Source organism: Tasmannia lanceolata, unplaced genomic scaffold (genome assembly GCF_043159265.1).
Source record: "Tasmannia lanceolata isolate RefF3 unplaced genomic scaffold, GAP_Taslan_0.1 ptg000006l, whole genome shotgun sequence".
NCBI lineage: Eukaryota > Viridiplantae > Streptophyta > Magnoliopsida > Canellales > Winteraceae > Tasmannia > Tasmannia lanceolata.
This window is the reverse complement of record NW_027518683.1, coordinates 11,037,895-11,094,081: the sequence shown is the minus strand read 5'-3', so window position 1 is coordinate 11,094,081 and position 56,187 is coordinate 11,037,895. Positions and strand designations below refer to the sequence as shown.

The following is a 56,187-nucleotide window of genomic DNA, read 5'->3' as shown; positions in this document are numbered from 1 at the left end:
GCACAACCAAACCACCTCCAGGAACAACAGGAGAATATATTGTTGGAATGCACCGTCCAACAATCCGATAATTCAAGCTCTCTATCAAACACTTTCTATTGCTCTTGAGGCCCTAGAGTAGTCTCTTTTTCATGTCCTTAGATGCTAAAATGAGGGCTCTATTTATAGAGTTCAAATAGCAACCCAAAGGTCTCATTGGAAAAAGAAGAGACAAACCCATTCAATGTGACTATTAAATGGAATCATAGAATTTCAAAAGTAATGTATGGATGCTTAATTCCAAGAGTCATGCATGTATCTCCACATACATTGAAACCTCTAAAATTTAGAGTCACCACTAATGAGAGCACTGAAATCCAAGAGTCGTCGTTAATGGGTAATCCAAAGGGTCATTGAATATGAAAGAGTTGCTCACAAGGAGTCAAAGGTATCATGAATCTATTAATATGAACCACTAAATAGATTCATTAGCCTAACTCATTCACATATCCTAGTCATTGGCGTTTCAACGAATATGAAAAGTCATCATTAATTCTCAAGCCTAGAATTTGAAACTATTTATTGGAATAAAATCCAACAAAATTTTGGGAGTCCTACTCTACCATTTGATGATCCACCTCTTTCCGGCATCTTAAGCATAAGAAATCCGATATGATATTAGGAAGATTAATATTGTCCTTTAGATTGAGTTTTTAGTAGCTTACCCAGGGCACCACCCCATGCTAGCCAGCTTCTATGACAAGGAAACGAACCCATGAAAAGCCCCTTGTGCTAACGGACTGGAAAAAAAAAAAGCATACAAAAAAGAGGAGATGCAACCCTATCTTGGTAATCATGGATTAAGAATGCCTAAGTCTATGGGCTCTGCTTTAGATGGTCCATGATCTATCTCCTACTCAAGAGCCTACAAAATACAAATGGGAGTTAAAAAAATTTGTAGAAAAATAATCATCCAACAACCTAAAATCCATTGATTGGATGGTTAGGATTTTTATATAAAATTAAATCGTTCGCCAATGGGTGCTTTCAGATGAGACCCACCAAGTTGATCGTTCAGCTGAAAATAGGGGTGCAACTCGGGTTGGATCGGTTAATGCCAACCCTAGCCTAACCAGATGTAGCGTTCTCTCAACCCTATACCGATCGACCCAACTTGACCCTCGGGTGAGGAGGGTCAATTGTATTCCAATCTGACTCTGAAATCTCTCAACCCAAACCCGACCAGTCTAACCTGTTTTTTCCCAAATAGGGCTAGACTTAGTCGGGTTAGGTTGGGTTCGGGTTGCCTTAATACAAAAACAGTAAAAAAAAAAACAGAACCCTAAGATTTTGAAAATCACGAAAATATTAGAGGGTGGAGATCGGGTTCGGGTCCGGTTACCCAAGGTCTCAACCAACCCAACCTAAAATTAAATTGGGTTGGCTTTTTCCCGACCATAGAAAATATCAACACAACTCAATCCTAAATCAGGTTAACCTGTTGGATTCGGATTGAGGCCGGCCCAGGTTGCACCCCTGCCTAAAACAAAAGAAAATTCTCTTCGTGATATAAGAGGCAAAGATTTTGTATAATTCCTGAGGGTTATTGTAACACTAAGTAGGGGATTTTCATAACCACTTTGACTAATAAATTTTTAACTAGTTATGATTTTTATCATTAAATTAGTGTGCCCCACTTGTATTTCTAGTAGCTCATATTTTTGCTTGAAAAAAATATATATATGCCAATCGCTCTTTTGTTTTGATTCATTCATTAGCTGTTAGCATGTTACAATTTCCTATTATCTGTAACTACAAATGAAAGAAGATTAAATAAGGATATGGGTGTGTTTATCTGGGAGGTTGATGCAGGTGCATCTCGCACGATCACGTGATCAACGGTCAAGATCATCGGAGCCATAAAGATTAGAAGATTTTGAACGGTACCAAGATCGACGGTCCTCATTAATTGGACATTTCAAAAGAGTCCTATTTTGGTTTGTTTGCTTTTAATTAGGATTTTCTTTAATTAGTTTTTTTTTGCACGTTTTTTGTCTGGATGGGACGTCCAAGAGAAGGAGTAGTTTGGAGTTTCACTTTTACATAGATTGACTTGGAGGATTTTTAGGAATTTTATTGAGGTTAGGAGTTTTATTGTTTTGGGAAGTTTTCTTTAGAGTAGGAGATCAATTTACGTTTGATATGGATTAGGATTAGTCTTTTCAAAAGCCTATAAAAAGGCATCGTTGTACACGTTTTTATTATCTTTGATGAAAATAAAATTTAGTTGCCTATTGTTGCTTATTTTGGGAAGTTCTCTATAAGAGCCACCGGTTGCTATCTCTATAATAAGCCATCTACTGTTTGTTTTTTCCGCCTCAATTCAACCACCTGTTGTTGAATATTTCAAATACAAGCTTCCGCTTTATGCCCCTGCGTTATTTTGGTATCAAAGCATCAATCCGCAACATCGTCCTGCGTTATTTGGTATCAAAGCAATCTGTTGCGCTGCCACTGCATTATTTGGTATCAAAGCATCAATCCACCACATCGCCCTGCGTTATTTGGTATCAAAGCAATCCGCTACCCTGCGTTATTTGGTATCAAAGCAATCCGTTGCGCTACCACTGCATTTGCTTTAGAGGTGTGGATACCAAACACCTTGTTTGAAGAAAAAATGATGCACCCCAATTCTTTATTCTTTGTAATAATGATGCGAAATAATTGAACAGTCACTCCATGTGCTAATGATGTGTAGAAATAATTGAATACTTTATGAGGATGATGCTTTTATTGGAAATGTATGAAGAGAGATTTTTCTAGGAAAGAAACTGAGAGAGCCCACGAAAAATGATAGCAGCGGAGGCGGTGGTGGAAAGAAAGAAATGCAAAAAGGGGAGAATCATCGGAAAAGCTATAGAGTTGGCACGAGAGAGAGAGAGAGAGAGAGAGAGAGAGCGCTACCCTTTTGTACAATATTTCTCACATATAGGAAGTGCTTGCCACCTTTCCTTTGTTGTCATTATTTCTCCCCCTTTGTACTACTTTGCAAACTTTTCGTGTAGAGAAGAGCCTAACTTAGATAAGTCTATCTATCCATACCTTTATGAAATGAAGATGGCTTGGCTTCAATAAAGCAAACGATAGGAATGTAAAGGATGCTTATTGTCCCATGCAAACACGTGCTTGCTTTAAGGACGGCGGTGACTAAACAGATTCATTCACACCCACCCTTCCTGAGTTATGCACACGCTTATTTCGTATAAAACAACCTAATTGATATTGATAGATTTGAATTAGGCTGTGCATCACTTTAAGTATATATTTTGGTACAATTGGGATTTTGACGTATGAACAGTCGTGGATGAGAATCTTCTTGATGATGTTGGAGACATGTTTGTCAACCATGAAATTATTTTCCAAAGAATATTAGTTTGTCTAGTGGTGAGAGGGGGTTAGGGAGCGTGAGGAGAGAAGAGATTTGAGAGGGTGTGAATGAGGAGAGGGTGGGAAGTGGCTGACAACTAGGGGGAAATATCGTATTTTGAGTGGATTTTTTTTTGTTTTCCTTGCTTTTCAATTCTTTTCTTGCCCTCTTCTCTCTCAATCCCTCTGAGGTCACTAACGCTTGCCTTCGCTCCCATTGGGTAAGCTAATAATATTCCATGAAAAGAAATCCGTGGTCGCCAAACATGGGCTTAGCAAAATATTTTGCTAGATCTCAATAATAGCATGAAGTTAGGCTTTTCATATGAATCTATTCATGGGTTCTATACACATCTTTTATATCTATAAGTAGCACATAGGAGTTCTTATATGGTGTCATCTGTCATCATGTAGATGAAGATATTTAAAAAAAAATACAGTGGAGCTCACCTTGTTCAAAGACCCAATCCATTCATTTGTTTGGCCCCAACCTATTTACATAAATAGGTTGTGCCCCAAAAATTATCTTCCTAGCTAGGATGATCCTATCTGATCTATAAGGATTTCTATATGGCATCACCCCTCTACAGATCGATGGGAAGGTTAGATCATCCTGTCGAGATGATTTTGAGGACACAACCTATTTACATTGGAGATGTAAGGCTTATATCTTAGAACCAGGTGGGCCCCACTATGCTTTTTTAAAATGCATGCGTGACTCCCTTTAAAATTAAACATATATAGTGAGTTATAAATTTAAACTTCAATTAATCTAATTATTAAATACCATATAAATGTAACTTTCTTTATTTATCTATATCTATTCTACATGCAGTGGGAAACCTTGGGTAGTTGGGTGGTCTTAATGGCTATTTAAAACCATATAAATGTAAACTTTCATTTAACTATTAAATATCTATGTTAATATATGTGTAATAGGAGACTTTACTTTTGCAGGAGAGAGCAACCACCTCAGATGAATGAGACAAAATCTGCTAAAAATGGCAACCCCATTGGAGCCACGTCACCGTAGTGAATTTAACATCCATTGACTTTTAGACTATTATAAATGCACCACGTGACATGGATCCAATGGGGGCGCCCTTTCATCCCATTTTTGCAAGGGCGCCCCTGAGTTTAGCATTCCTCTAATTTTATATATTTTTTAAAAAATAAAAGGCCACATGTGGCAAGACACGATGCACCTCTTCAAGGACCACGGTCACCCAAATGTGCCAAAACATGGAAAAAAAGATGGGCGATGATAAATTCACACCCCTGTAGGATGATTCGCACCCCTTTTTGATGTAAATCGAGGCAGATTATAACGCTTTTTAGCGTCAATTAACATTAACAGAGGTGCGAATAATCCAACACGATACCAATAAAAAAAAAATCCAACAGGGGGTGCGAATTTATCATTGCCCATAAAGATTTTTGCTTGTAGAACCAAACAAATCTTACGTATAAACCGGTTAAGTTGGGAAATTTGACATATATTTGCAATGGGCAGAGGAGAATGGAAGAAACGGTATCCACCTTCTTTCCAATCCACGTGAGGAAACGTCTCTGCCGGGTTTACATTTGGTTCCCTTTTCGGTTCCCATATCACTACTGTCTAAGCAGCCCAATCTAATTTTGACAAATTAGGCTGTTTTCTTAATCCCTTCTGGGCAAAGCTTTTGAGTTTTTTTATTTTATTGCCATTGCCGAGAAAGAAAAAATTGATGAAAACCTGAGAATATAGCTCATTATGGCCGTTCTGTTGGCCCAATTGGATGGATTGATTATGCAGTGTTGTGATCATAAGAGCAGGGCAAGGGAGGTTGGGAGATATAAAGCCAAGGGCCCACCAAGCCAAGGGCCCAAACACGTTTACATGTGTTTGGGCCCTCAAGCTCATATAAGCTATATGAGCTTCAAGCTCACAATCATATTCCTCATATTATAATACACTTACGAGTGACTTGGTGTTCTTCCCCTTTTTCCCTTGGAATCTCTACACTTTTTCTCCCTCTAAAAAGACATTCCACAAATCCATACATTGATTTTGATTTACAATTTCCAACACGTTTTGCCCGCCAGCTGAAGCGGAGAATGAAAAGCCTTGAAGAACATACTCTTACTTTTGAAGTCGTTTTAAGAATATCTCGTGCCATGACTACGGAAAAGGAAAGGGAGGAGTCGTGTAGCATATGATACTGATGTTGAAATAGGAAGATGATGAGAAACTCAAGGTTTGAAAATAAAATGAGTAAAGGGGCCCATTTTGATAGGGACAACCCCATCAAATGCGTCAATCTACAAACTCTAAAAAGAGGAAGAAGGTAAGAAAATGAGTGTATTGGCTAGACTTTCTTAACCTCTGAAGAAGCCAAAGAAGAGGTCCATCCTATGTATCTTCCTTTGGGGTGACCTGTAGACAAAAGTTGGTCTAGAAGCACGACCTTACCAACCACAACGCAAAAGGGCATTCTTATTTATCATGATAGAAGACTTTATCAAACGTGTAAAGGCAATTTTTAACTTCTTGGCAGAATCCTAGATCAGGGGCATAAGATCATTCAATCAAGGGGTTCTCAACATCATTTGGTCCATCTTATAATTGCCATTCAGATCAATGAATCTCATCGATTCAAGAGGCTGAAGTGGAGCACAAAAGTGACTTTCTTTTTAGAATTTTTCTACTTAAATTAGCAACCAACTGTGTTCATTTTTCAAGGCACACACAAACCATTCATCTTCTATAGCTTTAGGGCCTCTTTAGATACTTCTAAGAAGTATTTACATATATCGTATATGGAAATTGTAATGAAGTCAAATAAAGATTAGAATAATGATACTTTAAAAATGATATTATTAATGGCTTCCGGAGAGATCTTAATGCAAAGAAGATCAAATTAAAAATAATCTCATTAGTAAATAAGGACAAATTTTGGTGGCATTCAAAAAGAAGACCTTGGTCTTCTCTCCTTTGAAACTTTCCTCTTACTTTTAAATTCCATGAGTCGTCCGCGGACTCATTGTTCAGCAATCTCCCCGTTTGACAAGTCTTTAGAAAATCATCTCCTTTCGGTAAGTATTCATTAATAATACGTTGGGATTCTTCCATGGGATAGAATCATCAGTGACATGAGCTCCTTACCGGCAACAGTTCTGTCTTTGACGACTTTAGGGCCTCTTTCTATACCACTGAAAATTATTTGCAAATAAACTAGTAGGCAAAATTAAAGGTTCTAAGTTAAATATGATTATTTGTAAATAATGATTTAAAATAGTTTTAGAGCTGACCTGGTTATAGTTATGGCTTCTAAAGAGGTCTTAATATCCCATTTGCAAATAAGATTAAATTAAAATAATTTTATTCAAAAAAAAAAGAGCAGTCTAAGAGAGAGAGAGAGAGAGAGAGAGAGAGCGAGAGTTTTCATATGTTTTCTCCTAGGGTTCTTTCTCAGCTTACTCCTGGGTTTTATCTCAGGTGGTTGTTGTGTACTATCTTGGGTAAGAGGAGAGGGAAAGGATTGCAGTTTGTGAGTTCACGGTTTGTAGATTATTACCGATGTAATCCTTGAATTTTGTTTCCTCATAATGGAATATCACGTTCTCACCTGTGGGCGTAGGCATGTTAGTCGAACAACATAAAATCTTGGTGTTCATCTTATGGTTTGTGTTTATTTCTACTTTTTCATTTATTCCTACACGATCGGATCGTATTTTGATCGGCGATTTTTTCAACTAGTGGTATTAAAGCTGTGATTGGAGTGATTGTCGAGTCTGAGTGGAGCAATCATGAGTGTTGTGATTCGATAGCGGTTACAATCTTCGTCGGATTGTAGAAAGGATATTCGAGAGATTCTCATTTGAGGTGGAGCCCTACAAAGAGAAGTACGAAGTGATCTGAGATGGCAGTAGAGTTGAGTTCTTCCCAATTCAACATTGAAAGGTTTAATAGAAAGGGTAGTTTCTCCCTATAACAGGTGAGGGTGAAGAACATCTTTGTTCAACAAGGCCTGACTAAGGTGTGGAAGGGAAATGATGGAAGGTGGAGAAGATGACAAATAAGAAGTGGGAAGACATTAAGTCGAAGGCGGTCAACACAATTCGACTATGTCTAGTACATAACACTATGTTCAACATTATGGAAGAAGAAGAAGGTCCTAAATTATATGACATGTTAGAAAAGCTTTGCATGTCAAAAGGCTTAGCCAATCGATTGTATATATGCTTGCAATTATACATGCTGAAGATGCAGGAAGGTGAATCTTCCAGAGCCCATTACCATGTTCAATGAGCTTGTGGATAAGCTCCACAATGTTGTTGAAGAGTTGAAGGATGAAGACAAAGCTCTTTTACTTCTTACTTCGCTTACAGATTCATATGACAATCTAGTGATGACTTTACTATATGGTAAAGATACGATGAAGTTAGAGGAAGCCACAACGCCTGTCTTATAAAAAGAGATACAGAGGAAACATGTTCATGATGGGTGCCAATTGCATGGGCTGATTGTTCATGGTGGGAATCAAAGAAGAAGGTTAAATGACAAGGGATCAGGAAAAGGCAGGTCGAGATCTAGAGTCAGCAGAAAGGGCGTACAATGCTATCACTGCAAGGAATACGGTTTCATCAAGCGAGATTGTCCGAAGCAAGTTGACAAGTTGGATAATGGTGTTACGAATACGATAGTGGCCGTAACAAATGAACAGAGCGAAATGGTAGGAGATGTTCTCACAGTCTCCACCTGTAATCACACTTCCCCTCATAATGAGTGGATTCTGGATTAAAGGTGCCATGTTCAATTATGCCATATGAGGGAATATATTGATATATTCCCAACGATAAGGGCGGGCATAGTGTCCTTGGGTGATATGCTAAGTTGTGACTTCACAGGAATTAGAACGGTGAATATCGAGATGTTTGACAGAGTGATTCGTACTTTGAATGGTATAGCACATGTCCCAAAGATGTGAAATAATCTAGTATCCGTTTGGACTCTAGGGGTTGCATCCAATGTTTCAAATTTTGGTTTCGAAATGCATTTTAGTCCTCACTGAAACTGAAATTTCTGCCGAAATCCGAGGAACTCAAATTAACGGCTATTTTAACCCGTACAGAATTTCGACTGAAATTTCCTAAATTTGGGACAAATTACCTAAATTTTGGCCCAAATTTCGGCAATTTTGATTGAAATTCTGTACGGGATAATATTAAATAATTATCAAAAAATGAGATTTTTGGATAAATCCCTTAAATTTTGTCCAAAATTTCTAGATAAATGAAATTTTGGCCAAAAAAAGGACCATTTCAAGTATTGCGATTTCGTTTCGGTCTCGACCAAAACTCAAAATTCCGGAATTCGGTTGAAATTTAAAACCATGGTTGCATCTAGTGAGCTGTAGGTGGAGCCAAGAAAATCACACACAGATGTGTAGTATTGATGAAAAGAGTGAAGTATGGCAGATTTTATCGTCTGGTCTAGGACACGATGACTAGTAGGGGTGGACATGGTTCGATTCAGAACCGAACCAATTGCAATCGGTTCCTGGAATTTGGAACCAGAACCGAACCACTTATCTTTGGAACCGAACCAGAACCGAACTTGATCGGTTCGGTTATGGGTTTACCCAACCTTTATTTTATAAATTTTTCCCATTTATTTGATGAATTACTGTTTAACCAGGAGTTCTGTGCGATTGTAAAATCTCCACCAAGTTGAAGGGAAAGTTTTATAAGACAGTTGTGAGGCTAGCCATGTTGTACGTCTCAGAATGTTGGGCCACCAAGAAGCAGCATGTGCATAAGATGAGTGTAGAGGAGTTGCGAATGCTTGAATGTGCGGCCACACAAAGCTAGATAGAATTAAAAATGAAGACATTCGTAAAAAAGGTGGGGTTGGCTCCATTTGAGGAGAAGATGAGAGAGCACCGCTTAAGATGATTTGGACATATCCAACATAGGCCTTCGGATGCTCCGGTGAGAAGAGGCGACTCGTGCCAAATTGATGGAGTAAAAAGAGATATGGGCAAACCGAAAACAACTTGGGTAGAAACATTGAGGAAAGACTTGATAGCTAGGAAAATAACAGAGAATATGACCTTGGATAGGATGGAATGGAAGAAAATGATCCACGTAGAAGAACCCAACTAGAACCAGGATTAGAGCCGGGTAGATTCTTTTTACCTTCTTCATGAATTTTTTCTAAAGGATTCATTTAGCCGACCCCAACTAGTTTGGGACAAAGGCTTTGTTGAGTTGAGTTGAGTATTGGATGAATTAATGGAATGCATGGGCTCAATTATCATAAGGAAACACGAAATCAGAAGGGAAAAAAAAACAATAGAGAGAGAGAGAGTACCGCAGGTTGGAGACGACGGGAGCCCAGAGGATTTCGAGCGAGAGTGGAGTGTGGAGACGGCAAGAGTTGGGAAAACTAGGGTTTCTACTTTCTAGCATTAAGTTTAAAAGGCAACCCAAAGCGTTAAGATTAAAATTTAAAAGGCAAAGAAAAATGTTAAAGGAGGGTGAATTTATCCTCAAGCGGTAGTAAACCATTCTCACAAAAACGTTATGGGGAGGGAGTGATTTTATCCGTTGGGGGGGATGTCATTACTCTCGGTTCCAAGATCCCAAACCCAGAACTGAACCAATTGCAATCGGTTCCCAAACAGCTGAACCGGAACCGAACCATGTTCACCTAATGACTAGTGTTCCTAAGATCTCAGTGATTAGTTGGAAACGATGTAGTGTGTGCACGCATAAGGTCTTATAAGGAAAGCATTGTGGTTTGTGGGCTAATACTGATGTAATCCTTGTATTTTATTTTATCAGAGTGGTGGTTAGCCCGTGGACGCAGGCACCTTACACGAACAACGTAAAATCTTGGTGTTCATCTCGCAGTTTGTGCCTATTTCTACTTCTTAGACCCAATTTTGCCCCGCGGTCTTCTCAACAGGAAATAAGTCAACTTTCCCAATAGTATCCTGAAAATTGGATACTCGATTATTTTTTCAGAAAAGGTGAGAGAGCCGACGAGATTATTTTTTCAGAAAGGTGAGCAGCCGACGAGAGACAGAGAGATGCCCCCTCCACATCTCACATCTCACATCTCACATCTCACATCTCACAATAGGAAGTGCTTGCCAACTTAATTTCCTCTTCTGTCATTATTTCTCCCCCTTTTGTACTACTCTGCACCCTTTACATCTACCAAAGAGCCTAACTATATAATTTCATCCACACCTTTATGAAATGAATAAGATTATTTCTTGATGGCTTGGGTTCATTTGCCTTCCATACAAACACCTTTATGAAATGAATAAGATTATTTCTTGATGGCTTGGGTTCATCTGCCTTCCATACAAACACGTGCTTTCTTTAAGGACGGCTGTGGATAAAAGGTCAACATATTCATTCACACCTCTTCGTGCGTTGTTCACACGACAATTAAGATTATACTTCGCAAAGCCTTATCATGGGTTATATACACACTTCCACTGTATATATAGTAGCAAAAACTGTTTACCACAATGTTATTTAATTTAAATCCTATTTATGTAAACTTCCATTTAATATCTATACTCTATAATTGGGTGGTCCCCAAGGTTATATAAAACCTTGTAAATTTAAACTTCCATTTAAATCCGTAATAAAGAGAAATTAAATTATGAAAGGCCGTATGAACATGTGAACATGTAAAGGTGGTACGATAGAAGTACCACCCTTGATATTTGATCCAACAACAGCTCCTGAAAAAAGTGAGCTGCCATTGGATCATCATATACGGCTTTTCATCATATAATTTCTCCTATAATATATACTAATCATATTTCTTTGTCATGGAATATTTTTTCAGAAAACTTTTTTTCCATGAAAAATTGTTACCAGAATTTTTATTTTTTTTTCTACACTACTGTATTTCGTGCACATCATTCATAGCATGGGTGGAGCCCATCATTTTACAACACATTTGATAAGGTGATGCACAACCACTAGGGCACACCATCTCTACGCAAAGCTTTACATTATGGTGGGGCCCATCATTTTACACCCATGAGTGGACCTACATCTCCACTCAAATCCATGCATGGGATGGGGCCTGCCCATTTTATACCATCTTTTGGTAGGGTGGGTCCCACGATCCCCACCCAAGTCATGCATAAGGTGGGGCACACACTATTCGACACACCTTGTTTTGATGTTGTGAGGCCACTAAATATCAGTTCTTGCACTATTTTACCTCACGAAGGGAACACTGGTGCCTAGAAAAGAGCATGGCTTAAAAGAGGCATCTTGCCTTTATTTCAAATTGAAGCTATCTTTGAAATTGCTTTGGCATGATCTCATCTTAGCTTTATTAATTTAACCAATCTCATGATGAATAAAATTTTCTATTTTTTAAGTAAAAAGGTTACGCATGGCAACATTTTCCACCACGTTGTATGAAAATACTATAAAAAAATATTTTACGCACAACACGTGTCAAGCAATCCTTCTGTGGTGTTTCGTCACGCACTCCACGGCGTGCTGTTCAAATTGGAAGGTAGCGATTTTGATAAGGACAACCCCATCAGATACGTCATCTTCAGACTCTTAAAGAGACGATCGACGAAGCAAAGAAAAGGAGGGCTGTGTTTAGACTTTCTCAAGCTCTATACGTTAGAAGCCAAAGAAGAGGAGGACCTTCGTATGAATCTTCCTTTTGACTGACCTTAATTTAGACAGAAGTTGGGGAGTCTAGAGGCTCGACCTTACCAACCTCAACACAAACATGCTTCTTTATCATGTTACAAGACTTTTATCAAACGTCTAAACAAGGTTACTTTCACTATCAATGATATAACAGGCAATCTGTGGGCTCCACTAGAGGAGAATCTATGCGAAATCATGACCGTCAATCTTATAGAGCGTCATTGGGCAACACACATGGCTTTTGTCCTATTGCAAACGGGCTAGCTAGTAAGATTAACAGTTTAACATTTCTTGGTAGAAACCTAGATGAAGGTCCAGGTGTTCTATTGACTAGAAAAAACTACACATGGCTTTTATCCTATTGAATCCTAGATCATCCGATCAAGGTGTTCTCAACATCATTTGGGCAAAACTTATAAGTGCCCTTCAGATCAACGGGTGTGATAAGTGACTTTCTTTTTTAACATTTTCTTTTATTAAGATAAAACCCAAGGGTTTACATTCTTCAAAGCATTTACAGAACATTCATCTTGTATAGCTTTAAGGCACTTTGACTACCTCTAAAATTATTTACATGTAACCTTATATGGAAAATGTTTTGAAGTCAAGTATGATTATCTTCAAGTAACAGCTTTAGAAATGATATGACTAATGCCTTTCACAGAGGCCTTAATGCTCTCTATTTGCAAAGAAGATTAAAATAGAAAATAATCTTAGTCCCGTCTCCTTTGAAACGGTCCTCTTTTTAACTTCCATGTGTCACCCGTGGACTCAGTGTTCAGCAATCTCCCTCTCTTTGCAAGTCTTTGGAAAATCATCTCCTTCTTAAATAATAATACGTTGGGATTCTTCCATGGGATAGAAATAGAATCATCAGCGACATGATATGTGGGAACAGATGCCTTTGAAAACTTCAGGGCCTCTTTCGGTACCAATAAAAACTATTTGCACAAAATCTTGTACTCATGGTTTTGAAGCAACAGAGTTATAGCTTCCAGAGATGTCTAAATGTTCCATTTGTAAATAAGATTAAAATAAAATAAATCTTCATTGCAAGGGGGCCCTTATTCTTATGGGAAACTGCTATTGTTTACGGTGGGTTGGAGCTTTTACCTTCTTTCGTATCAATAAGAAAGCATGAAATGTCAATATAAGATAAGATGAAAATGTTGAAACTGAGGTACTTGATATGAAAATGTTGCACCAGAAAGGAATAAAGATGCAATTCTAAAGAAAATGGTTAGAGTGCTCTTCCCACTAACCTACCCGCTCTTTTTCCTTCTTTCTTCAATTTCCAGATTCTACACAGTTTAATTTTAAAAGAAGCAGAGATTTTGGTCCTGGCAGCTCTCAAAATTCTAGTTTTCTAACCCTAGAATTCTAGCATTGATTTTATCAAAACCCAAATTTTTTATGGATCTTGCTAGTTTCAGAAAATGATGATTGAAGAGTAAGAATATATGATGCGTGGGTTTAGGGAATCCAGGGCCCTCCAGTATTGGAGGCCTTTTGAGAAATGGGATGTGGGGAGGGGGATGCAAATGAGGAAAAAGTGAGAGCTGTGTTCCATGGAATTAAGCTTATGAGAAATGTGGATCTTGATAAGGTGGTAGAGGACGGAGATTCTCTCAATGTCAATAGATGGCTTAGAGGTTTAAAAGGGGTACATTGGAGGTTCACATCCGTATTTGATGAAATCCAGGATAGAATAGGTGGGGTATCCATATCTTTTTCCCATATAAGGCAATCAGCAAATGGTGAGGCAGATAGATTAGCTAGAGAAGGAGTGTCGAAAGTCGGTCTAGAACTCTTCGATTTCCTCCCTCCCTAGTTAGTTGCTTGTTATTTTCTACTAGTTGTTTTCTTTTTCTTTTTTTCTTTCTTTTTTTTTTTTTTTGCTTTGCATTGTAATGTCATGGACTCCCACGGTCTCTGTTCCTCTTTCAATAAAATTCATTTGCCACTTACGGGTGCAACTCGGGCGGGCTCAACCTGAACCCGGCAAGTTCAACCCGAAAAAAACTCAGGTTGGGTTCGGGTTCGGATTGGGTTTTCTCAACCCGGGTTGAGGGCTTGGGCAACCCAAACCGAGTTCAACCAGAATTTTTTAATAATTTTTTAGTTTTTAAGCTTAAAACCTTCGGTTCGGTCAGGTTCGGGTTGGCAAAAAGGGCTACTCGGGTCGGGTCAAGTTGAACCTCGTAGGGTTGGAAATCGGGTCGGGTTCGTGTTGAGTAAATGGTTGCTCGGGTTGGCCTCAACCCGAACCCGCCCGAGTTGCACTCGCCACTCCAAAAAAAAAAAAGAGTAAGAATATATGATCTTTACATAAAGAATGACTAAATTACACTTTAGGGTAAAAGAGTAAAATAGGAAAAAAAAAGAATATACATGGGAGATAGAAACACATTCGAAAGAACAAAACATATCGACTTTGAATTTATTTATGGTTTTACAATGATTTTGTCGTAACACACACTTGCAGAACAAATTTCACTAAAGCTATACCACATTCTAGGAAAATGAATAAGACAAAATCTGTTGAAAAGTGAGCCTATGCGGCTGCTCTCTCATGCAACAGCCGGCCAGCAAAGTGCCTACTGAGATGTTCCCTAGCAAACCCCCCTTAACAAACATGATGTAACAATCATTCAAAAAGAGAAAGACAACCATGATGTTATATAGGGCTAATAATCATAAAGCCACATAAGAAACAGCATGAAGTAATCCAATATAATTCAAACCCATCAACAGAAAAGTACTATTCTGTGTTAAAATTATTAACACTTCAGGAATATATACTCTACAGTGGATACCAAAGAACCAAGTAAAAATGTGCACCCTCCTGTCTAACTGTTTCAACCCTCAGGTGCCAACATTGGGTCCACGGGTGGCTACGGGCGCGCCATATGAATATCTCCACTGCTCGCAAGCTGAGCATTTCTCCAACTTAATACTGTTTTCTAGGGTACAAAATCTGCAAGACCAGATCTTGGACTTGGTTGCAACATCTTTGGGCTTTTGGATTCCACAAGCTTCACATATTGGGGCCAGTGGCTGCAGCAACCAACAATCATTACCATATTAAATATATAGAGTGGGTGGAAAATAAATAATCAAACACCTAGCTGCATACAAGTCCCAGAAGGGAGCCTACAAGAAAATTATTTTGTGTTATGATATAATGCTACTTAATGAGAAACATGACCACATGGAAGAAAATTTTTTGAGTTAATGGGTCATCAACTCGTTCTAGTATGTGTTCAAGAGAAAAGTTCTACTTTCAATGAAAAATTTACATGTGGGCAAATTAGAAGAACTAGTAAAAAATACTTGACAACTGAATATGGGCCACAAGAGTTTAATTTTTGATTGAGAAAGAAAACGCCAGGTTTCTATTGGCACAATAACATGTGTGATGACAATGACCATACTCTTAGTGATGAAATCTAGCTTTGAGACCATAGCTTTAAAACCATGGGACAAGTTTGCAAGTAAGGATATGCTTTTCAAATACAGAATCAGAGTTGATCAACTCACATTTCAGTATGCAGAGAAAGTTCTAAATTGTAAAAGAAAAAACCACTACATTTTTTCTAGCATTGTCAGGGCCACTAAAAAGGAGCAACTAAATGATACACAGCCCTGCAACTGTAAAAAGCTAAAAATATATGCAAACACTGGGCAGATGCCACATATAACATCAGATTATAATCTGTTCTTGAGAAATTTCCGAATCAAGAAATACAGTGATCCCAAAAAATGCATTTGTACTTGGAGAGAGCCTCACCACAAACAAGGAACAAAATCATAAGCAGTGATCCTAAAATCTACTAGACAAGTAGACATCTATAACTCGAACAAAGGAAAACAATTTTACCTCGTTGAATAGAGTGCATACACCACACTCCCATATTGCTCTATCCTCCGTATTCTCTGATGCACTATGATCAAGTAAAGTGCCAGAACTTGAAGTTCTTTTAGACCTGTCCTTAAAAGTAGAATCACCGGATATGGAGCCCTTATGTTGAGGTAAGGCATCAGAAGTATCAATCTGAATGACACTTGAATCTTTTGAGCTTCCAGTGGATCCTTTATACACTGCACTAGACTCTCCACAAGATCCAGAACCACACCACAGATCATCCTGCAATCTCCTCTCTGCAGCCATCGCGGCAGCTTGTATTGGGCTAAGTGCAGACATAATATTGCCATCACCACCAAGGCGCCTTGGTCCAGAGGGCAACAGAGCTCCGGCACGTGCTCTTTTTTCTGCTGCACTTACTGCAGCTTGCCGAAGAGATGAGGGAGGGGGGTGACGAGAGAAACCACCCAAACGTCTCCCAGGAGCATCAAAACCCTGACCAGTACCTGTTATTCCCTTGGCCATCAACTCTTCCAATTCCTGCAGAAGAACCATATGTTGTAAAGATGAACAGCCAAGTAATTAAAATTTTAAAGAAGCAAAATTGAGCATTTTAAGTCACCAACACCATCCAGAAACTGCATCAAGATGCAAACGAACTTGGGGTTGAACCTCTAGCTCAATTGGTTAAGGCTTTGTTCCTCAACCTTGAGGTCAGAGGTTCAATCCCAGCTTATCTACCATAAAAAGATGCAAATGGACTATACACATACTTGGGGTTAACCTCTAGCTCAATTGGTTAAGGCTTTGTTCCTCAACCTTGAGGTCAGAGGTTCAATCCCAGCTTACCTACCATAAAAAGATGCAAATGGACAACACATGCTTGATTTCCTTTGTTCAAGCCAAAAGAAAAGATAATCAACTCCAACTGGATTTGCGAGGATGGCCTTAATTGGGGATGCTGGGATAGGAGACAATTACCATAAACAGACAGCAGGAAGCAGTGCTAACGTGCTAGTATGGGGCAGGGTTAGGCACAAAAGGCTCCAAGAAATTACAGAAAAGAATTTCTGATGTCACCCTTCTTTGAGAATGCAGTAAAATACCTAGTATTTGCCAATATCAACTAAATACAAGGATTCTAAATCAAAATTATGGCACAACATAATAATTACACTCATTACACTGCTATGCATATGGTTCTTAAAATTTAAGATTAGCAATTGCTGAGAGTTTAAGTCGAGTAGGACCCACCCACATCTCAATGTAATTCCCTTTTTAAGTTATTACAGTGCTACTCTTATGTTAATTTGATAGGTCCCATCTTAGATGATGGACCTAATGGCACAAATTGAAATTATGATTAAATGGAGAATATAAATATAATAATTCATGGGGTTGGGAAGTCACCCCACATGAAATGCCTCTCATCTCCTCTTCTCTTTCGTTTGTTACGACTTATCTTATTTTTCCTACATGTAGAAGGTGATGGTGATTCTTTACTTTAACAAGGTATCAAAGCATGAAGATCAAGGATTCGTGAAAGAAGATAAAATATTAATTTTTTTTCTTTCTTCCGCTTCTTCGTCTTCTATCTCGCCCTTCTCCACCATCCCTTTTCTTTCTCCCTTCTCAGAGTTGTGCGCCAAGTTTCTTACTTTCTCTGCCTAGAGATCGTTGACTTAATCCCACAACCTACACCAAAAATCTTACCTTCTCTGAATATGGAGTCATTGAAACATAATCCCACATCCTACAGCATTTAAAACCCTAATTCCTCATCCTACTCCATTCAAAACCCTCATTCTACCACCCACTTATCCGAACCCCTAAAACCCAAACCTCCATTGGAGAATCATAAGTCCTGACATCTCTAACCCCACCTTTCACCCTAAAGCCTAAAGCCTAAATCCGACTAACATAAAGCACAATCACCCCCAAACCCTTATTTAAAAAGCCCTGACATCCCAAATAGGGTTGTAACTTGGGTCGGGTAAAACCCGACCCGAAAAAACCATAGACCAGGTATAGGAATCTCGGGTTTTTAAAAAAAATAATAAACAGACCCGACCCGAGATTTCTTCTAGTGTAGGGTAGGGTTCTGGAAAACCTGACCCGCGAGACTAGAGTTGCAACCCTACTGAAAACTATGCAATCCGCTAAACCTAAGGGTAAGGCTATGCTGCATCACAACAGAGATCTCACAACTTAGCAACGAATAGATTTCCATCATCATATGATTCAAAGCACATTTTGAGATGCCCCTCCATTCGTAGACACTAATTTGGAGCTATGCTGTTCCCATGCAATGAGTGAATTACTTGAAGAGTTTTAAGGAGCTGCTTGCCCTCATGGGTCCCAAAGGATCCCAATCTTTTGCTTGTTAGCATGGCTAACTTGCTATGGAAAATGACTTGCAGCTAGCTCTGCAATTAGGCCTTGTTATGTTAATAAGCACCCACCGAAAACTGTTCTGACTATAAGCACCAAGAAGACTCAGATCAATAGGTGTACATGGAAGGTTTATGGTGAATTCATCGAGAAGGTGAAAAAACCCGACCCGGCCTAGCCAGCGAAATTAACTCGGGTAGGGCCGGGTTTATGAATCTTAGGTTTTTCTAAAAGAAACCCAACCCGAGATAGTTTCTCAGGTAGCATAGGATATTGGAAAACCCGACCTGCCTGACCCGAGTAGCAACACTAATCCCAAAGCTCTTTGCATACCCCTACATCCTATCACCCTCCTACGTAAAGCCTAATCACCCTAAACCCCTATTCGAAAATCCTAACATCGCAAACCCCTCCTAACCCTAACTTGAAAATCCTAACATCCCAAAACCTCTCCTTCGAACACACTATAGTGACTACATCCTAGACCCACTGTTCGCAAACCCTAATCACCCCAAAACTACATTAGAAAACCCCAACACACCATACTTTCGAAAAATTCTTAAACCCCAAAACCCTACCTTCGATAACCCTAATCCGCTAATACCTACCTTTGCACATCATACTACCTCATATCCTATCCTTAAAAATCCTCTCACACCAAATCCAACTTACAAAAACCCCAACCCTAGTTTTTTGACCATTCATATTCCTTAACTCAACTCCATGTGCCCCCTCATGCGTTCCTTGGCTTTGTCATCCATGGCTTGTAGTGTATTCTTGTCCTTCTTCCTATGTGCTAATCAAAGGACAACGATTTACATGCAAGATAATTTATTTCAATAACCACATTAACAAAAACAGCAATGTGAAACTGACTTACAAACGCTTTGTATGAGGGTTGTCCCACGCTCTAGTTGTAAGTTTTTGTGCATATGGTGGACTGTTGTGCGTGCTATGACTTGCTCCCCTTTGTGAGGACTGTTGTGCTTTGTTTGGCACACTTCGTGAACTGATCCATGGCAGATTGTCGTGCCTCATGCAGACTCCTGTTCCAGTTTGTCACTGCTGCTGAAAATTGGGGTGTGATGTGCCAGTTGCTACCTGCTACTCTTCCGGTAGGTAACCAATCCATTGTAGATTGTTGTGTCAGGTGTGGAATGCTTTTTCGTTTTGTGGGTGATGTTTACGTGTGCAATGTGCTGTCCCGTTTGAATCCCCTTGCTTTTGAAGTGCTTCTAGCTCTGCCCCTCTTCCACTCATGTACCATTGTTGGCCAGATTTTTCTTCGTTGTGACTTCCTACCATGGCTGAAAGTAAGCCTACAAACATGGAGCTGCCAACATCCAACTGACTTCTGTTGTTTAAAAATGAGGATGCAGAGCGAAAAACAGCAGAGAAAATCCTAGTCGACTCGGCACAACGCAGTCGAGTACTCAATTGACGCAGCTGAGTACTCGGTTGACACGGTCATAACCGGGAGAGTCAAAGGAGTTTCTATTGACTCTGTAGGGCAAAGCGCGGAACGAGGAGACAGCAACACGCGAAACGCGGCCAAGATAAATAAAAAAAAAAGGGAGTCGACTCGAGGGAGTCCACGACGATGCGGGGGAGTTTCAAAACTATGCTTCTGTGAAGCTCAATGGGTCAAATTGCCTCTTGTGGGCAAAATCAATAAAAGTTTCCCCAGGCGCAAGAGGGAAATTGAAGTTTTGAACTACCAATGCACCACCCATATTAGTTCCTAAGATGATGACTGGCTTTGTGAAAATTAGCAAATCATGATGTGGCCGTAGAACTCTTTGCAAGCACAAGTCAGTACCAAAGTAAAATTCGTGGATAGTGCATAGGAAATTTGGGGCTCAGTTTGTGAGACGTACTCATAAAGTCATAATATGTGAATGTCTCCAATGTGTATGAATTGTTTTTTTTTTTTTTTGGAACTGGTAACGTGTATGAATTGTTTGAGAACATTTTCTTGTTTCAACAAGGAATTAAAAGCTTCAGTGAATATTATTTTTATTTTTTTTTTAGAAGGTAACGATAATTTTATTAAATAAAGAAAGATACATGGTAGCGACAAGATGTCCCCTAACATAGGATATCAATCCTAGTCATACATGTAAACCCCAAACCACAAACCGAAAGCTTCAGTGAATACAATTCATTTCGAGGAATGTAGGATAAATTAAATGTACATCAACCCCTCACTTCGGATCTAGATTTTTGAAAGGACAATGTGGAGAATTTGGATCTTAGTATAACTCTGTTCATGGGCAGATTTTGGCTAGTAAAGAGCTGTCATCTTTGAACAACCTTTTTCACGCCTTCAAAGAATTGCGATATCCCCCTCCTCTGTGAAACCAAATAATGGTGAGGAGTCTGCTCTAACCTCTTTAGTTGGACATAGTGGTAGTGGCTGAGACCATATTGGCTTATGGTCGTGGCCATGGCTGTTAGTTAGGGGGAGGACGCGGTTGGTGACGAAGGGGTGATAGAAAGTACTCATTATGTCTGATTGATTGGGAAACTTGACAGGGATAACCAGTCATCATCTATTGGTGATGGCAAAGATGCATCACAACATAGCCTTGCCAAGAAGGGATAATCAGTCATCATAGATTGGTTATGGCGAAGATGCATCATAGCATAGCCTTGTCAGGAATCAGTTGCATGTTCTACCTTCTCGGGATTCTATCATCCTATCCCGTGAAGATTATGAAAATCTTGTAAAGACTTCTCAATCATTTATCACTTGCCCTTCCTCATCCTCAGCTAAATTGGCTCATTTAGCTAAAGTTTATTTTCTTAATTCTAATCGCACATCTCATTGGGTCATTGATTCAGGTGCGTATGACCATATGACTAATGCGTTGTCCACTTTCACTTCACTTGAAAAGTTTGGTTTACATTTCTCTGTCACTCTCGTTGATGGGTCCCAAGCAGTCTCGCACCCATTCTTAAACAAGGGAGCATGTGTCCCATAAAGTTTCTTTCCCTGCAATTTGTTTTATTTATGCCTATGCTTTCTTTTAATTTATTATCACAAAGAAGATGATAGGTGGAGGGATTGAGTCAGGCGGACACCACTATCTAGATTGTAGATTGGTCAGTGTTGCTTTGAATACCATATTTTCACCACAGCTTTGACATCGACATCTTGGTCATTTGTCTCTTAGGAGATTAAAGCTAATAGTTCCCTGTCTTAGATTAGTTTTCTGCTTAGATTGCAATGTGATAAAGCATCATAGCAGTTCTTTCTTTTAGACAAGATAAAAGGAAATTAGTACCTATCACTGTTATGCATTCTGATATTCGGCGATCATCAAAGTTATGACATTATCTTGATATAATTTTTTTTTTTTTGGGTGCATCTCACTCTCGAATGGCATGGTTATCTTAATGAAGGCGGGTTCTGAATATTCGGTATTTTGTACGTTCTGATAGTGCAAAAGAATATTTGTCCTACAACTATCAGCAACAAAACAGAGTTGTAGAACACTAGAACGTAAATATCGACATCTTGAAGTTGCCCAGACTCTTGCTAATTAATATGAACCTTCCTAAGTAGATGTGATGCTTACTGCCTGTTATCTAATCAACAAGATGCCTTTCACCATATTAGGTGAGAAGTCTCCTTATATCCTTATGTTTCTAGACAGTCCATTGTTCTCCATTTCTCTTAAAGTCTTTGGTTGTGATCGTTTTGTTCATTCATTGAGTTTTGGTATAGAATTTTGGTCCCCACTCATTCAAATGTGTTTCTTAGATATTCTCGAGCTCAAATGGCCTAACGTTGTTACAAGTCTCTTACTAGGAATAGGTACGTTCATGTGTATGTCACATTCTTTTGAAGATAATTCATATTGCCTTTGTTCCATTAACCATGTCCCTCCTATTATGCCTCCTCCCCCAATACCAACCGTGGTCCACTCTCTGATACCACTACAAACTCCTTTAAGGATCAATATACTCATGATGGTTAAAAGCAGCCTCTACAGGTATATACATCAGAAAGTGTGAAATGTCACTCCAAACATCCCTTCACTATCTTTTGAGTACGAGGATCATGAGATTGTCTCCAATTCTTCAAGTGTCCCAATTGTTGTTCATAAATGAAAAAGTAGGTGTACTCAGCATCCCATTTCAAATTGTGTTTCCTTTGACTCGTTGTCTCCTTCCTATAGCAGTCCAGGATCGTGCTGGCACACAACAAAAAGGTTTTGTACTCAGCATCCCATTGCAGCCATTTTGTTGTGGGCTATGAGGGATCAAGTTGCTCATAGGTTGAGGACAAAATGAGCAAAAGAGATGCTCTTAAAAAAAATCAGTCCAACGACAACACTTCTGGTGGAAAATCCGCCACTCGTCCCACATCTATTCCAAGGGGAACTGAACGAATAAAAGACATGGCAAATGACTGACAGAGGGGGACCAATACCCAAGTGTGTTACATGCAGAGTGGGAAATATGGAAAAACGAGTGACATCCAATGAGTGTGTATCTAATGTACACTAATGAAGAGGAAGAAATCAACGATGGGGAGGGAAGTGAACATGCTCATCTAGATGCAAGATGGGGAATTTATATTTGTAGTTTGAGTGGTTATAGTTTGTAAGTATGAACTGAAAACTTGAAAAGGCGCACATCTCCCATACGCATCAAATGCAATGAAAAATTTGTTCGATATGTCATCTCCAGGAACTTGTCAACAGAACTCCACTTGAAGATCGAGTGATATACAGATCAATATCAGCTCAAATGGTTATCAAACTTCAAAAAGGAAATGGTTTATTCAATTATTCAAGATATCTATTTTATGTCAATTGAAAGAAATCTAGTCTGCCTGCTGACTTTGCAAATTTATAGGAGAAGATACAGTGACAGTGGCAGATAAAAGTGAGAGGCTCACATGTGTCCATCAACAGAAAATATCCCATGTTTGTGGATTCAAACATGTACTGTTAAAAGGAGAAACATGAAAGAGCAAAAGCGTTCAGAATAGTGATGATCAACCTATGTCTCAAAGACCATGCCTTGATCTGCCACCGCGGCCAACTGTCAGTGGCAGCAGTTTTTTTGTTTTCTTTCCAAGTCATTATGAGCATGAGAGAGTAATCAAACATATAAGTGGCGATGACTAGCATGTTAGAAATTATCACAAATTATTGCATGGCTAAGAGATCAAGTCTGGGTCCCTGGAAATTAGCCACAGTTCCCAACCAAATTACATGCCTCAGTAGAAAAAATGCATTCCTAAAAGCACAAATGAGCTAGCAAACACATTGGCAATAGAAGGTGATGGACTGACAGTTCATAAATCAGAAACCCCTCTCCACTTCTCTAATGGATTTCATGTAGAGTTTAGTTTAGTCCTAGCCTCTTTGTTGTGTTCTTTAGATTTGCTGCTGTTTTATTTCTAATGTAAGTTGTACTCTGCTCTATTTGTTATGGGCCAGCACTATCCTGGACTGCTCTATGATTTTAATACATTTATCAATTGTCGCTGAGAAAAATAAAATAAATTGTCAACTATCATGAGCATTTCCCTAACGACTTTTCTAAAGAAGTTGTGATTAAAATGTTTCTCTCAATTACACTAACACAAAAGGTTGGACCATAATCATGCATAGGTTTGGGAATATAAAAGTCCCTTCTTTAATCCTTCAAGTGAATTCCATGTGAATGATATTAAGAAGAAAAAACCTTCAAAATGGTTATCACTCTTGTAGTTAAAGTTCACTAATTGAGTTGAAATTTATCATTATCAATCATTGTTATCCATTCTTGCTTGCAAAGATTTTCTACAAATCTCCCATTTACATGTAACTTGATTTTCTATTATCCATTCTTGCTTGGAAAGATTTTCTAAAAATCTCCCATTTACATGTAACTTGATTTTCTAATACTAAAATATAACAAGTGAACGTATAAGAAGCCACTAAAATATAACTTGATTTTCTAATACATATAAGAAGACACTAATTAAGAATAAGAGATACAAAGTTGAGACTGAAACTCCTATCAAGTTTGCTTACTCCAATTGTTTATCAGTTGAAACTAGTGATATCTAAGTTCCAAACAATTCCCTTGGACTTCAATTCCAACGCAAACATTTCTAAAGAAATGCATCCAAAAGAGCATGTGAACCAGCAAAAACAACAAGATTCAAAATATCATCTCCTTAGATTGAAATAAACCAAGGATAAGCAAAAGAAGAGACCTTTCTGATTTCATCCCAAAGCTTGTAGAAATTAGCGTTATGAGGACCGTGCTCATTATGGCAGAGCTCGTGCAACATCGTATCTAAAACCTGCTCATAAGGGAAGAAATCATAATCCCTATTCGGTTTTCGCAATCTGAGCTTTACCTCCACACCTCCGCCTACGTTTAGCCCTAGAAGAGACGGATTGGCGGGACTGCATTTTCGAATTTTCCACGATAAAAAAAAGCGGTTGAAAATTAAGAAATAGAAATAAAAGGAAGATTAAATGAAAATCAATACCAGAACTCAGAAAGGAGCTTGGCTCTCCATTTATGCCTTCGCATGATCGGTTGCACCTGTTTCGCTATTTTCTCTAGCATCTTCCTTGCCTCGTCTTCTCCGGGTTTTTTTAGGGTTTTAATTTCCCAGACCTTGTTAAGATCGCCAAGATCCATGAAGAACAGATGAAACCCTAACCCTACCGATCGTTCGGTAGTAGAAATGCAGTTATTCGATCGGAGTTCATGGTGATTGAAAACCCTAGCAATCAATCGATTAATCTTGTTATTTGATTGCGAATCTTTCGAAAAAACCCTACTTACCGGTTCCGATTTCCGGCAATGGGAACTCTAGCGAGAGGAGCGATCGCTCTATTTCCTCGTTTGAACGGGAGAGACGAGATGACAATTTATCGCGGTTGTAAAATTTTGACGATAGGTTGATAGCTTGTCCGGGAAGACAGATTGTGATGCTTTTACGAAAATGCCACTGGCTTTTGTGCTATTACGAAAATAGCCCGGGATGAGGTTTGTGACGACGACAACACATTCCAGAATCTTAGGCTCTATTCACTTGTTTTCCAAGGAAAGGAAAAAAAAAGGTTACTCGGGAATCTGATGTGGCATTAGGAAAAGAAATCCATGGAAACTTTGTAGGAAAAGGTTTCCCGCGCCTGTTCACATGCACAGGAACTGTGCAGGAAAAGGTTTTCCGAGAAACTGCTTGCCCATCTTTTTTCACTAGTTTTCCCGGGAAAGCAAATCCGACCAAAATAGTGGGATTTGGTTTCCCACACTTGTGAGAAAAGAGACATTTCCACATCACTGATATTTTCCACCTAGGCTTGTTACTTCTCAGGAAAACAAGTGAACACCAGAATTCTGTCTTGTCAAGGAAAAAAAAGGTTGTTTTCTAGGGATTTGCTTTCCCGAGAACGCAAGTGAACAGAGCCTTAGGGCCTCTTTGGATGCGTCTAAACAAACATTGACGAAGCTACATGCCCTGCTTGTGTTTGTTTTTTTTTTTGTTTTTTTTGAAATGTTAAAATTATATTAAAAAGAAGAGCAAGCCCCAAGACTGTGAAGATCTTGGGAACAAATACAAACCAAGGAAACTTATGACCAAAACAAAGAAAATACAAATTACGGAGGAAGGAAATCAAATGTCTCCAAAGATTACTAATTCACTCAGTTCCTTGCTAGTCCATCAGAATCGCTATTAGCCGAGTGACGGACGTGTTGAAATCGGACAGGATGACCATCCACACTGTCACGTCGTGACCTCATCTACGAAATATGAGAATCTCCATGGCTACTACTTACTACCATCCATCCATCTGAGAGAATCTCCCTCGACTAGCAATCTATCCAAGAGGTTATCATCAATGATTCTCATACCCTGGAGTACTTCTCTTACTTCTGCCTCATTGGAATCCGAGAATGCCCCTCTAGTCTCTCCCTCATCTCTAAGCAAACCTCCCACCCCAACAGGACCCGGATTTCCAAAACTAGACCAATCAAAATTTAGCTTGAGCCATCCAGGGCCCGACGACATCCAACTAGGATTGATTTGGTCCTCTCTTTCTGGTGCGTGTTAGATCACTTTCCAACCTCTACTAAGATCATAATTGGAGTAGAATTTGAATGGGGAAAGAACCCTTACCCAAGAAATAACAATGGATATGATCTTCAAGAATGTGAAGAGAGGCCCTCTTGATCGATTCTTGAAGAGCCTTGAATTCCTCTCCTTCCAAAGAAGCCATATCGCAGCTAGCATTGTCACTCTCCATAAGTTTCCTCCTTTTGACAGCTAGGGCATTCAATACCAACTTTCCAAGAAGTCTTCCAATCGGCAAGAGAAGACCCAAATCATACCAAACTTATCCAAGATGCGGGACCAAACTTCCTAGTGAAAGAACAATGAAGAAATAGGTGATCGAATGATTCACCATTCCTCACTCATAAGGCGCAGTAGCCAATGATTGCCAAGATGATCCACCGTAAGGATCTTATCTTGGAAGGCGGCCCCTCCAAACATGGGAACTCTCGCACGGGGGGGGATAGGTGAGACGGATACAAGGAAGATGCAATATGAGAATAAAAAGATTTTACGCTGAAAATGCCAGATTTGCTCCAGATCCAAACCCTTTTGTCACTACCAAATTTGCTAATGTAGGACGATTCAATTATGTGGATGAAGTCTGCAACTCTATCCTCTCTGTCGAAGAAATTCCTTCTGAAATTAATAATCCAAACTATACGACCTTCTCTCCTTTCAAAACATTCTTGGACCAATCCTTCTTTGGCATTTGTCACTACAAATAGATACGGGAAGAAGTTCTTGAGCGAAGTCTCGGGACACTGTCTATCCATCCAGAATCTTACTTTGTCTCCTCTACATACTCTGAATCCAGTTCTTTCCAAGAATTTTTGCTTGATCTTCAAGATGTCCCTCCAGAGGTTAAAGCGGTGCCCGTAATAGTGTCATCCGAAATCCAGTTCCCACAGGTAGACCCATGTTTGCTTTCTATCACTTTTGTCCAGAGCTGATCTCTTTCCTCTCCCAACTTCCACAACCACTTGCCCAAAAGCGCATTCGTACACAACACGGGGAGTGGCAGTCTTGGTGATGGCGTTCTCTGTCGTGTCTTGCTAGCACTCCTCGATCGTAACACTTTAAAATAAAAAAGAACAAGAAAAAGGTAAAAGACAAGGGGACAGTAGTGCTTGCAACCCAATTGTGGTTCATCACTTGTGGCTGCGGGCCCACTCATCAGGCAATCCATTTACTTGTTAAAAAATGATGGACTAGTGGTACAATAGTTTTTATACAGTGCCCAGAATCATCTCGATAGGATGATCTTAACCCCACTATATATAGAGGTTTCTAAAATGTCACGTCCCTCTGTAGATCTGAGGGTTAGGATCATGAAGATGATTTTCGAGCATAATGGTATAAAAGCAAGAAAAATGAGTTCTCCATGCATTTTTTTTCTACATCAAGTTTGATCAAATTCAAAAATTTCTTCCCTTGCTTATGAATGCTAGATACTAAGCTCAAAGCCAACCACCACCTTGAACTATTTTAGTTATTCATTTTTAATACTTAAAATGCATTGTACACATGCAACATGAAAAGGTATTTAAGTGAATTTTCATACTTCATTTGCATCATGATTTTGGAATCATATTAGATCTAGTCTAATCCAAAGTCTTGTCCATGTCCCACCCAATTATAATCGGGTCCCTAGGATTTGTCCATTGATAATAGATAGCCCTACAAAATAGTCCTTAATGTCCCATTTGCAAATAAGATTAAAATAAGCTCCAACATCACTCGACACAAAGATCGAGGGCATGCTAGACTTTTCACTGTTTTAAATTCCCAGCTCTGTTTTCTATTATAACCCCCTCTCTCTAACGGCAGATCATGGCCGCACATTCATCCACGTGTACATGAGAGGCCAGATTTCATTTTCATTTGTTTATTTACATGCTATTTAGTCCCTCCCTCTATCTCACGTAAAGAACGTTGGCGCCATCTCTTCAAAAAAACCCCTATTTTCACACTCTTTCCCCTGTTTTTTCGCTTCATTCCCTTTCCCCCACTCAATCTCCTATTCCTCTCCCAACAGATTCTCACCCTCCCTCTCTCTGCTTCACATCCCTACTCTTCTCATGGAAAAACCCCTCTTTCTCCTATGTCTCCTCGTCCCCACCTTCGCCCAATCCCTTCCTCGTTCAGGTCCGAAAATCGAATTCAAAACCTATTTCTCAATCTTTTCCCCTTACTATATTACAATCTTTCTAATCTTCTTCTCTTGTTGCAGATCCAAACTATCTCCGATTCGTCTCCGACGCTAGAGAATTCCCGGCCGAGGAAGAATACGACTACATAATCGTCGGAGGCGGGACCGCAGGCTGTCCCCTAGCCGCGACTTTGTCGGAAAACTACAAGGTTTTGGTGCTAGAGAGAGGAGGTACAATTCAATCATATCCGAACCTAATGACTCAAGAAGGGTTTCTTCGTACCCTCTTGGAAGCGGACCGGACGGATTCTCCGGCCCAGCCCTTCACGTCCGAGGACGGAGTCCCGAACGCGAGGGGGAGAGTTCTCGGTGGCAGTAGTGCCATCAACGCCGGATTCTATAGCCGGGCCGACCAGGAATTTTTCCGGCAGGGTGGGGTTTGGAACATGGACATGGTTAATAGGTCTTTTGCGTGGGTTGAAAGAGCTGTGACTTTTAGACCGGAGCTCAAGAACTGGCAATCGGCGGTTAGGGATGGTTTGGTGGAAGCAAATGTTACTCCTTATAATGGGTTCACCGTCGATCATGTCCTCGGAACGAAGATCGGAGCGTCGACTTTCGACAGTAATGGCCTGAGATACAGTGCGGCGGATTTGCTCGACTATGCTAGTGTGTCTAATATTAAGGTCGCTATTCACGCCAGTGTTGAGAGGATTATCCTCAACGGTAGGCGCTTTTTCTCTTTATTTCTTTTTGAAAAGGAAAATGATAAATTTGCACCCCTTATACGTGATTTGTCGGAGATTTTAACGTTTTTTTGACGTCAAATTACGTTACCAGGGGAGTGAATTATGCTACAGTGGTGCGGATTTATCATCTCCCTTGAAAAATTTTGCTTGAATTCCTTTCTTTTAGAGAGGAAAATCATATACACACTCCCTCGTTTTGATAGTCACACCTTAAAAAAAGGGGTAACTGACTAACTGGACAGGGTTATTAAAGCACGAGGAAGGATATCGTTCGTTATTCTTCTATTTAATCAGGGCTTTTTTGGTTCCTTTTATTCCGGCTTAATCAAGGAAAATGCTAAAATGACGAATCAATGTTAGGATTTTCTTCACACAGGTGTAGGGCTGGCAGCGGGGCGGGGCGGGGCCGGATGTTGGGGTCCCCTACCCCTTCCCCTTTGCGGGGAATTTCCCCCCTCCCCTTCCCCTCCCCGCGGGGAATATCTAATCCCCTTCCCCTCCCCACATCCTTCGGGGACAAAATCCCCGCCCTGCCCTGCCCCACTCTAACATCACCCCCTCTTTAGTCATTGATACACTGATGATGGGTGTCCCTAATCAACTTGATGCAATTTCAATATATAAAAATGTTATAAACTAACATACTTGTAGACGAAGGAGATATATTTCTTACTCTTCAGAAGATAGCAAAATCCCTTGAAGTACTGACTTGACTCTTGAGTGCCCTCGCAACAGTCGCACCAACAGGCGTTATAAACCCAAATAGGTGCCTGAGCAATGTTCAGAGGCTTGGGAATCACCAAAATGCAAAAAGTGAACTGTGTCCCTAACCTGAGCAATGTTTCTTTCGTGGGAAGGAATTAAGGAAACCCTAAATCCCTAACCAAAATAAAAATGCAATTTATTATTTTATTTTCGCCACCGATGTTGGCACTACGATTTTTTGATAATGGCATACACTCAGCTTGTCTTTATAATTTCAACATCTGTCAAAAGGTTATTATAGTTCCCAAAATGCTCTCAGAAGCTAATTAAAAGGAAAAGACAAGCTAAGTTTATGTTTGGGGGAATCTTGTAGCCGATCCACAGAGTTTCTAGTAGTTTTCCTAAAAAAAAAACACTTAAAAATATACAAAAAAATGACATTGATTAACGGGGCGAGCTGGGAGGGGCGGGGAGGGGAGGGGAGGGGAGGGGACAACTACATCCCCTTCCCCTTCCCCTATCAAATCGGGGAATCCCCGCCCCAAACAGGGCGGGGCGGGGCGGATCCCCTCTTTTTCGGGTGAAATTGCCAGCCCTACACAGGTGTTATGTAGACGTGATCAAGTCTTAGGTCCGACCAACACACACAAATTCGGCTATTACCAGTGGCCCCACCTTGATCGGATGATCCTAGCCTTTCATCTATTTGATCTCTTTGAAGGTTCTCCTAAGATAACATAGGTGTTGATTATTATGTTTTGCTATCTCTTTGCCGTCCCCTTTTTTTGGCGAATTGCTAACTATGCTCTTTTCTAATGACTGTTATGTCAGTTCTAAAGAAGTAGGTGGCTAAGGTTTTGGTAATTTACAAGGGCATTTTTATCTGTAAATAAACACAGGGGTCTCCTATAGGGTAAATGATAATTCCACCCCTCTTGTATGTCTTTTCCTGGAAATGACCGCATTTCTTAGAAAAAATATACAGCCTGTGCCTCTATAGTCCAGTATTTTTTAAATGGTATTGTACGGCCCATTCATAGGATGATCCAAACCGTTCAATTGTTGGGCTACAATATGTAAATAGGTAGTTTCCAAAAATCATTTTCATAGGATCATGTTAACACTCCCACATATAGAGGTCTCCATAATCTATGGTCCCACTATTGATCCAAAATATGGAGGTGGTACAGTATTTTTAGGATCATCTACACAAATGAACGGTTTGGATCATCCTATGAAGTGAGTGGTATAGTATTTTAAAGAAAAAATACTGGACTGTACAGCCACATACCATATAAAATCTCCAATTTTTTCTATTACTTGCGCCCAACTTCTTAAAGTACTCAGCCCGTATGGGTGTGGCTCTTTGGCTTAAAGTTATGGTATAAGCCCAGACGGGTGTTGGCTGGTGTTGGCTCTTTGGCATAAAGTCACGGGTTTGCTCCCCGGAGACGAGTGTTTGAATCCCACTTGGACTTACCCTAACGCATGTGGCATGTGGCCCACTACGTGCATCTGTATGGGAAGAGTCCTACTCCCAAAGGGGGTGGGGACACCCTGCGTAAATATAAAAAAGTCATGGGTATGCTCCCCATTGACTCGAGTTCAAATCCCCCAGGCTTACCCAATGCGCGTGCACTAGGGAATAGTCCCACCCTAAAAATTGGGGTGTGGATACCCTATGTCATCAAAAAAAAAAAAAAATGAAACCTTCTTAAACTCGTGCACGATGGTTGATAATATATTGGGTGGACGTACAGGAGGGAGCGAGTCGAAGCTGGCAGCAATCGGCGTGGTGTACAGGGACCAATCGGAATGCCTTCACCACGCGATGCTACGACCCAACGGTGAGGTGATCCTCTCCGCTGGCGCCATCGGCAGCCCCCAGCTATTGCTTTTGAGCGGCATCGGACCCCGCCCTTACCTCTCCTCGTGGGGCATCCCTGTGGCCCACCACTTACCCTCGGTGGGCCAATACCTCTACGACAACCCACGCAACGGCATCTCCATCGTCCCACCCACCCAAGTCGACCATTCCCTCATACAGGTCGTCGGCATCACAGATTCCGGCGTCTTCCTCGAAGCCGCCTCTAACATCCTCCCCTTCTCCCCCACTCGATCCACTTTCCTCCCAAACCCTCCCCCCTCTCTATACGTCACCGTCGCCACCCTCATGCAGAAGGTATTGTTGGATATTTTTAAAACAGAAAATTATATGGAGACGGAGGATAGGACCTAGCAGAGGACCTGCAATGAGAATATGCCCTGTATTCAATAAAAATTTACTTTTGGATGTTTCTCTAAAATTAAGGGCCGGCTCAAGCCACTTGTGATGTTGTGGCCTGAGTCACTTTGCTAGTACCTCTTTTAGGTCCTATTCTATTCTAGGTTTCCCTAGCATTACTCTTTTTAAATATTTTATTTTATAAAAATTTTTTAAAAAAAGATTTTTCAAAGAGACTTTTTTGGTGAAATGGTATTTCCATTCAAACACACTTGTTGTAAAAAGGTGTTATTTTAAACGAAAATGTATTTCATTTGAAGAGGTGCCTTCATGTCTATAATTGAGATCTCATTTTAGGAGATTTTATACGGTGTAAACCCTTATAGTCCCTTATTTTTCAAGAAGTACTGTACGGACCACACCACAAGATGAGCCAAACCGTCCATGTGATGAGCCATTACTTAAATAGGCTGTGCCAAAAAATCATTTCCATGGGATGATCCTAGCTCTCCGATCTATTGATGTTTTCAGTAATTCTTGAAAAATAAGGGACCATAAGGGCTTACACGGTATAAAATCTCATTTTAGAACAAGAGTTCCTCCTCTTTTACTCCTCTCTATTTGTCACTTGCATACTTGTTGCTTTGAACTTGTGGTGCAGTCCTTGTTCTTAGTGTAGGCATTGTATTTTTGGGACTTATTCCCATGGTAGCCACTTGCATAAGTAGGGAAATTAAAGTCATTAAGAGAAACATTGAGCTTGTCATGGCCTACTCCTCTCTCTTAATCACTTTCTTTGCTCTAACAATTTGTTCATCTACCATACCAATTTGTACCAACAGGTGGGGGGCCCGCTCTCCTTTGGATCGCTCCGGCTCTCCTCGACCGATGTACGGGACAACCCGGTCGTCCGGTTCAACTACTTCTCGAACCCTGAAGATCTGGAGCGGTGTGTGCGCGGGTTGAGTAAGATCAGGGAGGTGCTGCGTGGGCGGGCCATGGAGGAATTCAGGTTCTCAGATAGGTTAGGGAGGAGGGAGTTCCGGTTCGTGGGGCCCGCATTGCCGGCGGAGCCATGGAATGTCCCATTGTTGGAGCGCTTCTGCAGGCAGACTGTGATGACGATCTGGCACTACCACGGGGGCTGCGTGATGGGGAAGGTGGTGGACGACGAGTACCGGGTCATGGGTGTCGACTCGCTCCGGGTTGTGGATGGGTCCACCTTCTCTGTCTCGCCAGGCACCAATCCACAGGCTACCCTAATGATGATCGGACGGTAAGTATACAAGTGAATTACTAGACAAGTAATATCCAACCCCCCCCTTGTTTATCTTTTCTTGAAAATGATTGCATATATACTCACCCCTTCCAACCCTATAGTTAGAAACATAGCATTGCATTTATTGAACTAGACTTACGAAATTGCTCTAACAATGGCTTTTGGTTTCTTTTATCGGAAGGAAAGGTATGTGGGATTGAGGATGATAGAACAGAGAAGGTTAGCAGGAACAACAAATGGTAAATGAAAACGGAGAGTGTGTAACTTGTGAAGCCACCGTCTATAGACGCATTATCTTCTTTTTTTTATCTGCTTGTTTCATTTTGTAATTTTTTTTTTAATTTATATATCTTGAGACATTTTTTGATCCGCGTTGGTAAATGTCGAGAGGAAAGATACTATACATTGTATTATTGTATATTGTACAGCAGCAGCAGCAACAGAAGCAATGACCACCAAACGTCCAAAAGGAAATGTGATTAGGAATTGTGTAATGTTCATTTTTCTTTCATTCCCTCTCACGTTCTTTCTTTCCTTTCGTCATGTGTTAATGCTATGTGTTATGTAATAAATAATGGCTGCCTCTTTCTCTCTCTCTTTTGATTCTGGGTCCATGAATAATGCTAACCATCACAAGCCTGGTCTATTTCCTATGGTTAAACAATTGATTTCTGCACATTTTTTACTGGGATCTACGTGCGGCATCAAACTTGAGACCACCAAGTCGCCCTATGATGGTCCATCAGTTCAACTGTCCTAATCACCATCCACATATGCGGCGGTGTGTGGCCCACTTGGCAAACACGTGGCACATGTAGGTCCCACTTTGGGCCGACCATAGCATGTGGATTTTTGCTAGCCGGGAGGTTTGAACTCGAGACCTTCGGCTCTGATACCATGTTAACTTACCAACTTCTCTAAAAGCTTAAGCTATTAGAAAAAGGTGTTATTTATCTTTTATACTTTAACAGATACCTTGTTTTAGGGTTCTACCAAAAAAAAGCTAAACCATTAATTTTTGTATTCCTGTTTATGATCATTTTTTAAATTAAGACCGGTCTTGTGAGACCGGATCATTTGTTAGTTAGCAATCTGTTAGAATTGTGACATTTATCTACAAACACTCATTCTCTCCAAAAATTGGGGATGATGATAACTATTCTATTCTCAATGGATTATAATTTAAAATTCAAAATGGGAAGTTGACCGTTATGACAGGTTTCGTCTCAGATGCCTGGAGTAATTAAGGACGGTTGCATTAGAAATCAATATAAATGGATCATGGCATCCAAGGAAGGGGACCATGTGGGTTGCCTCCTGGGTTCCTATAAGATTATTGATCTTGATTTCACACACATGAGTAATCCTTCTCTCTTGCATAAAGTAATCATCTCTTGATGAACTAGACAGAGTAAAATCAAGATCAAGGGTGACAAGTGACGACCAACTCTATGATCGTCCCACATGGGGACACGTATGTGAAATCAAAAACCTTAAACTTGTAGAAAATTATAGGGTGAACAAGTGGTCTTGTCACATACCGAGCCTAATATATAAAACAACAACAACAACAAAAAATCAATGGGTTAGATTTCATATACGGAACTTGAAAAAAGAGGCATGGTAGATCAAAGAACTGGGATCATCCTATTAGGGTGTTCTTGAAGGCCACACTTGTGATTGCTAGTTCGAAGAAACGGATTGGATCACATAGATATAGCACAAGTGAGGCCTAACAAGTGTCTGTTGGGAACAACATTAAAACCAGTATAGTGCATATGTTGTTAATCTATACTATTTAATACAAAAAACTAGAAATGTAAGATATAAGAGAGTACCTTAGTAGGAAATATTGTTCAAAGTACACACACAGTGAATTTTAATGATGTTTAAAGTACATACTGCAAGTATATATTATGAGAAAACGGTTCCTACACATATGTGTAGAGAGTTCTCTACACACTAGCTTAAAATACAGTGGGGGCCCACATTGTTTGGGTGATCCAAGCCATCCATTTTAAAGACCCTCACATAGATAGGGTGTCTAAAAAAAATCAGATCCATAGGATCATCCCAACCCTACGATTTGTGGAGGTAAAATGGATGTCTTTAAACCTTCACAAATTAGTCCATTTTTTGCCTCCACAGTTCGAATGGTTAGGATGATCCTATGGATCTGATTTTTTGTGTATACCCTATCTATGTGAGGGCCTTAAAAATGAATGGTTTGGATCACCCAAATAATGTGGCCCCCACTGTATTTTAAGCTAGTGTGTAGATAACTTTTCTACACATATGTAGGAACCGTTTTCTCATATATTATATGTAGGTACATAAAAAAATATTCTTTAGAGTCAATCGGTTGCAGTGGCTGCACGATACTGAAAATTAAAAAAATCTTCGAATAAGAATGTCATTGCATAACAAATCATACATTTTCGTCTACAAAGATAGATTTGGAAAAGAAATACTAAAACACCCATCCATCGTAATAAAAAAAAGAGGAAAAGAAAATATAGTCAACTAAGAAAAAGAGAAGATGCCCGTCCATTGAAACAACTCTATTTACAGGGAAGTAATATATTTGTTCAGTTTTCTTCCCAGGGCCACCCTTTAGTGTATTTATTACTACATGTTTTTTTCACACAACACCGGGGTGTCCCGGAAGACAAGGATGATAATATATAACGAAAGAAGTTGTTGTTTTCCACCATAAAATAACGTGCAAACGATTTATGCTGGATTAATTAATCATGTAAGCTCCTCTTTTGCTACTAGACCTGGCAAACGGGCGGGTTCGGTTGGGTTACCCGTGGGTCATTAGGGTGCGGGTCATGTGGGTTGGGTCAAAAATGACCAGCATCCCTACGGCTCAGCACTTAGGTGACCCGCTGTGGATACTCAATTTTGTGAAGACAGTACTAATGATAGGTTGTCACGAGGATGAGTCCCAAGACGAGCCCAAGGCTCCTGTTCTGTTTCTCTCGATCTTGGTTTGCGAAACAGGAAATATCTCTCAAAACCGAATTTGTCTCCCACACCCGACGTGGCGTCCGCAGGAATCGGCGCCACACCCGTACCCACTGCGGGTGAGTTGGTCAACCAACGGGTAACCTCTAATTATTTGCCAAAGAGTATTTTTTTGGGTGAATAAGAAAATTATAGCAACAAAAAGAAAAGAGACTTAGAAAAATGGATGGAGTACCCCATAAATGAACCCTTGTCCCTTTTTATAATAGGTTGCATTTCCTCTTAATCTAGACCGTCCATTTCTCTTTTCTTTGATCTCACGGTTCGTATGAATTGCTTCTCAATGAAGTAACATAAAATGCTTGGAGTACCTTCCAAAAGAGAGAAATCCCATTTTATCTGAAAGCTGTTCTTTGTTGCGAGTTAGGAAATGTATCTACTCGAACTAAAAAAACAAAACGCGGTATCAGCGACCCAACCCATGTTTTGGCCGGTTGGGTGACCTTGTCAATTTTGACGAGTCACTAGAATGCCAACTCATACCTCCAATTTGCCGGTGGGTTCGACCCATTACCCAAGAACGGGAGGAGAGAACCCTTCTTCAGAAGATAAGGGAATGACAGAAGCAAGGATACGGTCGGATGGCAGGCCTCTAGGTGCAAGCGGAACTCTTGGTTTAGGAAGAGGCTCATTTGGGGAGAGTTTGCGGCTCATTTCCTCAAAGTAGTCCCACTGCTCCCAGATGATTCTATAGGCCTTTTCATCGTAGAACTTGGCAATGGCGTGCCCGTACCTCTTGGAGAGTTCGTGAAGTAGCAGCTTACGAGAATACGCAGCTCCTTATAATGGAAATCCAGCAGCACTTGTTGAACTAGCAGCATCAGAGCTAGCTTCAGATGACCCAGGCAAAGTTTCAGGACGAGATCGATCTGAGAAGACCTCCTCATGATCGTGATTCCACAGGTGTTCCAGACGCACCTTCCAGTACGGCTACCTCTAAAAGCGACTTCACTCCAGTCACTAGCCCAGAGCCGCCAACGAAGTCAATTGCAGGCACACAAGCTCTTCGCTGCCCAATCAACTCAATCTGGCATCCCCATGTCAGCTATCCGCTCATCCAAGACCTTTACCTGGCACCAATCGAGAAATCCTTCCGCTTCAGTGAATGAGCATCCCACTAAGCCGTATGTAGATCCCTTTATGCGGTGTTTCGATCGATATTTGCGGAGTTGATTATCCCTCTCGAAAATGAAGATTTGAAGTGGTCCATAATTTACTGAGTACTCAGTATAACTCACGCATTCCTGTACAAACCAGTGCAGACGAAGTCACACGAATATCTCCGGTAGTCAGTCCATTTAGCGTGTGAAAGGAAGCAGGGGTACGCGGATTTGGGATGCTAACTAAGTAGATGCGGAAGCGAGGTGCGAAAGCAAGCGGGCAACAAGTGGATCGGGCTAACGGTTTATTTGCTCGTTAGGCTTTCCTGTTCGAGCAGGCATAGGAACAGTTCAGCCAGCATAGAGCAAAGATGGATCTTCGATTGGGGGCACATCATGAATAACGAATTCTGGGGTTCTTCTCTTGGTTAAAACGAGAATCTCGTTGCCCTTACTAATAGAGGGCAGAGGACGGCGGCTGCGCTAGAGACAGAAATAGGATATTTTTTCTAAAAGAAAAGAATCTCACTAGAGAAGGAAAGAGAACAGTCTCTTTCTTATGAGAGAAGGCTGATGGTAACGTAATCTCCTCGGAGGGAGCTATCATAAGCACCTTACCCGCTGAAATTGAATCCGCTAAAAGACCCATTCCCGCGTGACGAAAGGCGGCAACCACAACAGCCGATACGAGATATTGAGTTAAGCTAAAACATAGGACAAGCCGAGCTAATCGACGGCTCCTAGCCTAGCCTATAGTGGTTCCCACATGTCCTGTCCAAAACTATGGAACTAATCTGAAAAGTCGATTTGCTAGATCAGAACGTGAACTCTAAGTTTGAGAATCGGGGTATACAAGTTAACCACTTCACTTGACGACTTAGGGAACGGTTTTGTTTGACCCGGCTGCGACAGGGCCCATTACCCGTTCGGTCCTTGAGGGACCTCACTCCCTTTCACGACTCTAGCATGCTCGAACGCTCGCACGCACGCTTGACCAAGGATGTCCCAGTTGACTCAAAAGGTCCGTTGTACCGGCTTGTCGGCTTTATATTGGCCTGGGCCTTTACCCAATCGATAGACCTAGACCTTTACCCAATAGAAGGAGAAGATGCTTTTTATCCTAATAATCCAGAGGGAGTTCGATCGGGGATAAACCAGGCTCGGCTCGGCTCGTTAAGCTCAAAAGCTCGGCTCGGGCTCGAACCAGGCTCGGCTCGGCCAGGCTCGGCTTGCGAGCCTTACCGAGCTCGGGTTATATTAAGTTTACACCTCTCATCTTCCCTTGACAGCCCTATCAAGTGTAATTTGACTACTTTTTTTACACTATGGGGGTGGTCCAAGTAACAAATGGGGTTCCAAAAATGAAGTGACATATTTTGCCTCCCCCTTTCACTCTCTGGATAACCCTTTTAGTGTATATATTAATATATAATATATATATATATATATATTTAAATATATTAAATTCTTAACAAGCCGAGCCGAGCCTGGCCTAAATCGGGCTCGGCTCGTTAAGCTTAATAAGCCTGGCAAGCCGGCTCGGCTCGGCTCGTTAAGGATTCGAGCCGATCTTAGCTCGAGCGAGGTTCCGAACCCGAGCCAAAATTGACACCCTTACCTTCGATGTATCCATCCGGGCATCATCGGCAGGTGGCTCTGCAGCGACTCCCTCCAGAACAGGTTCCACTTTTAGTTTTCACTACCGAGAGACCCAAGGTTGCGAGCCTGCCGAGCATAGTCACCACAGCACATGCTTTCGTTCGCTCTCCCGTTCACTAAAAATTGTTACCCTGCGCACGATAAATAGCCCCTCGAGTGCGGGTATCTATACGGTAGATGCCAGGCGAGAGCCGGAGGTAAATCTGGTTGGTGAGGCGCGGGTTAAGAGGGTGTAGCGCAGTTTAAGAAGGCGGTGAGGAGGAGGAGATGAGCTATTTGCTAACAGCCCTGACGAAGAAGCGAGAGGTGGACGCCATCATCAGAGACACCATCGACAAAGTCCTCGTCCTCCGATTTGGCAGGGTTTCCGACTCTCTCTGTCTACAACTCGACGATATTGTATGTTTCTACCTCTCTCTCTCTCTCTCTCTCTCTCTCTCTCTCTCTCTCAATATATATATTCTTTTATGTTTTTTTACCAATTCGTAATTTCGGTTTCGGCAATCGATTAACCTTACTTGATAATCTCTCTCCATCCTAGTAGCGGCTTTAATTGGAATCCAAGACGCAATATCTATGCGTGTTTCAGGAATTTCCGATTTGGGGCATTTTTTATATGGAAGGTTTCTTTTTTTTCTTTTTCTTTTTGAGCTTTTCGTTCCTAATTGAACTACTTGTTAGAATTTTCAAATTTGTGTTGTTCTTCATGATTTACTTGATGATTGATTCCCGATCTTCTTTACTAGAACAAATTAAATTTCACATTTTAAGTTTCTGCTGTTTTAATTGTTGTCCAGATGTGTAAATGAACTAGGGTTTCAAAATTACCAAAAACTAATAGCAGTCACAAACTATTATTTGCATGTAATGAACTTTAAACAAAGAATAAGAGAAGAGGTGAGTTATCCAGTTGAGGCTGAATCTGTATTTGCAGTCCTTAAGGCAATTATCACCCCCCCACTATGACCAATCAACAGTGCACATGGGATGTGGGGCGTATGACTCTAGGATATGTCAGCTCCTCTCCAAGGATATGTACTCACGCAGCCCAGATGTTTTGCAAACTGCTTATCCTGCCGCTTGCCTTTATCAGAAGAAAACAATGAGGAAGGAAAATTGGAAGGCCAAAAAACTTCAAGAGCCATAAAGTGTGTTCGTCTTCTTCCTTAACCAATTCTATTCTACAATTGCAACGAGCACTTTAAGGGAAAGGACGTGAATCTTAATGAGACGTTGTGTTAATCACGCATTAATAAGTTCCCAAATTGTTCCATTAAATGGTGTGGTTGAAATAAAAAAAACTAAAACGGTAAAGACTGTTAAACATGAAAGTTGTTAAAAAGAAATCGCGAATTCGCGATTACAGTCGCGAAAACCATCGCAAGCTTGGAACTTTATGGGAAATAAATGTTTAAGGTAAGTAATGAAATACATGAAGTAAATATTAAAATAATAATTAAATAAGAGAAAAAAAGGTTTATCACACATGCATGCCACGTCCCGATCTGACCCGGCTCGGCTCGGCGTGCATTCGTGTTAAAGATTTCCCCAAGTTCTCCATAGTTTTCCTTCTAGGGATCCTTGCCCTTAGAAAATCATTTTTTCATATATATATATATATATATATATATATATATATATATATATAGAGAGAGAGAGAGAGAGAGAGAGAGAGAGAGAGAGAGAGAGAGAATGGTTTGTGAGCAACCGCTCAGATAAGCTTATCTGAGCAGAGATCACAAACCATAGTAGGGGCCACATTATTTGGATGATCCAAATCATTCATTTGATTGGCCCTCATATAGATAGGGTGTGCCCAAAAAATCAGCTCCATAGGATCATCCCAACCCTACGATTTGTGGATTACAATGGACGTGTATAAACCTTAACAAATACATTTCGCGCGTCTTTACCAAATTTCGGCCAAAATTTTGGGATTTTGGCATTTGGTTTCGGCTAGGTCCGAAATATATGCCGAAACCGAAATTTCAAACCATGGTGCTGGCAGCGTTTCTTGGATTTTAAGTAAGAAATCCAGGTTATAGAAATCTCTCCCCATAGTGAGATTTCTAAAACTTGGAAACATGGGACGATCCCCTGCTCTCTCACTGTCAGAAAGAATGGCGAGAAATCAGAAAACGTAGGCCGGTCACTTTCTTCTCTCGTCTTCCATCTACAATTTTGAGGAAATCCAAGATTCTAAAATCCGCATATCCAAACGGCTGTGCATTGCAAAACATATGACTGAAAAATTATTGCTTTTCTTGTTAGTTTTCAGCATTTCAAATTAAGTTTATACACCCATTAATAAGTTCTCAGGTCATAAACTTGCATCCAAAGGTTTTGTAAGGATCCCTTTGGTTGCACAAAAAATTGGGAAAATCAAAGTAAAAATACATGCGGTCCTTTGGGAAGCGATATATTTGCCCCTTTTATACTCGAGACACCCCCTATAGTGTAAACCAATTGCGGGATTATTATCAAAATTTGAATCCTGTTGTATAACAGTGGGGAACTCTGAATTAATGTGTTTTACCTTTAAAAAAAAAAAAAAACAGCGGGAAACTCTGTTTTGCTCTGGCTTAAAACATGTAGTTTCCTACATAAAAAAAGAGAGCTGTGTTTAGTGTTTACTCACTAAAAAGCATGTCTCTGCACATCTTGTAATTGCACCGATTTCCTCTGCTGTATCCTGCATCAAAGGAAAGAGTTGCTTTCTCTACAATGACGTTAGAACCACCATCAATTCTGTATGAAACATCAATTCTTTCCAAGGTCAAGTGATATGTTATATCATGAAGAGTTTTCGTGCTCCCACTAGAACCTCCATACAATTCAGTATCAGAGTCGTCCCCAGATTCCAGCGAGAGATCATCCTTCTCATGGCTTTCTTTCTTCAAAATAGGATTATGAGGGCGGTTTCGTTGAGAAAGTGACCTTGTATCCCATGAAAGTACCTCCTCGATCAAGCTTCGAAATTCATCAGGTGAAGTGTATAAAGACCGTTTCTCCTGAAACAACAACATAAACACCATCAGTGATCCCTTGATGTATTTTCATCACATTGTTAGAATGTCCGTCACTTCTAGAAAGGAACTAAAATTATACAAAACACAATTTTAGGTTTTCAATAAGCATCACTTTGAAAATATCCATGCATTTCCTGATTGCCGACATCTATGATTGTTTGTGACAAATCTATCGGATATGAGAAGTGAAATGTTGCTCATTGATTGATTAGTCTAGAAGATGTCCTCTTTTAAAGGTAGGTAACTTGCAATTGGGGTCTGCCAAAAGAATACATTATTATGTGCTTTATTTACATGGAAGGATCCGTTTCCCAAGGAAATGCCTCTCTGAATTTGGAGAAGTGGTTTTCAATAACCATTTGGGCACTTATTAATGGTTTGATTAATTTAAGTTTCAAAAATATGATCTAAAATATCCAAACGCTTTGAAATTGTCAAAAGAATCTTTCTTTTAGTCTCTAAATAAATTTAGTCATAATAAAATATTGAAAGAATATCTTAGGGAAATGATACATTTGCCCTTTTACTCTCTTCCTCTCATCTCATGTTCCAATGTGGGCAAGAGTTCCTATGAAGCTAAAGATGGAGGGAATTCAAAATTATGTTTGAAATCTACTAAAAAGCAAAAGGACGTACACTTATAATTTTGAATTTCAATGTTCCTTTTTTTTTAAAATAACAAGAAAAGTCAACATTAATCTCTTGAATTATGGACGAGATGCTGCGTGGATGATTTATGTGCAAAATTGAATTTGATCCTTTTAGTTGTCTCTTCTTCTCTCATATTGCATAGGGGAACCTACAAATTGAAATTTTGGTAATGTTGTATGCACTTGTAAACACGATTTGAGTATTAGGATCTGAATTCTTGATGTTAGGCTCACGTAGCTTCTCAGAGTTTGGTTCAATTTAAACGAAGCCGAATCGTATGTATGTCAAAGGTGGGTCTTATTTATGCAAAAGATACTGAGATATCATACAATCAGCCTCATTGTTATACTTGATAATGTGCCTATTTTCTTATCACAATTGTTTTGTGCCCTTATCATTTCCTATATTGATATAATTTACCTTTTCATCTTATCTGGTTTGAGCAGCTAGCCAAATCATCACGGGAAATTTCCAAGTTTGCAACTGTGGCTTTAGTCGATATTGACTCGGAGGATATTCAAGTTTATGTCAAGTACTTTGACATCACTTTGATACCTTCAACAATTTTTTTCTTCAATGCGCAACACATGAAGATGGATTCTGGGTACAACTCTTCGTACCAATTATATCTCTAAATGACTCATGCTCGCTAGTTTTAGCTTCTGATGCACATTTTAAATCTTTTATTTTCATCTCTTTTTCTGGTTTGCACTAAAACCATTATCAGTGACCTAAAAAGCTTACCATTGTGTTTCCTGCATTCTAAATATTAGTATTTTTGGGGATGAATCCAAATTGCCACGTTTTAGTTTATATTAGTTATTCAAGGCATATGGAGTTTAATTGGGTAGGTGTTAGAATAATATTCTTCTTATCACGATTTCCTTTGTATTTATTTCTCTCTTAAAGGTAACATTAGAGTATCTGGCTTTCTTAACTGTATAGGTCTATTGATGATGAAGGATATCTCAGAAGTAATTGCTTAAATACCTCACCAGGATGGGTTACATTTCTTTTGGGAACATGTGAACATGTGCACTTAAAGACATAATTCTCGTTAGGAAAGAAGTCAAGAACAACTAGATCCACCTCTCATGCTTAATCCGAGTATCCAAATTGCTTCTGTTCAATGTTGCTATGCAGCTTCTCTGGTCAATAATGTTCAAGTTAATCAGTGATTTGATTTAATCTTTGCTTAGGTGATTTCTTGTTGCAAGTCCCGTCATAATAATTCCAGTCATCGCGGCCTTGGGTTCTTTAGATTTTTCTTTTCTTTCTTTCCTTATCTTGGGAGGAAATTTTATACCAATTATTTTTCTGCTTGCAAATGCAACTAACTGAGGTATTCTCATCCATCTCTAGAACCTTATCAGTCGCTTGGTAGCCCCACCAGCAACCCCTTCTCTGATAACTAAAACTACCACTAGCTGGGCAATGAGCCTATGACTGTGAATTGCAGTTCATTTATTGTCATCACATTGACCCTGGCCCTATACTCCGACTTACTGATGTCTACACAGCACTTGCAATAATGTTAACTTGAATTTTGCAACGTATTTCTTATCCGTCCCTCTTAGTCAATGCTCAAAACTCGGAGTCCGAACCAAACCTTGATGATGCTATAAAATTGGCGAAATCAATGATTGAATTGGACAGTTTTTCATAAATGTGGTTTTTTGACTTGTAGTTGGACCTTGGCCGAGCTCAGTCAAGTTGGCCGAGTCCTTAATATTACCTCTAGTAATATCCTTTATTATAGTGTCAATATGAACATACTAATTATCTGACCTCCATTTTCTTCACTATCTTTATTGTATTTTAGGTCACAAAGTACAAAATCAGTGGGTCAGGCCCTTTTGTGTTTATAGATATACATGTTCTGCCCATTCAAAAAAAAAAAAGATATACATGTTCAGCTTCTAGTTCATTTATCTTGAACTATCTCACCTGGCAATGCTGTATGATGGAGCACCAACATTCTACTTTCATTTTATTGGTTCTTCAGGACTGCAGATCACACTAAATGGGTTGGTGCTTTTCACAGAAAACAAGATTTCATTGACGTGGTTGAGGTAAGCAACTTAAATACCCAGTGAAAATCATGAAACATCTGACATTTTTTAAGTGCAATGCAAATCTTGTTGCTTCTTTCTATGACGATGCATGGGAGCTTTTTTGTTAATACGCAAGACCCTATTACGTTCGATTGAAGAATCTTAACATTTCCATAGACTGTTTCTGTTGGCTTTTTGCTAGAAAGTGACCCTGGGTAGTTTTTTCCTCAAGTGCCGAACCATGATAGGTCTTCTTTCTCTTGGATTGGATGCAATTTATTCCGCATGAACTAAATTACCCTTTCTTGTTACTTGTGTGAATAGATGGATAGAGTTGTATGTACATAGAACGTGTGTTATGTCCTAGTTTTTGTTTGCATTGTTTTGGAGGAAATTATTAATATTAAACCAAAAGTTCTCTTTATATTTTTCCATTTCTAAAAATTGTAATTTTAGGTTGTCATAGATAATTGAAGCTTATATTATTTTTATAGATTTCTATTTGAACCGGGCACTATTTGTTTTTTGCTTGTGACATGTTACGATTTGCGTAGGTTAAACTCTTTTACACTTGGAATATGTCCCATAGGAAAAATAAGTGGTGACCCTTAGTGTTGCCAATGTTATGAAGGATATCTGATTCAAGTAAGGACTAAGGACTTTAAAAACTAAGTTCACAGTAACAAAGCTTCCAAACAAAAGCCCAAGAAAATGACAAAACCATGCTGCACAGTAAAATTTCTAAACTCTGAACCTTTAGTTATCCCCTTTAATTTCCAGAAATCCAGTCGATCAAAGGTCTCCCAAATAATCAGAATGTACAACTCCGGTGTTGTACTTTTGGATCCTAGTGATTCCAAAGAAGAGTACTCACCTCTGAAATTTGGGAAACTTGTAATCTCAGATCTCTGAGGATTCCAAGAATGACTGCCCTGTAATTCTAGGGAGTCAAGAAATAGTCCAGACACTCGGTAAGCGGCAAAAGAATCTCAATCTCACGGAAGAATTTCAGAGCACTGAAATTCAGTGAAAAAATCCTAGCAGCAGCAAATAAGAAGAGAATGCAGTAATTCTAGACGAACTGAAGAGGAACAAGCAGCAAAAGAGATATTTTAAATTCTGAAGTCTCAAAAAGTCAAACTGAAAAATCTAGGAAACAGAAGAAATAAATTCAAAAAAAAAAAAATGTGTGGGGTAAGTGCCCCCTCCTCATTTATAGGAATGTTCCTACAATTCTAACTAAAGATGGAAATTTTACTAACATGTTTCCTGATACAAACTTCAACTAAAAGCTAAAGTTGCTAAGTTAAAGTTAAACTCAGAAATTTCAGTTCTATATCAACTAAAACATCTACAATCCTGTCCAAATTCAGATAAGCTTTCATCTTTCCTCAGAATCCCCTTTTCAAACTTGTCCTGAATAAGGACTCTTCAAAACCCTCAGCATGAGAGAGAGAGAGAGAGAGAGAGAGAGAGAGAGAGAGAGAGAGAGAGAGAGAGAGCTGAAAAGCAAGGATAAAAAAAAGAGCTACTCAAATCAGCTTTTATTTTCCCAGTTTTTCTGCCTCCTTCTCATGCTCTCATCACTCTTGCCCTCCCAAGTAATAATATAACTACATAAATTAAATTAAATCCACTCAAAAAAATAAGTACATAAATTAAATAGGGGTTATCAATGGTCCAGCTTATGTGGGAGTGTTAATGGTTAAATAGGTTATATATGACATTGAATATCAGTGTAATTCCTTTATGTTTAAATAGCCTTATTAAGATAGGGCCCATCTAAGATACCTCTAATGGCATTAATTGTAATTATTATGACATTTATAAAGGCATAAGTAGTGTGGTTGGGCTCTCAACCTCCACGAAAATACTTCCCTTCTTGTTGTCCTCTTTTTTCTTCTTTATCCTACCATTTCACTAATTATTAGTCTATTAACTTCAACGGGTGAGAAGGAAACAATATGCTCTTCACATGTAGGCAAGATGCCCTGAGTAGAGGTGATGGTTAATCTCCTCATGGGGAGAAAAGGAAACAATATGCTCTTCACATGTAGGAGCTTGATCATGGGGATATCTTTGGATCAGCTCACTCCAATCCATGTTTTGGTAGGTTGGAAAAAGATATGTGGATCTAGGGGCAAGTGGAGATGTTGAATGGTTTGGGGGAGTGGAGATGTTGACTCATGTGTCAGTAGGATGTTCATAGCTTTAAAGTCAGATCATACGGAAGTTGTTGTTGGATGGAGATAAGATGTACCAAAACCCTGGTTTTCATTACGGTCGCGCTTGGGTGGGGTGGGGGGATTTTGTGGAACTTTATTCCTTTTTATTCCTTGGCGTTCAATAATGTTGGATCTCTCACTATACTCCACCTTTTGTGCAATTGGTTTCATTCTCTTATTTTTCTTGGAGGTTGAACTTGTCTTCATCCAAAGGAAAGGTTAGGCTTCATATCAAGCTAAATAGGGAGATCCCTTTTTTCCAATGTAACTTATTGTTAAATCCATAATTGTTCATTCCGTTTTGTTTTTTGTTTTGTTTTTTTTTTTAAACTCTTTGGCATTTCGTCTATTTTCATTTCAAAATAGGTCTGATGAAGACTTAAAAAACTAAAATATTAGAAAAAACATAAGAAAAAACTAAAGTAAAACATAAAAACAATTTCAATGGACCTACTATTTCTTAATAACATATTGAAATCCATCTAAATTCAACATAATATTAGTATACCATCCACATAATCCGCGTATATACTGGGTTTTGCTATTTAAACATGCCATTCAGTTGAGGAAGGGTGTTCAACCATATAGGACACCCGACATTTCTACGCCGAAATGATAACAATCTAAACCATAAAAAAAGGAAGATGAAGAAAATTGTCCGGAGGAAACCAGAATGACTAAAGTAATTCAAAATAGATCTGAACTAGGTAATGTAGATTTTTCTTTTGGTTTCTTACCTAAACACGACATTGTGGAAAAATTTTCCAAGAAAACTAGTAAAGCATAAATACAATCTCAATGGACCTATTTATTAATATCATACCAGCATCCTTTAAACATGTCATTCAATTGAGGATGGGTTTTCAACTCTAGGTCTTTGAAGACATCCGTCTTTTCTACGTGGAAATGGTAACAATGTAAACCAAAAAAAAGGTGAAGATGAAGAAGGAAATTGGCTACCAAAAAAAATGAAGAAGAAAATTGGCCAGAGCAAACTGGAATAAAGTAGTTCATAATAGGTCTGAACAGTGTCATGTAGATTTCGTTTTGGGTTTCTTACCGGAACATGACATTTTGTAAAATTTGCGCCTAATGAAATGGAATTGACGTTATGCTTTAAGCTAATTGCTTCAAAACTAGGGTTCTGCACCTTGTAGCTGAAGCTCTGGCATGCTAGGGCTATAGTAATGTTATACCCCTCTATGTAATGGAGTGGTGATAGGAGGAGGTGTGTGGATATGAATTTTTCTCACCATTTTATCTAGCAGTGACATCTCTTAGGTGAGATTATTGGGGAGAGTTGGAGGTAGACCCATAAAAGGGTTGTTGATCGAAGGATGGTGCAAAGTTGGAAGACTAAATAAGTGGACGAAAGGGCGATACATAATTAAAGAGGGATTAGATGAGGTGGTGGCCATGTTTTGGGAAAGGCCTCTCTTGAGACACCTTGAAGAAGTTTCACTAGGCTAAGTAGTAGCATTTTTTCTAGAGGGGATGGAGTCACTATAGGTGGGAGGGCATTGGGGCAATTGGGGCAAACTGGGTGCAACAAATGAGGTGGCATAAGTGTTGTTGATGGAAACCTATTGTTTTCTAATTTTCAAGTACATTGCATACATAAATCCAGAAGAATGTTTGTAGGGTTGAGGGAAGGTAGTGCAAACCTAGGGTTGTGGTTTTTTTATGGAGAACTTTAGGAGCTAAATGAGTTAGCCGTCCAATTAAGATATCCCGAATCAATCCCAATAATCAGAGCAATCATTCAAGAAGTAATCAAATCATGCTAGGATGCTTAATTTGGGTTAGTCGTTGAGGTAACTCAACAATGAGCTTAAAGTCTATCTCAAACATGCAATGTCAATAACAGCTCACATTAAAGAAAGCAATACATAAATAGGGCTGTAATAAATATAAGATCTGAATACAAACTGTGAATAAAGAAAAATATAAACTCTAGGGCCCAAAATCACCTATTTAAGATGGTAGTTCAGTAACAAGGCTAATGAAAGTATAGCAATCCAAAGGGGTATCAGTAAGCAAAATAAGGTCCAATAGGCTTGAAATGGTGGTAGGTAAGATCTTACCCGGTAAAGTTACCATGTCAGCACTCAACTCTTGGTGAAGGAAGCCCAAGATTGTGGAGAAGCCCAGAAGCTCTAATTAGTCCTAAGGCGACGACGATCAGCGGTATGGTCTTGTTCGGAGTGAAAAATATGCTGTCACAATGGATACATGCAAGATGCAACTCAAGCTGTAAAATAACCCAAAAGAAAGCCATTAAAAAAATCCAAAAGAAATACAAATCTGTAGCAAAGTGGGGGAATCGGGGAGAAAATCAACACGAGACTGTCCCGGACAGCAAGAAATTCGCCAGGGGCAGTGTAAAATAAATGGTATACCAAGTAAAGGGGGAAAGAGGGTACTGCTATGATGAACCGCCCCGAAAGCAATGCCAGAGCGTCTTAGGACTCGGGAAAAGTAAGAGGGAAAAGATAGTAAAGGAGGTAAGAAAGTAGAGGGGGAAGAGAGAATGCAATGTCAATAAGCTTAACAATGAGCTTAAAGTCTATCTCAAACATGCTTAACAAGTCTATCTCAAACTGTGAATAAAGAAAAATATAAACTCTAGGGCCCAAAATCACCTATTTATGAAGGTAGTTCAGTAACAAGGTTAATGAAAGTATAGCAATCCAAAGGGGTATCAGTAAGCAAAATAAGGTCCAATAAGCTTGAAATGGTGGTAGGTAAGATCTTACCTGGTAAAGTTAGCATGTCAGCACTCAACTCTTGGTGAAGGAAGCCCAAGATGGTGGAGAAGCCCAGAAGCTCTAATTAGTCCCAAGGCGACGACGATCAGCGGTATGGTCTGTTTGGCGCGAAAAATATGTTGTCACAATGGATACATGCAAGATGCAACTCAAGCTGTAAAATAACCCAAAAGAAAGCCATTAAAAAATCCAAAAGAAATACGAATCTGTAGCAAAGTGGGGGAATCGGGGAGAAAATCAACACGAGACTGTCCCGGACAGCAAGAAATGCGCCAGGGGCAGTGTAAAATAAATGATATACCAAGTAAAGGGGGAAAGAGGGTACTGCTATGATGAACCGCCCCGAAAACAATGCCAGAGCGTCTTAGGACTCGGGAACAGTAAGAGGGAAAAGATAGTAAAGGAGGTAAGAAAGTAGAGGGCGTAGAGAGAAAGGGGTTGGAGGTGAAAAGGAAAGAGGGACTTTTGTAGTCATGACTGCAAAAACAGTCAAGGGACTAGTCAAGGGACTATTTTAGAGGGAAAGACCGTAGAGATTGGAGGGGAAAGAAGGAGGAATGAACGTTGAAGGAAGAGGAGAAGAAGAAGATAAGGGGAAGAAATAGAGGAAAGATGAGAAAATTGAGGGGGAAGGATACCTTGTGCAAAGGAGGAGAGAGTTTTCTCCTTTTGCGTCAAAGGGGTGGAGAAACTCCACTTGCGGCATCTCCTTGGGGACGGCACGGAAATCTCTTCAAAATTAGAGTTTCTCCATCCCTTAGCCCTTATGTTATAGTGCTTTTAAGTGAGTGCTTGGTGGGCCCTCCGTAGTAGCCAATGGATATATTCACTTAATTCATTAGCCAATGACTTAAATGCCTCTACTTAAGGGTCAAGTAGAAACAGTCATTGAAGGCTAATATGGGATTATGGCGATCATAAGCATGGCATAAGTGAGACAAGGGTAATGGTAGGTGGTGTGAGCTTAGAAATAAGATTAAAATATAAAGTGCTATAAAAAATATAAAGTATCCAAAATGTCCAAAATAGAAACTAGTGAAATAGAATGTCTCCTAAATAGTGAGGTGATCAAAGCAGGATCACATTAGAAGGGTTAGAGAAATTGAAGGTTAGGGATAATTGGTTAATGTCAAAATTTAGGATGAGAAGTAAAATGGAAATAAATGAAGTGGATGGAATATCTGGGAAGAAGGGTGCAAAAAGTTTGGCTAGGTCCTTAGGGAGGATGAAGATATAATTTTACTTCCCGGTGGATGTATTGCTGTTAGTGGGGCAGTAATATAAGCTAAACGAGGAGGGGGGCATCTTGGATAATGGGTCTCAAGGCAAGGACTCTTGGGAGAAGGGGGGAAAGGAGATAGATGATTAGATGAATAACCTTGAGGAAAATTTTTGAATATTTATTGGGGGTGGGTGAAAGGCGGCAATTTTGGTTTTGAGTTAAAGATATTTTGAACTTTTGAGTCAAAGGATACTCGATTTTGATGGTTGGGTGAAGTTTGGCATCATGTTTGCAAGTTTATGAGGAGTGGAACTGAGAAGTGAGAACCCCTTCTTGCTATTGGGAAGGTTTGGTTCGATGCAATCTGATTAGAAGTGTGAAGGAATGAATTACTGGCATTAGGATCAATGAAAGGGGGAGGCTTGTTGATGTATGAATTTTAAGCTAGTTATCCTTTTTCCTTCTGAAGAGGGAGTTTAGACAAATTATTTTGGTGGTAGAGCATGCTACAAATGGTGATGAAAGTGTATATCCAACACGTTTGTTAGGATATGGAGTTCTTTTGTTATCCCCTCCCACATTGTGTTCATGAGTAGGTAAATAACTGATGATGTGGTTGTGGCTCGCAAATTCATTTACTTAAGGATTAATAGTGAATATCAAGGATTGTGACAACAAAGATACATTGAAGGCAAGCAATTTTGTAGGCTAGAGCTTCCTTGATTTCATACTTATTACTCAATGATTGGTATGAGCTTTTGTATTTATGGTACACATTTTAATGAACAATGTCAAGAAGGTTTCTTTTGTACTACTGGGTTTACAACCATGGGATCGCTTGTCCTCTCTTTTTCCACATTAATGGAGCCGGCTAATGCTTTCCACGAGGCTACTCAAATCGGGCTTCTTAAGGGGGTTCATGGTTGATGGTTTTGGACCCAAGTTTCACATCTTTAGTTGTAGAAGGTACACATATTTCATGTGGCCTCTTTTGAGTTATAAACTTGATAACTACGCTCGTATGATAACAAGGTGTATCTATTACACTGCTTAGGAACTCCACAAGCCAATCTTCGGCTGCTTGAGTTGACTCTCTTTTTACCTTGCCCAAGTGCTCATTCGAACAAAACTCCTTTTGACTTACCCGAGTAAATGAAAAGTTGATAGGGTCAAATTGGCTTGTCCAAGTCGACTCCCTTTTTACTTGGCCGAGTTCTTGTCCAAGTTCGAGTTTTGGAAAATTTATTTGTGCAACATGTTAATCTTGGAAAAACTTCAAAGTAATTGATGGAGGATGACAATGTCTACAAACAGCCTGGCTAACTACGCATACTAAAAAATTTCGTAGAATCTATTGTTTTACTTCAAATGGGACATAAGGTGGGGCTGATTATAGTGAAAGAAAGTCACTTTGTCAAATTAGACGAGGATCCCACGTTTAGTTGAATGAATTGGCATAGTTTTCAGTGACGAGTAACATATAGTTAGGTATGATTTTATTTTATTTATTCATTTCAGTCTGTGGAGTGTTGAGTGAAACATATAGTTTTCCTGGTATTTTTCTATAATGGGGTTGTTTTTGTAATTCTTCATCTGTTGTATTTGCTTCTCATATATTCTCCAGACTGAGTAAAAATTCATTTTTTAAGATTTCGAAGAATTTTGTTGCCTTTCAGATTTCTAGTCCAAACTTATTTTTTATAAAAAAGAAACACGGACAGAAAAACAGAGATGCCACATTGCATTGTAAAAGGACATTAGCTGAACTGTAACTACTTCAACTAATCAGTGTGTTGGATTTGTAATACATTTTGTGAGCATCATTACATCATAAGTACATTAAGTTGATAAAGGTCATGACTTGTATGCCTTTTGGAATCCTGTGCGTAAAATGTCAGACGATGAGTCGATGACTAATTGAAATTGTTTTGTTCCATAGCCATGATTTCTCTCATTAGACCGTCCACTCATGACTTGTACGTCTTTTGGAATCCTGTGAGTAAAATGTCAGGCGATGAGTTGATGACTAATTGAAATTGTTTTGTTCCACAGCCATGGTTTCTTTCATTAGACCATCCAGTCGATGAGGAAGTTGAGATGGGTCAAAAAAAAACGTATGGGTTGAATAGCCCTAACAGTCCCATCAATCGATGTGTTGTGGTCTGTTGTCCATAGCATTTTCTAACCATTTAACAGCTGGTAATATATGGGATGGTTCTGAGAACTAGATCAGTGCAATTTTTAGGATAATGCCTCTGCAAGAGGTGGCCTATCAATTGGATGATTTGGATTGTAGGGCGCATGCACCGACTAGATAGTAGTGATGGTTTCTACACTTGAGTTTTGGTGTAGAGTTTGTACAAAGGATCATTTCCCATAAAAAAAAACATTAGAAGAGGTGTCCTTTCATTAAGTTTATCTTTCAAAAAAAAAAAAAAACATTAGAAGAAACTTATACAGAATTACATCATTGTGATTTTTGTGCCTCCTAACATCTCCTGGCTAGATTAGATTATGTATAGATTTATGATCTAAGATATCCATTAGTTAGTGATAGTTTTCCTCTATATGTATTGAAGTTCAAAGTGTGTTATCTAATAAATGTATCTATTATTTTACAGGCAATTTTTAGAGGAGCCATGAAGGGGAAGCTGATTGTTAGTTGCCCCTTACCACCTGAGAGGATACCCAAGTTCCAGCTCTTATTCAAAGACTTGTAGCCTGACAGAGAGCTTTTCAATGCCCATCTTGTCATTCTGCAAAGATTCTCAATAATAACTGCTTCTACATGTTTCCTTTTTCTTTTCTGATGACACGTTTTTCTTGTTTTACTTCAGGTTGTTTTTTTTTTCTCCTGTGCTAATACTGCAGAGCATTATTGGCATTGTATTATCTACCTGCTGCTGTCATTTTCAAAGTTTTCCTTGACTCTACACTTCACATTAATCGCATTTTATTCAATTCCATCTACCACAGGGTCCCATGTATGTTTGGAAGATATTTTTAGGCCCTGTTTATTTCGGATTTTGAAAATCAATTTCTGAGTCCAAAACTGATTCTTAGCAAAGTTGGGGGGGGGGGGGGGGGGGGTTTGGTTTGCAGCTGTAGATTCGATTTTGGACTCAAATCGATTCTACCTCCCGGCAATAAAAAAACATATTATTGTTTCTACACAGCAAATCAGACACCTCATTTTGCCAAGAATCAGTTTTGGACTTAAAAATCGATTTTCAAAATTTAAAACAAATAGTATGTGATGGGAAACTATCACGCCCTTGATTCTTGCAGGAAAGAACAGTGTGAAGAGAGGGGTCGGGCTGTTATGGGGTGTGAGACGAGCACATGGGCATTCATTTGATTCTTTTAGCAGGTTAGATAACAGTAGTTTTAAAAAAAGGGAACAGTATAGAAAGCCCCCCCCTGTGGTTTGGCCATTTTCCGTTTTAAACTCTGTGGTTTGGAAGTTACCAAAGACACCCCTCAACTTCCTGACGTTTTTAAGTAGACCCCCTCCGTTGACGGTCCGTTAGTTTAACCTGACAGAATGACTAAAACTAACCATGGTTAATATTTTGAGGACAGAAATACCCTTTTATCACTAGTTTTAAGCCATTTGCAAAGGGATTAGGGCTACGCCATTTCCCACCGCCCCCGTCGCCGCCGTCACCTCTACTCACTAGTTTCAAGGTAAAATGAGTTGAGGCTACTCACTGGTTTCAAGGTAAAATGAGTTGAGGTGGAAAAATGCAACCCGACGAGACCTTAGTTTATATGGTAGAGTAGGGTTCTCAAATACTCGACCTACGCGAACTAGACCTGGCAAAAAGTGACCCGGACCCGCGGGTCCACCCGGCACGCCCGTAAATTTACGGGTCCGGGTCACCTATTGGTGACCCGTTAGAAATTGACCCGCGGGTCCACCCGGCCCGTCAAAAGTGGGCCGGGTCGGGTGGACCCGCGGGTGCCCGTAGAAAAGTGCAAAAGACGGTTTTTTTCTTATAATTGTCATATTGTTTTACTTTTTTCCGTAGTTTTCTCGGTAATTGTCATATTTTATATGTAATTTTTTTACTTTTGACCTTTTTACGGTAATTTTTCATTTCAGAATCTTTCAAAAATCCGTAATGATTACTTCTCTTTATTCTCTTTATTGCTAGCCACCTTTGCCCCAGACCGTACTTCACCCAATCTTTGCAGCAAAGGAGGGCTACAAGCCGAAAAATAGCCCAAGAGAAGGTGGCTAGCAAATCCCTAAATAAATAAAAAAACTCTTAAAAAATATGTCAAAAATCCGGGTGATCCGCGGGTCGACCCGGCCCGTACGGGCCGGGTGCGGGTCCAATGTCAATGACCCGTAGAATTTTCCGGGTCACTTTGACCCGGCCCGTTTGACCCGGACCCGTACGGGCCGGGTCAAATCCGGCCCGGCCTGCCCGTTTGCCAGGTCTAACGCGAACCAAGCTGCAAACCTACTATTAATGTTGAGTCTACCCAAGATCTATCAAGCTTCGTTTAAAGTTTTTCATAAAGAATTTAATTGATGATATTTAGGCCTTCACCTTATAAATGAGATGTTACTAGGACCATGTGGGTCACCACGTGATGGTTTACAATATCGATAAATATTGTCAATTTCATATTTGTCTTGTGCTAGACCTAGGGGGATGGTCATTAAGATTTATAACAATGGTACTTCTGCCTAGCCGGAGTCAAAGTTTTTTGAAATTGCTACAACCTTTAACCACTGATTAGGTGGCCTCAGTTCGACACAAGCCTCGTACTCTCTGATTTGAAGCTAAACTTACCTACCAAAAATGAGAAAAACTTTTTTCACTGTCATTGTACGGGCCCATGAATATTGTTTACCATTCTAGGTGCTGTCCTTGGTCGCACTCTCATCGGATGATTCAATCC

General features: G+C 39.7%; 3 protein-coding genes across 4 annotated transcripts; 2 read left to right on the top strand and 1 right to left on the bottom strand.

Moving 5' to 3' along the window:
- Window positions 1-14,502: 14,502 nt before the first annotated feature.
- Window positions 14,503-25,271, bottom strand: LOC143879667 (DNA-dependent metalloprotease WSS1-like). Its single transcript, XM_077382162.1, has 4 exons — window positions 24,852-25,271; window positions 24,570-24,765; window positions 15,974-16,498; window positions 14,503-15,150 (listed from the first exon to the last, which is right to left on the bottom strand). Exons 1-4 carry the CDS (start codon window positions 25,004-25,006, stop codon window positions 14,959-14,961), a joined length of 1,068 nt encoding a protein of 355 aa, XP_077238277.1. The 5' UTR covers window positions 25,007-25,271; the 3' UTR covers window positions 14,503-14,958.
- A 3,101-nt stretch (window positions 25,272-28,372) lies between these two features.
- On the top strand, window positions 28,373-33,902 carry LOC143879664 ((R)-mandelonitrile lyase-like). Of its 2 annotated transcripts, none has more exons than XM_077382159.1 (5): window positions 28,373-28,574; window positions 28,660-29,304; window positions 31,793-32,214; window positions 33,099-33,532; window positions 33,722-33,902. In XM_077382159.1, the coding sequence occupies exons 1-5, from the start codon at window positions 28,508-28,510 to the stop codon at window positions 33,780-33,782; spliced, it is 1,629 nt and encodes a 542-aa protein (XP_077238274.1). In that variant the 5' UTR covers window positions 28,373-28,507; the 3' UTR covers window positions 33,783-33,902. The 2 variants fall into 2 exon arrangements, with proteins under 2 accessions (XP_077238274.1, XP_077238275.1); XM_077382160.1 differs by having other exon boundaries at window positions 33,717-33,902.
- A 5,383-nt stretch (window positions 33,903-39,285) lies between these two features.
- On the top strand, window positions 39,286-54,243 carry LOC143879665 (uncharacterized). Its single transcript, XM_077382161.1, has 4 exons — window positions 39,286-39,723; window positions 43,451-43,608; window positions 45,010-45,076; window positions 53,895-54,243. The coding sequence occupies exons 1-4, from the start codon at window positions 39,592-39,594 to the stop codon at window positions 53,991-53,993; spliced, it is 456 nt and encodes a 151-aa protein (XP_077238276.1). The 5' UTR covers window positions 39,286-39,591; the 3' UTR covers window positions 53,994-54,243.
- Window positions 54,244-56,187: the final 1,944 nt, after the last annotated feature.

Coding starts and splice junctions, on each gene's coding strand:
- LOC143879667 (XM_077382162.1), bottom strand. CDS start 25,006: ATGGATCTTGGCGATCTTAACAAGGTCTGGGAAATTAAAACCCTAAAA. Junction 24,766..24,851: donor AAGCTCCTTTCTGAGTTCTG/GTATTGATTTTC, acceptor TCGAAAATGCAG/TCCCGCCAATCCGTCTCTTC. Junction 16,499..24,569: donor TTTGGGATGAAATCAGAAAG/GTCTCTTCTTTT, acceptor GTTCTTCTGCAG/GAATTGGAAGAGTTGATGGC.
- LOC143879665 (XM_077382161.1), top strand. CDS start 39,592: ATGAGCTATTTGCTAACAGCCCTGACGAAGAAGCGAGAGGTGGACGCC. Junction 39,724..43,450: donor GTCTACAACTCGACGATATT/GTATGTTTCTAC, acceptor TGGTTTGAGCAG/CTAGCCAAATCATCACGGGA. Junction 45,077..53,894: donor ATTTCATTGACGTGGTTGAG/GTAAGCAACTTA, acceptor ATTATTTTACAG/GCAATTTTTAGAGGAGCCAT.
- LOC143879664 (XM_077382159.1), top strand. CDS start 28,508: ATGGAAAAACCCCTCTTTCTCCTATGTCTCCTCGTCCCCACCTTCGCC. Junction 28,575..28,659: donor CCAATCCCTTCCTCGTTCAG/GTCCGAAAATCG, acceptor CTCTTGTTGCAG/ATCCAAACTATCTCCGATTC. Junction 29,305..31,792: donor TGAGAGGATTATCCTCAACG/GTAGGCGCTTTT, acceptor GTGGACGTACAG/GAGGGAGCGAGTCGAAGCTG.